At 33.1% G+C, this 72,089-nt stretch overlaps 6 protein-coding genes across 10 annotated transcripts; 3 read left to right on the top strand and 3 right to left on the bottom strand.

Annotated features, from left to right (window-relative positions):
- The first annotated feature begins 34,466 nt into the window (after nucleotides 1-34,466).
- Nucleotides 34,467-47,543, top strand: LOC116768211 (uncharacterized). Its single transcript, XM_061523627.1, has 10 exons — nucleotides 34,467-34,499; nucleotides 34,581-34,699; nucleotides 38,061-38,175; nucleotides 38,271-38,440; nucleotides 38,710-38,815; nucleotides 39,039-39,190; nucleotides 39,833-39,957; nucleotides 40,071-40,364; nucleotides 45,832-45,905; nucleotides 47,409-47,543. Exons 1-10 carry the CDS (start codon nucleotides 34,467-34,469, stop codon nucleotides 47,541-47,543), a joined length of 1,323 nt encoding a protein of 440 aa, XP_061379611.1.
- On the bottom strand, nucleotides 45,966-53,513 carry LOC116767931 (heterogeneous nuclear ribonucleoprotein M-like). Of its 5 annotated transcripts, XM_061523660.1 has the most exons (15): nucleotides 53,370-53,513; nucleotides 53,062-53,247; nucleotides 52,792-52,954; nucleotides 52,548-52,638; nucleotides 52,345-52,462; nucleotides 52,124-52,270; nucleotides 51,638-51,979; nucleotides 51,310-51,535; nucleotides 50,846-50,949; nucleotides 50,531-50,666; nucleotides 49,684-49,754; nucleotides 46,992-48,249; nucleotides 46,505-46,655; nucleotides 46,237-46,314; nucleotides 45,966-46,049 (listed from the first exon to the last, which is right to left on the bottom strand). In XM_061523660.1, exons 2-11 carry the CDS (start codon nucleotides 53,242-53,244, stop codon nucleotides 49,699-49,701), a joined length of 1,566 nt encoding a protein of 521 aa, XP_061379644.1. In that variant the 5' UTR covers nucleotides 53,245-53,247; nucleotides 53,370-53,513; the 3' UTR covers nucleotides 45,966-46,049; nucleotides 46,237-46,314; nucleotides 46,505-46,655; nucleotides 46,992-48,249; nucleotides 49,684-49,698. The 5 variants fall into 5 exon arrangements, with proteins under 5 accessions (XP_061379644.1, XP_061379642.1, XP_032514369.1 ...); XM_061523658.1 differs by having other exon boundaries at nucleotides 45,966-46,314; XM_032658478.2 differs by having other exon boundaries at nucleotides 45,966-46,314; nucleotides 51,325-51,535.
- Nucleotides 53,514-53,911: 398 nt separating this feature from the next.
- LOC116767972 (integrator complex subunit 3 homolog) lies at nucleotides 53,912-58,119 on the top strand. The gene is made up of 5 exons (XM_032658575.2): nucleotides 53,912-54,121; nucleotides 54,295-56,898; nucleotides 56,985-57,110; nucleotides 57,237-57,365; nucleotides 57,498-58,119. Exons 1-5 carry the CDS (start codon nucleotides 54,047-54,049, stop codon nucleotides 57,561-57,563), a joined length of 3,000 nt encoding a protein of 999 aa, XP_032514466.1. The 5' UTR covers nucleotides 53,912-54,046; the 3' UTR covers nucleotides 57,564-58,119.
- A 44-nt stretch (nucleotides 58,120-58,163) lies between these two features.
- Nucleotides 58,164-60,165, bottom strand: LOC116768146 (hsp70-Hsp90 organising protein-like). The gene is made up of 5 exons (XM_032658797.2): nucleotides 59,782-60,165; nucleotides 59,301-59,454; nucleotides 59,112-59,212; nucleotides 58,710-58,833; nucleotides 58,164-58,479 (listed from the first exon to the last, which is right to left on the bottom strand). Exons 1-5 carry the CDS (start codon nucleotides 60,025-60,027, stop codon nucleotides 58,379-58,381), a joined length of 726 nt encoding a protein of 241 aa, XP_032514688.1. The 5' UTR covers nucleotides 60,028-60,165; the 3' UTR covers nucleotides 58,164-58,378.
- A 692-nt stretch (nucleotides 60,166-60,857) lies between these two features.
- Nucleotides 60,858-65,073, top strand: LOC116768052 (arrestin domain-containing protein 17). Its single transcript, XM_061523682.1, has 8 exons — nucleotides 60,858-61,083; nucleotides 61,206-61,361; nucleotides 61,629-61,840; nucleotides 61,923-62,105; nucleotides 62,221-62,409; nucleotides 63,110-63,298; nucleotides 63,705-63,792; nucleotides 63,945-65,073. The coding sequence occupies exons 1-8, from the start codon at nucleotides 60,969-60,971 to the stop codon at nucleotides 64,088-64,090; spliced, it is 1,278 nt and encodes a 425-aa protein (XP_061379666.1). The 5' UTR covers nucleotides 60,858-60,968; the 3' UTR covers nucleotides 64,091-65,073.
- A 54-nt stretch (nucleotides 65,074-65,127) lies between these two features.
- Nucleotides 65,128-71,384, bottom strand: LOC116767864 (regulator of nonsense transcripts 1). Its single transcript, XM_032658367.2, has 10 exons — nucleotides 71,028-71,384; nucleotides 70,751-70,938; nucleotides 70,342-70,542; nucleotides 70,079-70,149; nucleotides 69,919-69,986; nucleotides 69,659-69,774; nucleotides 69,277-69,486; nucleotides 68,616-68,786; nucleotides 68,049-68,208; nucleotides 65,128-67,905 (listed from the first exon to the last, which is right to left on the bottom strand). Exons 1-10 carry the CDS (start codon nucleotides 71,205-71,207, stop codon nucleotides 66,157-66,159), a joined length of 3,114 nt encoding a protein of 1,037 aa, XP_032514258.1. The 5' UTR covers nucleotides 71,208-71,384; the 3' UTR covers nucleotides 65,128-66,156.
- Between the last annotated feature and the right edge of the window lie 705 nt (nucleotides 71,385-72,089).

Genomic DNA, 72,089 nt, shown 5'->3' with positions numbered 1-72,089 from the left:
GCAATCTCGTCTTGCCGAATAAATTCTTCAATATATCCGTATCTTGGACTTTCTTACATGATCCTTACCCTATTCTGTTACTTTTCGCTTCTATCATAAACTGCTTATGGAATTGAAGTCTTCACTCTAATTCTGTGGCATCTTATTCTTTTGGGAGCGATGTAACGACGTCATCGTGGGATTTTCCCAGGATATATCTTTGGAAACTCTTAGGTGTTTAAAGAGCTCCTATAGCCTTTTTAGACTCAAAACAAAACTAATGTGATCCCTGAATAAAGCTGATGAATCAGCCGTTGGCTTGAGCCAAAGCCGCAACTTTAACATGACCAAAAAGTTAATGCTATGTCTAGTAAATAGTAAAAAAAAAGTAATTAAATTATTTCTCTTTTTGATTTGAATTTTTCTTTAAACATTTTGTTTTTATTTTGTTCATAGTATTAAAATAAAATTCATAAATATGTATTCCACTGTAAACCTGAACGATTTCACATCCAGGCCACTTAACGGCTTAGCACGTGCGATATGCTGCGTTATTATAAACTACTTAAGCATCGTTGAGCTGACGGAGTACCATTCGCCTAACGTACACACATAAAATAACCTTTAAATGTTATATTGCTATTAATATACAAACTGTATAGAGTCTTAACCTATAAAATATCTTATTTCAGATTTTTAACAATAACTGTATTCACTTGGACTTAAGATTTAAAACATTTTGGGGATTGTTAAATAGAACTGAATATTATCAGATGTTTGTTGAATATTACCAGATATTACCAGATTCAACGATAAAACAAGTTATATCTGATATGTCTTATTTCCATAACCCATAGAGATCTTTAATCTTTACTTGACAAAGAGTTTTAGGTCCCAATACTTCCTGTAGCTAAGATTTGCAACTTTCTCTTTTACTAACTTTATTGAATTATACATGAACCAGATCCTTAAAATATTATTTATACTTTATAAACATTAAGAACTTTTACATCACTATAGAAAGATACCACGCGATAAAGGTAAAATTCTGGTGACCGTATGAAATAAAGCGTTACATTAGCATTTAATATGGGCGAATGAAATTGGGGTATGGAAAAGAATAAAAAAGCTTTTTTCATTCATTTTCTATGGTCCTTATCTCATATAGTTTTTATATAGAGTTTTTTATAGTCTTATGAAGAGTTAGTCTTTATATTGGCCATAATTCGATATTACTTAAAATAATTTATAGCTTATTTATAATGTTATGTATAGTTTATATTTAAATACATACCTTAAATTATAACAGAATTTGCATGTTACGAATATCGAATATTAAAGCAGGTATGATCCTTAAGGAATTCCTTGTGCTTCAAGGATCTCGTGTCTCTTAAAAGGACTGAAGGCATCACTAATTTCCTATATTGGCATTTGGTTTCTCAAAGAGTTGAATGCTTTGATCTCTTTTATTTAACTACAAAGCTATGAAAGAAATTTACTAAATCATAAGAATGTGCAGAAAAAAAATAAATTAAATAAAAAATCAAAACAAAAAGTATTAAGGGAATAATTATTTATACTCGTAAATTAATATTATGTGAAATAAGACAAAAAATATTTATATTAAATGTTTATCCGTTTGTCTTTATTAAACATAGTTTAACCTAAGGTAAATTTTTATAAATCTTTTTAACAATGTTGTCAAACTAAAAGTTAAGGACAATTATAAAAAAAAATATAGCTAATTTCCAGTCTAGCTAAGGAAAGTCCTTGAATTCTAACAATGTTTATTTTCTTTGTTTGATAAGGTTAAAACTAAGATTCATTACTCAAACTACCGAGATTTCTGCAACAGATAACAGATTTCAAATTATTGCAGTGCTTTATATATTGTCTACAATTTTATTGATGGGAATTTGCATTTTTGTATAAACAAAATAAAAGTTGCTATCAAGTCTAGATAGAATATTAAGAAACTTCTTTTTATTTGAGAACCCAGAAAATTTGCAGCAGGAATATTTACCACACAAAATAATGCTATTCTTCGGATATCTTGAGAAATATGGAGGATGAATCCATACAGTTGCCTTAAGATTTAAGTCTCTTACGGTGCGGCAATATTTCAGGGGTCTTGATAATGTCTTTGGTCATGGAAGGTTTTGGAATCGAAAAGCTTACCTCAAAAAAAAGTAATAAAAAAATCAACGAAAATGTTAAAGCCCATCACATCACATAAATGATTACCAACAAATGGCTCTCAAAATATAAAACATATATATACAATTTTGAAATTATACATCTAAATTAAGTTGTTTGGAAACATCGTCCTACAAAAAAATATATTTAAAAAAATATTTACTTAATGATTTAAGGATGATTGACACCATAAATAATTACAAGGACATGAAATCTAAGGGAAAAATACTTAAGTCCGATTTAAAATAACGTTCCGTTCATGTTTTATTTGCTTTTTTTTCTCTCGCTGCTTATTCCTGTCTCTCTTTCTCTCTCTAAAATGGCAGTAAGTATTATTTTCTCTAATAGTCAAGATAGTAGTCAATAGTCAAGTTTCAATACAACATAAAATTATAACTATTTGTGATATGGTTTGGTGACCTACCGGAAGTAAAAATTAAAAAATGTACTACTAGAGAATAATTAAATAAAGAAACAAAATTAACCTCAAAAAAGTAACTCAATATAAAATAAGGACTTGAAACAATCTTAATAACTTGAGATCTTTTTAAAAAGGCTATTGTTTGAAAATACAAGCTACAGATAGCTGAAATAACACCGCTTTTATGAATTAAATTAGATCGTGTTTTTTTTTCTATCGAGACCTTATATCACATATTAAATGAATAGTTATAAACACTATTAAAAATATTAAGTTAATTGTTTTCTACTTCATTATAATGTGAGTAAATTAAAACAACAATTGCGAAAATATTTTTCTTAATATATGATTATATTTATTAATAAATGAGTACTACTTTATAGACACTTACTACTCATATTTTAATAAAGATAGGGCTGTTATTTTAAATAATTACAATATACATACAAAGTCTCACTACCTTTATTAATAGAGGCTTATATCAACTGACTTAAAAGAATTATTCGAAATGAAGAACAGTGAAGAGATTTGTTATAATTGGACAATAAAAATCTTTCTAATGTTTTTAATTTATTCCGCGTCCTGTGTCAAAACTGAAACACTTGAAAGTGAAAAATTCGAAAGAATAAAAAAGATGTAACATTATTCCCGGTTGAATGTTGGAATGTATAAATAATAAATAAAGTAATACAGTACAGTAGTAAAGGAATACGTTTTTCATTCCTCTCATACGATAAAAGGAAATAAATAATATTTTAGAATATTAAATTTATTTAATATAGACAGAGTCAAAGATTGTACAGTTGTTATTTTTTCTTCATATTATTGAAAAAAATAATTAAAATATTACAAATATTTTAAAGCCGATATTGTTAAGATATATGAAATATAAGTTTAATTTAAGAGTTAAGAACTGTTACAAAGTATTTGAGTATTGTTTTTTTTTTTTTGTATTTATGAATAAATAAGTTGATTTGATGACAAGCTTTTATACCATTTAAATCAACTCAGACGTGATATTTAACGGGCATGAGATAAGTTAAGACAACTTTACTTAAACACAGTAATTATCACTCTGGGTTATATTCATTGTTGTGACCAAAGATTTGTACGGAGTCACCCCGAAAATATTACAATAATTTGCCTCAATAAAAATTTTTGAATATTTATTACTGCCATCATATTTTAAGGTCACTCAACGTCATATTGTACTTTTGGGTACATATTGATTTTATAGGACCTAAAAGTAACCAATATTAAAGCATATAATAATGTAGGTTTCATTTGTTTTGTATCATTCGTTTATAATCTAGATTCTTTAAAAATAAAAGTATAATTGAACTCAATTAGCCTAAACTCTTTGTACAATTTCAAAGATGATTTATCGATGTAAACATTCATATTTCTTTTTTCACCCGTTGTTTGCTTTCTAACTTGCAATGAAACCAACTAAAATATTTTCTTTTATGCTTCTGACTTATGACCTTATTTAAACAAACGTGAAACGTGGGTAGTTAGATAGTATATAAGAACTGTTGTACGGAACTTCTTTTTATATTATGTATTTGTTTTATCATATTATTTTATATTGCTTGTATTGTTGGAATTTCTGAAACGAATCAGAGATATTGGCGACATGTTGCAAGTAATTTGTACTTTAATTTAATAATTTAGTGATAGGTTTATTTTTAATTTTTTTTAATATAATTAACTTAAATTATGGGATGAAACTAACTGAACACTTCGATTTTTTTGTATATGATATTAGTTATTCTATTTGCCTTATAGTAAAACGGTAATTCTTATAAATAGATTTCCAACCATTTTAGTCAGTCTTTTAATCAGTTCAAGCTGAGCAATACACAGCCATCAAGTCCGACCATCACATTCCCACAAAAACAAACTTAAAATGGGTTTTAAACAATACTTCAAATCCAATTATAAAAGCTTTGATTGTACATCCAATACTGAAATTGTGTAGACCATCAAATCGGTCTGCAATATCACGAAAAATTGAGGTGTTGAAAATTTTATATACCGACAATTATCGACACAATTCTTAGTTCATTGGCACAATCTTTGAACCCTCGAACAAAATTATCAAATATATATTTTTTTATTGCCTAACAATTATAAGCAAAGTAATGCAAGAACCATGCAAACAATTGTAAAATGTTTATAATATTTTTTATATGTATTTTTTCAACAATTATTTTAACTATACAAAAAATGTTTTAACTTGTTTAAATAATCGTAAATCGAAATGAGTAAATTACCTTTTGATTAAAGAGGACAGAAACGAAATCGCCATTAGAAAACCTTCCTTGTCACATTAAAATTAAAATACAGATATTTGTCTCATCCTTTCTACTCTCTTTCTAAATAATATGGAGAACAAAATGACTTGGTATGTGTAAAGCTTTCAGGCATAAAAAGTACATATCGAAATTATAGCAAATACAATGACGGCGAGGCCTTTACCGAGGAGATTTTTTGATGCTATTGTTAAAATTCTGGTTCTTTTATACTAAGTACAAATAAACTTAATAATCTTAAAAAGGATGTTAGATGTACATAATTGTTTCTTAGTCGTAGTATCGTGGTCAATGTTAAATTATTGGCGACACATAAAATTATTCTTTAAATTATAATTTTGAGTACAGAACTAAAGTATTCTCAGTTTCAATTGATTTTTTCTGATACTTTTAATTAAAAATGGTTATATGAATATTGAAAACCTCAAAATTTGATTTATTTAAAATAAAAATCATCATCAGCCTAAAAGGCCTCTTCTTACATAGAGGTGGTTAGAACATGTAACGCCATGCCATAAGCCGAGTCCAGCCGAAGCCAAGTTGACGCCCGAGCCAGGCGGAAGGGGTGCCATGACATTATGTCACCCAAACTGTCTGCAATTAGCCAATAACAGATTAAGCCAATCATTGAGTTTAGCCCACCACTGAGCTTACCTAATCACTGAATTCCACCAGTCACAGAAGTTTGCACAACGCTACGTCACTATGATCTCCATGGTGTCTCGTATTCTCTACCGGCAACCTTGCTTAAGGGCGAAGAGGGCTACATGAAGGTGGTTAACAGTGGAACAGAAGATGTAAACTGGGAAACTGGCCAGGTTCTAGCGCGTGCCGAAAGCTGTAACGAAGTAGCCGATCAGCCAAGTCGGGTAGGCCAAGCCAAGCCATTAACAAATTTACTTAAAATTACGCCAAATACCCTACTTAGCCAAAAGCTTTCCTGAATCAAAAGCTACTGCCTCTATTTTGAATTTTCCTAACATAAGTATAGGAGAGGTACCTATGAGTTAAATTTGTATGGGAAAGTTAAATGAAGTCGAATTAAGTTTATTACGATTACTATTGCGATATAAGCCCACTTATGCGGTAAATACTAGAGATCTCGGTTGCTCGAAGTTGTTCCAAATGAAAATACAACTTACGACGCCACAGCCAATATATCGTCAACCTTATACATTATTATTGCATGCAGAGCAACAAATTGTTAATCTACAGCCCGTAGCCTACTAGGTGCCTCTATCATTAAATTATCAGACTCGATTTATGCTTCTCCGGTTATTTTAGTAAAGAAAAAGAACGCTGATAGTCGTTTCTATGTCAATTATCGTGCCCTCAATAATATCACAATAATAGATAGATATCCTCTCCCTAATACAGGAGACCAGATTTCTAAATTAGCTGATAAAAAGTATTTTACAATTTTAGATATGGCACAAAGTTACTATCGTTATTAGTAGCTCCCGAAGACACTCAGAAGACAAGTTTTATTACTCCTCAGGATCGTTACGATTATTTACGTGTTCCTTTTAACAAATGCACCCTCGGATTTTAAGCGTCTTTTAAGTAAAATAGTCGATTCCATCCGCTATACACAAGATGGCAGTTCATCCAATGAGATTTTAGATTTCTTAGATTATTTATTACTACCTTCAATTGATATAAACAGTGGCGTAAAAATGTTAGAATCGGAATTGCGAAAGTTTGAATCCGAAAACTCAAAATTAAATATGCAAAATGTTCATTTTTTCAAGATAAAGTTATATACGAAATTTCTATGATAATTACATGAAATTTCTTCTAAAGGTGTTCAACCCTCACATTTAAAATAGGTTGCTGTTTCAAAGTTCTCTGTGCCTAAAAGTGTTTATGAAGTACTCCAATTTGTTGGCCTCTGTAGTTACTTCCGAAAAGTTATAAAAAAATTTGCAATTATAGCTCGTCCTCTAACAGAACTAACTAGGAAAAATGCGCTGGTTATGGGGCGATGAACAGGACGGCAGTTTTAAGGAATTAAAAAAGTGTTAGTGCTCTAAACCAGTAGTAGCATTATATAATCTGATAATACATACGGAAAAACATACTGATAACGAGCTGCAACCAGATACCTTGTCCCAGGTCTAAAGAAGAAAGCATTTATCATAGCTTTGAGCTTGAAACATTGGCGGTAGTAGAATCGTTGCGGAAATTTCGCGTGTATGTAATAGGCAAGCATGTTAAAATAGTAACAGACTGTACAGTAGTTCGTGCCACTCGTACAAAACGGGATATCATTCCGCGAATTGCTAGGTGGTGGTTATCGATACAAGAGTACGATATTAGCATAGAATATAGACCCGGGGAAGGCATGAAATATGTTGATGCTTTAAGCAAGAATCCTATTGACACAGTCACTATTAATCGTCTCGAAATTCCTGATTCTTTTATACGATTTAATATCAGTATGACAAATTAAGAAATATCACGGATCAGTTAAAAAACTAAAAAACTTGAGATAGTCAATAATTATGAGTTGTTAGTATTAGGTTATACCGTAAGACACTAAAAGGATATCGGCTAGTAGTTCCCGAACTTGCCAAGTGGAAAATTGTCCAAATCCACCATGATGAAATAGGTCAAAACGTAAGGTTTGGTTTCCTAAAATGACCCGGTCCATCAAAGAGTATGTAACTTCTTGTTTACACTCTGCTTATGGGAAAGTTGTATATAGCAGGAAGGAATGATTATGACATCCTATACCTAAACCAACGAAACTATGTAAAATGATACATGTTGATTATTTAGGTCCATTTTGTAGGACTAAGAAAGGTCATGTGTATATGTTAGTAGTAGCCGACGCATTTTCTAAATTTATTATAGCAGAATCTACTATAACTATTAATTCAATGGAAACCATAAGGATGCTCAGAAGAATATTCTCATCATTTTGGTATCCAGATAGGGTAGTAACGGATCAAGGCAAAACATTTACAAGCAGGTATTTCAAAAAGTATGATTTCGAAAAGCAATTCAAACATACTCTTAATGCAATTTTGAGCCTCCGTGCTAACAGAGACACGTCGAATGCAAGAATAGGACTATACTTGGTGCATTACAAGCTACCGACCCTAGTGAGGCTGCTTATAACTGGTCTGCATGTTTGCCTGATATCATTTGGGGTATAAATAATACCATAAATGATGCCACTGGTATTAAGCCTTACGACTTCGCGCGCGTATACCTAAACCTATTCAGACAACGCGAGAAAACGCTAACAAAATTACTAAAAAGGCCAGTAATAAGATGACACGTATACGACGTAAGCCCTGTCATATTTACAAAAGAGGAGGCCTAGTTTTATGAAAGAAAGGCCCTACAGGTAGTGCTGCTAAGATTAATACTAAACCAGATGACGTATATTCTAGTACCTTACATTATCATTAAGTGTATTGGTAATGACAGGTACAGCATTAGAAGCATTAAGAATGTAAGGGGTTATAAAAACTTTACGGGTCTATTCTCCGGCGATACTTTGCGACCTTATCATAACATAGCTCCTGTATCTGACAGTGCCAGCAGTTCTGATGAGCATTTTGAGGCGGAAGACCTTATTGATCTTCTGGAAAGCTAATAACCATTGCGGGAGCAATTATTACAGGATGGCCGACTGTACTGCCCTGCCATAAGCCGAGTCTAGACGAAGCCAAGCTGACGCCCGAGCCAGGTGAGAGTGGTGCCTGCAATTAGCCAATCACTGATTTAAAAAATCACTGAGCCCCACCGTTTAAAGAGTTAGCACACAACTGAAGGTTGGTTCAATCACTGAATTTATCCAAGCACTAAGTTCCACTAAGCAGCAACCGTCAGTGACGGTTGACGGTTGACGGTGACGTCAGTGACAGTTTATTTCATTGTAATTGAAGTTATAAATATCCTACGAGGGTTCTGGAGGACAATATCGGTGTGGCAGCTCAAGAGAAATCTCCAATAGTGTTCGTAATAAAAAGTGTGAAAACTAAAAGTGTGAACAGTGAATAAATATTTTTTTGATATTTGGATTTCGTTGGTTAAATATGATTAGATTATTATTATTTTAGTTGAAAATTCTTTATGTATCTGACGTGGACAACGAGTAAATATAAAATTTGTTAAAATTGCAAAAGTTAGAGCTATCGGTCATAAATCTTGTATCAGTTATTTGTTTGCAAATATATATTTTTATCTTAATTCGAAATTTAATATAACATATCAACAACGATCTAAATAGTTTAAAAGATTCTGAGAATTTTTCAATTCTTTAAGTTCCGATAGTACTTTTTTGTTTATGTTTGGGTAAATGATGCACATTAAAAATATTTATAGTATGTTGAACGTGTTAAATAAAATAACGATCTTTTTTTATTAATCTAATAATATATAACATAGACTATTTATAATTAATAATATATCAAAAGACAAAAACTTTCCGTTCAAAAATTTAACAAGGCACGAGAACATGTCATTGATGCGTATTATTTGAGCGTGTTACGCTGACGTTGAGGGCATGTTAATTATATTGACACACGAAATGTTTCCAGCCAGGCCTTCATTACGACGCAATTCGTTTAATATTTTTTAAGGACGTAATGTGTTAACATTACATATTTTAATTCTTGATTCTTAATGTGTTTTGTGCTTCGTTTGAACCGATTATGATAAACCGTTGTCTGCTATTCTATTCGTCAGTTATTTATAAATCCAAATCACGTATTAAACATAAAAAGGCTGTAATCTTTTTTTTTTTTTCTTTGAACTATGATCAAATGTTCGTCAAATATCATAAATATCAAGTAATTCTCAACAAACCTATATAACATTTTTATAATGGAATAAATTTGTTTCTAATACACTCGCATCATAAAGTGTTTAATAGATATTAATTAATCAATGAAATGAATTATATTTTGAACAGATTAAATAGGTTAAAACTAGGTTACCTTACGATTATTTTATCTACATTAATGAATATATGTTAAGTGAAATATTGCGTATTTGAAAATAAGTCGAAGTTCAAAATAGCATTCAAATATTGGCATTTCTGTATTTCAAATAAACAAGGATTCTAGTGATTCACCTCAAAACACTATGTTGAAGTGGAGCGATGTAAAGGAACTTTGCTGGTTTACCTCAGAGACTATCAAGCTTCTGTTGAAATAAATAACTATTTGGTGACAAATTAGTTACCTTAGAAATATGTTACCCGTTTGACGACATTTAACTATATCTAGATAAAAATACAATTTCTAGACAATTAAAACCGATATAGAATGATTTCGAGTATTTTTGGTTAAATAGCAATTTATTACATATTATATAACATAATTTTTTAGGTGTAACTTCCCAAATTTCAATATTTCAAACGTACAGATCTTACTTTTTATCTTACAACATGTGTTTAAACGAAACTAATATATTTCGGATTTATTACGCGAATTTTATTATTTAAAACTACATAATCCCGACGTTTCGGGTACTTTTCAGCAACCCTGATCACAGACAGACAGACGGACATCTCGTCTCAAAATAATGGAATTTAAAAAAAAATCTAATTATAGGCATTCTCAAAGATACAATTTCCAAAACATATTATTTGTTAACTGGATTTTGGTATATTTATATAACACTAAAACTTGGTGTACATAATTTAATGCTAATTTAAAATGTAATATATTTTATATAAGTAATATATATTACTGGCAACGTCTTAAGAGATATATTCCTAAGTGAAACATTCTTTGTAATTCCACTTTAATATTAAAAATTCTTTTTATGAGTGGTGTAAGAAAAATGAAAAATTAATGAACAATTTATAGTGTATAGGATAAGTCGGATGAAATCTATTACGAGTTCCCCCTAGAGAAACTAAACTTACTTCAAGTAACTCGCTGGGTAAAATGATTTAGGCTATACATTGATTGGCTACATTTAGAATTCAATATAGTCTGGAGTGTAAGCTATAAAATGTAATATTTTTGGATTAAACGTACTCATTCAAACTATTATTATTTTAGTAAACATCTTTATGTAATACATCACTTTGTTTGAGTTGAAATATTTTATAGTCAATAAAAGTTAAAATTAACTCGGAATATGAATTGTTTAGAAACTTAATTATTATTAACCGATTATTTCAGCAGAAACATCTTTTATTTTACTTATAATATGTGAAGTTTACTGAAACTTTCTTATTAAACGAATAGTTCTGTTTTTCTTTTTAGTGACTTTAGCGGCTTTTTTCTTTTTTTTGATTTTTTTTTGAAATTGCAACTAAAGTTGCAAATAAAATGTATTAAAAAAAATATGTAATACACATTGTATGTTATAGGTATATTGTTTAATTTATATGTAGATATACTGTAGGGTGTAGATAAGCGAAAATATAATAATTATAATCATCATCGCCACCATCGTTTTTTCTTTTAATGACAAAAGTTTCAATAAACCTATTTAATTGTGTAGTTGGTTATGTAATTATAAAAATTCTTTTCAGTCATGAAAGTGCTTTTTTTTCATATCCCAGTTCTTTTTATGCAGCCGTTCTTATAAGGACTATTTATTTTTATCTTTTCAGGAATAAGGTTATATTAGTTAACACATTGAAACATAATAAGGCATAAAGATCACGCAGTATTCAATATTTAAAGACTCCCTCATTTCCCGTCGGATTAATTTAATGAGCTTCCGCTGCCAACTGCGCTATTGACTCTAGAGAGCAATATACGGAGCACAAGTTATTATTGATTCTAGTATAAGATGATCAGAGCACACAACTTTTTTAAAACCATATTGGCATGGAACAAAACTCGTTTTCATATACCTTGAAGACAATTTTAAAACCATGAGAATAATGCACAGTAGTGACTTTATTTCTATTGAATAACCAATGGGCTAGATTAATCGCTTACTTTATTACAAGGTGCATTTTTTTAATTACTATTTTCTACCTCTGACGTAGTATTTTTTATCACTTTATTATTCGTTTATTTTTGTGTTACAAGTTTCTTGTAAGTGATACATTTTTGTGTTATTTAAAATTTTCTTATCTGATATTGAACAGCTGCTAGATGACATTCATGTTATGAGACGTAATCTTTCCTGCTGTTATATAGAAAGTTTACAACCGGAATATGGAAGTTTTATTTTTTAATAAAAACTTTATTTCCTTTTGTAGAATATTATTCCGTTTATTGTATTCTTTTTGAAAGTTTTATCAATACGTTACTTCATAAGAAGTTAAAAAATATGGCAACTAACTATCCAATCTCCCATCACACGAACTACCCTAGGAACTAAAGAACTAGGTAGCTAGCTTCCTTCATAGGCGGAGCATACGGGTTGCTACTGACGATTCATGCTCGGAGCCCATGCTCATTAACGCTGGCATGCCCCAAGGCTCAGTGCTATTACCAACACTGTTCAGTCTGCACATCAATGACATGCTGCGAACCAGCAACATTCGGTGCTATCAAGATGACAGTACCAGTGAATCTTCATATATGGCGTAAGCAAATATTCCTCGCGAAGGAGTAGAAGAGAGCAGAAAGAGATTTGTGACTGAAATTGAGATCTCCCTGAAGCAGGTCTACGAATGGGGTAACCTAAATCTAGTTCACTTTAATCTTGAGAAGACACAAGTTTATACGTTTGTCATTAAAAATTCCAGACCAATCTTTCTAAGATCAATCAGAGTATCTTTGGGGTTGACATAGCGAACGACGTTCAATTTCGGGGACATTTAGATGATAAGGCTAAACTAGTCTCTGATAAACTAGGGTTATTAGTAGAGCGAGGCAGCACTTCACAACAGGACACTTGCTTTTACTATATATAGTACAGGTTCGGCCCTACAGTGGAGTTCTGTTCTCGCCTCTGCTCCGGTACTCTACCGTACTACTTCTTCCACTTGACTTCATACAACCTCGGGTTGTTGGCATTGTCAACGATCCTACGCTCACATACGATCTAGAACCCTTAAGCCTCCGAAGCAATGTGAGCTCCCCCTGTGTGTTCTATCGTCCGTAGAACCGGGAATATTTCGAGGATTTGTTTAACATAGTGCCAATGTCACCCTTCTACAGTCGCACTACTCACCGGAGGGTTGGGTTTCATCCACATCACCTAGATGCATTCAGTTGCAAGACTGTACGTGCTGTACACTGTAATCACTGTACTGCATTTTTTCCAGAAACGTGCAGGATGTGGAATAATCTTTCGCCCGAAGCGTTCCCAGAGAGCTAGATCATGTGGTCTTTTAAACCTTAAGTGTTCAAGTGGCTTCTCCACAAACAAGGTCGGAAATGCACGACGGTGACTACTTTATATCAGGTAGACCGTCTGTCCGTTTGCCCCTTTGGGCCATTCAAAACATAAATTTTATTTAATTGTGAATGCTATTTTAATAATAAAAAATTTGATATGATTATTGTGAAATACCTAAACAGCTAATATGTTATGTGGCCAACATGTGGTTGTTTCTCATATATCTATGTATATATGTATCTAAGGCCTCATTTTCATAGAAGAAAAACTAAATCCTTGCCGTACCGTCACGTACCGTATCGTTCATAATGTGTAATAAGTACTAACCTAAAATTTGAACACGAAATTCACTGACATATAGTATATACATATATATAGGCGCAATTATTATTATTTGAATAACTAATAATTGAGGGTAGTTGAAATTATCAGGTGTCACCTGCATAACCACACGTGCAAGTGTAGTCACTACAATATTGGTATAAATAGAGGCTAGAATGCAGATTACAGAGAGTCTTGCTCGTGCTGTTGCAGGGGTCGGACCTCTTCGAAATAAGGTGTTCGTCTAACCGTCTACGAGGTTACCATCATGTTGAGATCCTGACGACGGTCAATATAGGCATCGGTGACGTCAATTTTGCTAAAAAACAACAAAGTACTTCCTACTCCGACATATTCAATATTTTGGGATGGATAAATAGGTTTTCTTAAACACTTTTGTAGTCAAAATTAATTTAAAATATTTTCCAATTTTATTTTTAGTCTGACGTTTCGATTATTATATAGTTACCGTGTTCACGCGAAAACGGAGTTTAAGGATCTGACACATTTCTCATAAATCTTTAAACCAAATATAGGCAACTTGAGTAAAATTGATGTCAATGCTAGAAATTTTATACTTTTTTCCTTTGTGCTATTTTTCTTACTCAAACTTACAGAACTGATTGAAAAACTTTTAAAATCTACTGAGCCAATCATTAATTAGCCAGCAATTATTACCAAAAGATTAAGATTCTCCTCAGAAAACTATTTTCTGAATAAGCTGAATAAGCAAAACAATTTTGTTTTATATCCCTACTTGAGAAAACTATAACATTACTTGTATCTTTTGTCCTCATTCCTTAAAGATGTTGGCATATGTTTTACGCTTATACGTATGACCTTAAATATTATTAGAACAAGTTCCTAGTAATCTTAGTTTTTTATTAATTTCTCTAAACAAGGTCAACAGATAAAATCTTTCTATGAGAAAATGTTAAGTCTCAGGTATAAGTACTTTTACAAATAATCGTTACTAGATTTCTGTCCTGAAATATATAGTGTTAGGATTATAATTACGAAAGCATTAGATTCAAACTTTAAAAATTAAAATGTTTTGAACGCAATGAGAAAGCACTGTCAAAAAACTTAACAATGACCTTCACTGGAGGACACACGGGGCCAGTACGATGTCTTTTATGTGTTCCTTATAGTACAAACGTAGTAAATTGAACACTTAGTTATTTGTGAAGATAAATTATTTGGACGGTTATTTAATTCCCTATTCGATTAATACTTAATCAAACTAGTAGCATTACCACCCTTTGTAACTATTTCAGTTATATACGAAACATTGCTATGTTAGTGAAAAATTTAATTCATATCACTATAAGTTATGTGTTTTAATATTATTCATATAGCATATAATTTAGTTCCATGTATTAACGGGCATTTTAGTAAATTTAATGAAATGTGATACAAATATATCCACATAAAATCTGTTTTTATATTAAGAACTAAACTATAAGCGCCGATACATATAATTTATATTACGTATGTACGTATGTTATATATTTATACTTAGTAATTAGGATAAATTGTTTTCTGTTATAAATTATTCAGAAACAAATTACGTCTGAATTGAGTCTTTCATGGAGGTCACAGTCACCTTTATACAAATTGGTACTTCTATTATAATTTTAGTTAGCCAGTAATGAAGTCGATAGATTTAAGCTTCTCTTATCATAATTAAAATCTTATTACTTTCCTAGGTAGGTTTGAAACTAGTCTTGTTTCTGTAATGCATAGAAGAGATATATACTGTAAGTAATATCCTACAAATATTCCAGTACTTTTAGACATATTAATCCTTAATATGGAATATTATGTTTTGTTTCTTAGATAACGTTAATATTTCTTATAATTTATTAATGTATTAAACTATGTTTATTTAGTTTATATCGATTAAAAGGAACTGTTAACCTATTATTGTTTTGTTTTTCTTTTAGGTAGCGTATTATTAATCTTATCTTTGGGTATGGTGGGATTTAAAACGGAACTCGATCGGACATTAATTGCTAACCACAGATAGAGAAGTTTGTACTTGTAAATACAAGTCATTATTAAGTTTCAAGGTGTTTTCTTATAATCTGCTTATCGAGTTATAACCCACTAAGAATTACGCTAAGTGCTATTGAAATATAATACTATCCGAAATTCTGTTCCCGAGCGTAGTCGGAAGGATTGCTTATTACAATAAATTGACAAACCATGTTCAACTGTGAAATAAATGTCAGATAGTTGGCATGAAAAGCATTGCACATTAGAAGCTATGAAATTACTGAAATAAAAAAATCTCTAACGTACGATTTATTAACACGATCATAATTACGTATCTTTAAGTATGAATATAATATCAAAAATAATTGCATTTTGTTTAATTTGTGAGGATAAAGGAAATAGTGAAGGATCAATTTTCTCTTGAAGTGTTACCATGGACAAAATTACTAATAGCTTAGATGATAAACCGTTTACATTATAAGTATAAATTTTAAATTACACTTATAGCACATAATTTGAATATGTGTAAAGAAATTATATTTTAACTTCTCAGGGAAATACGTCACTATTTCTTTAATCGTAATGAAAATAACTAGCAGTCTTTTTTTAAGTATAAAGCATTCAACCCATTTAGCGCCGCCGTACTAGTTTTACTACAGTTAATTTTTGTGCCCTAGCTTTTATATTGGAACAATAAACTGAATTATGCCGGTACTTTAATTTTTCTTTCGTTATTTATTTGAAATATTAAAATTTTATGAGGGTAGATTTGAAATTCTGTCAAAGTGAACATTGTATATTGACAAGGCATCCCGTCACTGTAGGTAAGTCATCTATATTATTATTTACGATATCTAAAAATAATATCTATTTCATCCAACTCAAATATTTCTATTTAATTTAATTTAAAACTATACAAAGTAAATTGCAAGTGTTTGTGAAAATTTGTTAAAATATAATAATTGCTGTAATCGATCAAGTATAGCGACAACAATATATGAAAAATCTTTATTTTGATTTCAGTCAATAAACAAGGACTTTCAAAGTTTTACAATCATTAACAACTTTAAATTGTTAGAAGAAGCTATGCAAGCTGTTTTTGGTGATAGTGACGCTCATCCCGATTATAATGTAGCCATTATAACGCCACTTCTGAGCGTAGTAATGGACGGAGAGGAAGGACCTGATGAAGATTTTTTGTCTGTTTCACTGCCACGAGACTTTCCTGGGGACATTGAAGTGTTCGTACGGATACGTATAAATATAATTGATAAATTTCTCCTGTGATGAAAATAGCAGTGACGATTAATCATTGGCCAACAAGCGACTTTCATATAATAAACATGAAGGTATACCGTCTTGGCATAAGTGTTAACCAAATTATTCTACAACACCTAAAGACACTTCAGAGGTAGATAGAAAAAAATATGCCAAATGAGCCTTTCGGATCAAGAGTTGTCAAAAAACTTCTCGAAAAACTACAAACCAAACCTAATAATCACAAATAAAACTAATATTTTTCGGATATAATACGCGTATTTTATTATTTTAAAAACATACATAATACCGATGTTTCAGTCACCTTTCAGCAACCGTGATCACGGGCAGACGAGATCTAGTCGATTCGTTTCGGTTACTTTTCAGCGCTTGCAATATAAAACTCCTTGAAAACACTCTGCATAGAAAGAGAGTAATTCGAAATTTTATACCACTAAGTGATCGCTGAACTCATGTGAGTACACCCTTTTAAAAGTTTCCAATAGAGAAAAAATTCCCTTTTTTTTCATTTAAGTGTGTCACTAATAGTTAGAAAATTTAATTTAAAATAATGCTTGTTTCATTTTGGGTTAAGAAAAAGTTAAAAAAAAAACTTTAATCCTTCTGAAGATCAATACTAGAAAACAATACATTTGATACAATACATAGAAACAACACTTAAGGGAAATTTCGTGACATCGTAAGTAGTAACTAAATATAAATCATAGATTTCATCGTAAAAGAAATGAAATCTAAATTTCTTAATTATTAATGTCAGATACATCAGTTTTGGTTTTGGATTTTAGTTTTTTTTTTTTCTAAAATTAATCTTGGACATAAATTGTTGTCCGAAATGAACCTGGGAGCCTTCTAATGTAGGATTGCAATACGTAGTTTTTGTTGACCCAATTTACATACATTTTTAAATTTGCATAAAAGGTAAGGTGTGTTAAGTGAACCTTCATCATTTATTAGAAAGAACCCAAAAAAACATAAATTAGATTTTAAAATGTATGAATGTTGTGCTTCAAAAATAAAGGATTTATGTTGAAATCTTTAAATCATGATATTAATTTCTAATATACAAATCAAAATTGATTTTCCCTAACAGAATTTCAACACACATTTAGCTTATTTTTATATTTTAATGTTTTTTACGTACAAGTGACTGGTTTCTACAACTTTTAAGTCGATGAATATAAAACTTTCTTCACTATTATATACCTTGTGTGTAGTTAGTTTTTGAGTCATTTTCATTTATATTTTTAAATGTAAATATTTTCGGACTACTTACTTGAAATGTATTTTAAAAAATACCATTTATTCACATTTCATTTTTTTTATAAATACTAGAATACAATTCAATTCGTATTCGGCAAATGACCAACAAATAATTCAGCCGAAACGATGTGTTGGCAGGTAAATGTTCTACATTTTATAACTCTTTACTGTCTCTTTATTTTTTTCTCAGTTAAATGCTTTATTATATTGAATGCATAGATCAAAATAAATAAGACACGAGAAAAATTACCAAAACCAAAATTAGTACTCATAATTTTGAGCGAACGACGATTTTTTAAAATTATAATATTGCCAGTAAGTCTTTTATGCAAACCGGGTTTTTATTTATAGGTACAATAAAAGGGACTACTTTATTTAGTGTTTAAATGACTTTGATTTAAGAACCCAACTATATATTTTTTTCCTTTTCCTTATATTCAAATTAACATTGTAAATCCACGTTATTTTTAATAATAAAAGTTCTTTCCTATACACAGCATTTTTTACGATGAATTAAACATACAAAATTGTACTCATTTGCATGTAAATTACTCGTGTAAGAAAGCTCTCGAAGCCTATTATTCTTATAAACCGGCCGCCATGTTGCTTCCACACGTTCCCTTTAGCGTTTTTATTTTTAAATCTCTACTTAGCTCATTTATGACTATTTATGATTCTGAAACACACTACGACTTTGTGAGAGAAACGGTATTCATATTATATAATTTGAGCTCTCAAGGCTACTATTTTTAGAGTGTATAAAGTTCTATGTATGTTTATAAACAAAGCCTCAAAATATTTTGGTATATTAGGTAAATGTTATGAGCAGAACTTTATATTTTTGATATTTTAAGCTTAGTAACGACCAGGTTGATGCAATTGATATCTGATTATAATTAATATTACACAAGATAAAGTTCCTATCTATCCTTAAAAATTAATTTTAAATAATGTGAGAAACAATTGGATGTCAGAAGAATGTGTGGTTCCAATAAGGAAATTATTGATATGTGTATTTAAAATTTTAATGAGTTATTTTCCCTTACGAATATGCTAATTTAGGTAATTTTTCAGATATCTTAATCCATTCTCTAGTGGTTAGCCAACATCACAATATCTTCAAAGCATACATATTAAAAACATAGTCCTATAATTTTGATATCGCAGCTTTGAGCTGAATTAAAGAAGCCTAAAGTGAAGATAATCTGCAATAATTTATTCAATAATAAATAAAGGCAATAAATAAAGCGTTATAATTTCTAACAACTTATTAATATTATTAACATTCTATTCATAAATGAAATACTATTTGCTTGCCTTCATAATCATAGCGATTTAAACATCGAGATTTTATAACAGCAATAATCGTTTGCAAATAATATTTACGCCAGACCTGAGGTAGAAAATATTTGCGAAACACCAATTTACTCACCAACAAAACCAATAAAACGTTCACATTGCGTCGAACCAACCATTACTATAAAGAATTTGCAATTCCATTCACATACAAAACTCAATTTAGCTTTATTAATAACAACTGATTTCTTGTGTTAAGAGAATTATTAATATATAACAGAGTAATCATATTTTTGTTTTTATGTTTTTATTTATAAAATGTAGGGTCTCTTTATAATGTTACATTTATTTAAAATAAAAGGAAATTCTTGTGTAAAATATTTGTAAAGCAGAAATATACATCGTTGGATTTTAACGGACAGATTTCAAAATTCTCAAACTATCAGTATGCTGTATTTCATGAAAAGAAACAATTCTGTATTTCATTTAAAAAGTCCGGGAATTTTATGTTAATTTTTAAGAAATCTAGAGGAAATAAAATGAAAGGACCGTGTTCTCAACATATTTCTATATATATATAATTCAGTCTAACGAATGCGTCTTATATGGAAATACACCAAAATATTATTATTTTTTTTACATAGAAACTTAGATAAATTGCTATTCTGCGATTAAAGAATTGGGATCTCATAAGTTGATAATTTTCAACAAACATGTTTCTTCGTTTGGCAAATATATAAAATATATTGTGCACTTTTTACTAATGAATGAGTTCAAAAAGCATGTAACAGACCAGTCGCTATAAATTAAATAAAGCGGTTCATAAAATATGCCCGATGAAGTAAATCACATAACATATTGTCGGTTTATAAATCAATGCGGATATCAAATTTAACAATAATAATTCAGCTACCGAAAGCCACAACCAGTCATTTTATCTACAAACCTCGTAACGAACTTGTTATCTTTCTCATGTCTCATTGAGAAGGACAAATGGTGACAAAATCAGTAGCTTCAGTATAAGTTTAGTTTGATATGTGTAACATCGACGGAGTGTGAATTTTATGTTAGTAAACAATGTGTTATATAGTATTTATGGACCATAAATATCAAAATTAAGTATGCTATTACGACGAAAGATAGTGAATAACCCAATTCTAGCTAATTAGAAAATTGATTATTAAATCTTTCCATGTCTGAAATTAGTATCCACATTTATGGACAACCAATCTCAGACGAATGAAAGTTATTATTTTAGTTCTAAATTTGACTAAATTCACATTTTCCATGTTAATTTGTAACATATTCTTTAGATTTCACATGATTTAAAACACATACGCGTATTATTAATTTTATGCAATAAAATAGACTTGGTTCACAAAAATCATGTTTATTTAAAAAGTGTGTCTACCTTACCCTGTTTGCGTTACTCTCTTTAGTGTTTCTTTAAATCAGTTTTAATTGTTACTTGTTTTCATTTATTTTATTAATCGTTTTACCTGGATATATATATATATATATCTCAATAATTATAATATGGGAGATCACGTATGTGGTGTCCTTAAAATACTTCTAAAGTATAGCTACTCTAAAAAGCCTGAGCTCTAGGAGGTCTGGGGACTTTAAGGCAGTACTCGTTCACTTCTTTGACTTCTTGTCGCGTGACTCATTCCGAAATGTTCACTTTAATTGGGACAACTTTGTGTCTTCGCTTTCTTTACTGTCGTACTTGTACTGTTTGTTTTATAGTAACATTAATACAATTAAATGAAACTAATATGTTTCGAATATACTACGCGGATTTTATTATTTTAAAACTATTCACACCATCATCCTACCCAGTTAGCTACCGTTGGCAAATATTTGTTACAGAGAGCCCAACACCTTTGTGATGCTGACCACCTAGACACCGAGCTGCAGCATGTAAAACATGCTCTCACCACCAACAAACTGCCCGTGCCTCGCCAGCATCGCAAGAACCACTTGAAGCCACCAACAGTTGAGCGACAACCTGCAATATTACCATATGTGAAGGGAGTGTCTGACTGAATAGGCAACATTTTGAAGAAGGTTTCGATCAAGACTATTTACAAACCACAAAAGAAAGTGAGTCAATTCTTGAGACCAATCACGAGTACCATTCCTTTGCTACAAGCGGGTGAATACAAACTCGATTGTGATTATGACTTATCATACATTGGACAAACGAAGAGGAGCATCGGTACAAGGGTGAAGGAACACATCTCAGACATCAAAAACAGGCGCGCGTCGAAGTCAGCTGTGTGTGAACACATAATGGACAAACCAGGCCACTACATTCGGTTTGATATACCACAAATCCTCGCTCGTGAAGACAGGTACATACCGAGGTTAATCCGCGAGGCTATTGAAATTAAAAAACATCCCAATTTCTATAGAGAAGATGGCTGGAATTTGTCAAACACCTGGGATCCCCTCCTTAAAAATATAAAATCCCATGTCCGTGACCACACCGCAGGACCTCAAGACACCGTAAGCGCATTCTGCTGGCATCCAGAGCGGTACGCCAGAAAATTAAGAAATCGATGGCGGTGGATGATAAATAACAAAGAAAGACTGACAGCCACTCACATCTCCTCTGCCCATGATCACGGTTGCTGAAAAGTAACCGAAACGTCGGGATTATGTAGTTTTAAAATAATAAAATCCGCGTAGTATATCCGAAATATATTAGTTTCATTTTAATGAATAAAACTTGCGATAATCTTAGATCTCATTATTAATACAATTAATTAAAATTTTCAAGTGTTTCTCAAGTTAAGAAAGAATTTCTCAATCATATTATTTATTAAAAATTCACCTGATGCTCATTTCGAAACATGTTTTAATCCGAAAGCTTTCACGAAACGTTTCTAGTAGATCGTGATTGATGAGCGACGTATCTTTCGCCGGCTGTAAAATTTAAAGCAAGACTTTAAATATCTTTTATTTATCTGCTCATTCAGTATAACGTTATAAAATTATGCCATTAATTATTATAATTACTTAACATTATTTCCAAATTTATATTTGTAACCGATTTTTTTAATATTACCTAGTATGCAATATTTTTTTCAATTTAAATTAGAAATAAAAGTGGGATTTTCTTTTGTGTTCCAGGCCAAGAAAATTTAGTTTGCATCTCACGATCTCCGGAGAGGCTGCGAACCTGCGCCGGATCACGGCCATTGGATCTAGAGGCGAAGCAGCTTGCGCGCGTCTTCAGATTCAAGCTGAAGCTTGCCACCAGGGCCAAACTCTGCTGCCGCGCTAGATCAGAACGTAGTGATATGAGCTCCAGCGTGATCTAATAGCACAGTGTAAAGAACGATTGTCTCAGCCGAAGGCCAGGCTCGCTACTATCACAGCAGTAGGACCACTCTTTGAGGAGTGGCTGAAGAGGCGCAACGGCGTCCTCACCTTCCGCCTGATTCAGGTGCTTACCGGACATGGAAGTTTCGGAAGGTAACTGTTTCGGATTCAGAGGAAGGAAACGCCCGGGTCTCGACATTGCAACGACCAACCAGAAGACACGGTGGATCATACGGTGGCAGAGTGCCCAGCTTAGGCTGAGCACCGTCGTGTTCTCAGAGTAGCCATCGGCGGCGGCAACCTCTCGCGCCCGTCTTAGTTTAGGCCATGGTGCGGAGCAAAAGGCACTAGGAAGCCGTCTCCTCCTTCTGCGAAGCACTCATGCTAACTAAGGAGGATGCGGAACGATCCTCCTCACGCCCCAGCCGCTACAGGCGTTGGGGATCGCGAGACGATCTCCAGCCACCGTAAGCGCAGGTCTGCGGACAGCTAGCAAGGGTAGCTTGTCGCCCGATCAGAACCAGACTTAAGCGTACGGCGCGTAATGTGCCGCGCGCGTCTCAATGAGCCATTAGACAACGACAGATGAGGCCCGAGAGCCGTTGCCAAGCCGGGTTAAGGGTGCATCACAATGATGTACCGCGGCCTGGCTCGGAGCAGGAGAAGGTACGGGGGGTTTTACTCAGTAAGAGTCTGACGCACCCTCTTGCCCCACCCAGGACAAGAGGGGTCATTTGATGATTTTTCCCTTTAAAAAAAAATGGCCAGTATATTTTTATGCTATTTCTAAAAATAAAAAAGCATATTTTGTACTCTTAACAATTACGATATGAGTCGTGAGACCCTAATTTCAATTTACACGAAAGTACATGTTTCTTAAAGTATTCACATTCACATTGTAATATTTAGTTTATTTTAAATTTATATTTTTATCAAATGAATAACAAGTTCTTATATTTCATATTCACTTTGTCAATATTGCTAATAAAAATAAAAAGAATTTAATAATTTGTCTAGTCTCATACCGAATATTGTGATAGAAATTTTTAATAATATTTCAAATATATTCGATATCCTTAATTATTTGTATGAAATTCTTCAGCCTATAACTGAAGATTGCAACTATCTGATTTTTTTACGTTAACTCGCTTACTATGGAAAACCTTTTAGAAAATAACACAGAAAAGGCATATTTTAAGTTATTAATTTAGACACATTCATATATTACTATCAACGTACTATTACTGCTATGACACAAAATGTAATAAGGCTATTGTGTAAAAGAATTTGACAAAAAATACATAAATAACAAAATATGACAATAAGCAATATTTTGAATTACGGATTTTTGAAACGATAAAATAGGGGTGATATGTAACAATTATTATCGAACTTTATCTGCGCTTATGTTTAGGTACTTGTTACCTCAAGTAAAAAAAATATTATAAGTTGAATATTCCTTACACTTAAAATTCTAAAGCTGGTAATTGATGGAATCTTTTCGTTGATAGTTTCTGTGTTATAATTATTTTTGAAACCAAATTTATTATTACTTAAGTCGCTTCATGCTAATTGTATAACGAGTAAATCAGACGCTTGTCGCACTAGACGAATCTATACTTTATACTATATTTATAATATTATAAAGCTGAAGAGTTTGTTTATTTGAACGCGCTTATTTCGGGAGCCGGTGGCCCGATTTGTAAAAATTCTTTCAGTGTTGTATGGTACATTTATCGAAAAAGGCTGTGGGCTATACTTAATTTTCAAAGAAATTAGGGATCCTTACTAAAAGTCCAATCATGTTAGGCAAGGTAGAAAAACATAACCCGATAAAATATTGCGAATTATAGAACAAAACAATGTTATACCACTTTGCAGAACGTATAATTTTCTACAAAAAGTATCAGGAACCGTTTGTCGATGGCTCCTATGTGTGAGGGCCAATATGCAATATGACAAATTTTAGTAAACGCGTTTTAAGTTTTATTTTAAAATATCTTTTACATGCGACAACTGATGCTTGTAAAACTTTTGCATACAAACTATGACATACATTGTACGTCATTTAGGCTTTATAAACTTTTTTCATAAACGTACTAGTTTTTTAAATAATGTGTATAAGCCCTTATGCGCGAATTTTTTACACATTAATTATTTACAAAAAAAAAACCAACAAAAATGCTAGTGTCCGTTTGGCCAATTTACTTAGTTCAAGTTATTAGAAATAAATATTCACTTTGAAATTTGTAATCAATTCATAAGAATAAAAATATATATATATACGTTACTCACTTAAACATTAACTATGTAGTTATTTTAGTAAATTATTTACACTGAAACTTATACTTCGTCTTAATAGTTGATATAATGTTTGACCTTTTCAATTAGGTCATCCAAATAATAAGTCAAGTACAGCAATTTGAACTTATTTAATGTTTTGTAGTAGAGAATCATAATTTTTTTTATTATTAAAGAACAAACAAATAATCAGTATTGATATTTTACCCCCTAAAATAACTTTTTCAGTTAACGCAGTCAAGATTAATTAAATAAAGTATAAAAACAAAAAGGAATCCTATCTTCAGTTAAACTAAATAGAAATCTATCAATCTACAGCATAGGCCTTTTTATGAGGTACCTATTTGTGTTTTTTTATTTTAATAAACGCTAAAAGTGCTATTTAATTACAAATAATAGTCAATCGAACATATAAAAACAGTTTGGTATATAATTCAATACTTACTAAGCTCTGTGTGTTAATTTTCGTCGTTTTTATAACCTTGTCCGCCACTCTCATTGTTATTGAAAATGACCAAATTTCGTACATTGACCCTTATACATAGAAGCCACCCATGTCTAACTATTGTAGATATCTCGCAGTAAGTGTCTTCGTTATTTTTAAATAATTAAAGTACCATCACTTCAAAAACTTTTTCTCACATACTCTTCTTTTCTACAAAATTGAGTCTATTAAAACATACTAAACATAAGATAGGTTTCAACCTAATTCTTAATTGATTTGGATTAAATTTAATACAATATATTGATGACTTAACCATTTTGAATTAAGATTTCCTACCAAAAAAATATCCAGTTTTTGTTTCAGACTTCGTAATGAAATTATAAAAAAAATCAGCCATTCAAATAGAAAATAAATAGTAAAAATCTTTTGAAGTTCTTAATGTAATAGTTTTGTAGCATAACGTTCGAGTTGTTTTATATTGCGATATTCCGAAGGTTATTCGAATCCTGATCGTGACGAGGAATCTCTCATTTTCCATTCTCTTTTTCAAAATTATCTACATATACTATACGTTTGTTTTAATGTTCAAATACTGGTGAGATACAAACAAAATATACGAGGAAATTAACTTTTCAGCCTTTATATAATTTATTAAAAAAAAATTGTTAAAGTTTTAGAATATTCTTTCACAATTTAGTTAATGATAATTGAAAAAGCAACTGACATTGTACTCGAATAAGTCGACCTTTAAATCTAAAATCGTAACTCACGAATATTTAATATGTCGTACGTAATGGAATGCAATATCTATGTAATAAATTAAAAATTACGGAAAGAATTACAGGAAAGAATTACGTTTATTTAAATATTTATGATTTACTGATTCCGATTCTGTACTTAGAATATTAAAAAGAAATAAATTTATACAATACGTCTGTAGTCCAGGTGGACTCAGTCAAATAGTCTCGATCCATCGCCGAATTATTTAATTTTACTCACAATTATCTAAACCTACCGGAGTTCAGCGTTAGTCAATATATATTCCAACCAATTAGTGGTCGTATCTGTACATCGGAAACTAAACTTAACTATGATAAATTTGTCAGCTAAATCTTCGAATACAGATAAATAATCGATGAAGTGTGTCATCTACAGGAACAGTTTGATATTAATATATCATTAGATACCAAAATAATTTATTATATATTTAATATAGTTTGTATAGGTCTGTTACCGAAATATAAATGATACAAATAACTGGTACAGTTCATAATTCCTTAGCGAATGTTCAGTTTTTATGAAAATTATATATAAGCTTAATTAGAGATTCTTAGACTGCTACACTGACAGAAAAAAATATATATATTGTCATTTAAATAAATAAAATACATATATCAAAAGGCTTACTTTAATATTTTATTGGCATTTGTATGGAGAAAATTCTATGTTTGATCTGACTACACAGTATCTATTTCAATACTATAATGCAATTTCACTGTTACGTTTGCCTTTACAAATGGCAATTGCTAAAATGGTATTCTAACGACTATTTTATGTAGATACCCAAAATAAACCAAATACATACATACTTTAAATACAACAATTTAATATTTAGAAGGTTCTCTACAATATTGTCTTTGACGAGCTACATTTTAGTATTATTTTTGTCATGTCTCCAGATGATGAGAAATTGTCGGAGAAGAAACGTAATGTAGGAAGCACGATGCTCTGATGATTTGAGAAAGATGTTAGCGTCCAGAAGCGGCTTCCCAGGTCTAAAACTTTGAGAGAAGCGTAAGCTTAAATAAGCGTAAGTAAGGAGCATCGTAAGTTCGTCAGTGGATATAATAAGAAATTAAAAATGCTTTTTTTCTAATTAACATTTCTATTTAAACGTCAGTTAATGCCCACATCATATATCGTTTCATTTATAACAACTATATTGAATAATATGATTTTCCATACGGCTTTACATATGAATGTTACAAATTACCAAAAGGACATTTTACAGTAATTACGTCAATGCAGCTTCATTTAAGAGGTTTTATTGCTGTTTTATATAATTAGATGATAAATTGAAATAAAATATATATTTATAATTTTTGGTTACATGCATAACATAGGTTAAGTCAGCTATTATTAAAAATTAAAAAAAATATATATATTGTTCGTACCTATATAGGTACATATTTAAAAAAAGTACTTATTTTTTCCATTTTTACTGAAAAATTCCATATATATGGCGACGAAATGTTATGTGGAATTAAAGGTGATACAAATATGTTTCCGAGTTTTGACAACGTGACAGGACTTAAATTCAAATACGTTTTACCGATTTCTGATGTTAAATTTTTTCTTATATTCTATATATTTTTCAATATAAATACGTCAGCTATTAAGCTGCTTTGAGAAATGTTTCAAACACCTTTTCCTGATGTTTTTTCAATCTAGTAATGGATATTATATTTTCCCACACTGTGATTTTTATTTATTTTTCCTTATTTTTTTTTTATTAAGTGACAGTATGTATTACATTGTAAAATAATAGAAAGCATACGAATAAAAGCAACAGAAATATAAAGGTATAAATAAACTAAACCTGGTTAATTGGACGCCATAGTAATGGTGCTTTCAAAACTTATCTTAATTGACCCCTTAACCTACTTTTTAGCAACTGTTAGAAGTAAGCAAATATTTTAGAATGATTTATTTTTGGCAGGGCAGACTTTATTTTAATTAATATTCAATACTACAATAATAAAATATACTACGAGAGATTAGAATTGTTCCTATATAATAAGTAACATTCGTTCTTGATAAATAAGTTAATTGGAAATAAAAGCAGGAGGAAGAACTAACAACAAATCTATTGTAAAATAGGTTTTAACGTGAAATGTAGCTTTTCAAAAAGTTTGTGTACATTTATTATAATATTTAAATCCCCGTAATGATTTTGTGCCATTTAAAATTTCAAAATAAGGTCTAACTAAGTAAAATAAAATTAAACTTGCCATCTCGCTAATTAAGGCTTAAAATGTACTGGATTCAAAACGGCCTGTTTGAATATTTATAAGTTAGTATTAATTGATATAATACTCTCATTTGATTTTGTAAAGGTTATTACTGTCACTGAGAAGCCTTAACATTACATTTATAAATAGAACAATGTGAATGCTGCTTAATTTAATTAACTAAATTGACGAAACAAGATTCTAATATTAACACCTTAATACAAATTTATGTCTATGTATATAGCTATTACTCGGTTTCATATGTTAACCAATAAAACTAATTAAAAAATTCTCAAAACATAGGTATATAAATTATTTATCTACCCACCCTTTCGAGAAACTTCACCTTTAAGTTAAATAGTTAATAATACAATATTTTTATGTCATTTAATATAACATATGTTAAAAATAGGAGAGATATTTATTTGAAACAAGGACTATCACCACTGTTGGTTTTATGTAATAAATGTTCATGATATTTGTATTGACCATGTAATATTTTTCGAATAATAATAATAAATGTATACGAATCCGTAAAGAATGTAATAATTCATAATATTAAAAATGTTTGTCTATTTATGTCAAAGGTGTTTACTAACATGTTTAAACATTAGCAATAACATAAAAATGACTGAATATTAATTAAGCTCACTAAATACTGCAAAATTATTATCTTTAAACGACTAATATGAAGTTGAATATAAAGAAAATAAAATTAAAATGGCTTATTCCCATCGTTGTATTTGTTTCTTATAAACAAAATGTTTGTGTTACTGTTTTAAAATTTCCTGGGTATCATTACAGTGAACGTTGTCAATATTTGAGTGGAATTAGTTATGTGAGTTATTTGTTGATATGCAAATTTCCCATGACTAGGTTCGACCAGTACCTCCCCGGAGGAAATCCGCCAGGCGCTGGCGGAAAAAACTGGAGTCTCCCCGGACGACTTTAAGATAGGGCTAATTAAGGCTCTACTATAACTGCCTGCCCCATTGAAACCGTTCCTAAGTTGGCGGAAGCGGGTCGGGTCTGTGTGGGCTGGAGCGCTGCCTCCATCAGGGTTCTGGAGCAACGCCCAATGCGGTGTCACAGGTGCTACGGTATTGGACACCCGCAGCAACTATGCCCCTCTAACAAGGACCGCAGCGGATTATGTTTCCGCTGCGGAGAAGAGGGGCATATATCTAAATACTGTACAGCCCCACTTTGCTGCGCGGTGTGCAAAGACCGGGGCCTGGCATCGGGTCACCGAATGGGGGGAGCCCACTGTAACCCCCATCCGGTGAAAGGCCGCTCCCTACAATGGGCATCAGCCCTCCACTCTCCGGCCACGTCGGCCGCCCTTGTAGAGATGCCTATGGAAATCAACAATGCCAGTTAGGCCCATAGGTAAAGTTCTTCAGGGGAACTTAAACCACGCGGTCGCAGCACAGGAGCTCTTGTGCCAGACTGTGGCCGAGTGGAACACAAATGTAGCTGTCATTGCGGAGCCACACTCTATTCCCCGGACCCATAAATGGGCCGGGTCAGTGGATGGCTCCGCGGCTATTTTCTTTCCCGGCGTGGCCTGCACTCACTCCGTTGTGGAGAGAGGAGCGGGCTTTGTTGCAGCTCGATGGGGAGAAGTAGTGGTGGTCTCTACATACTTCTCCCCAAACCGCAGCCGGGCCAACTTTGAGTCGTTCCTGGCTGCGGTTAAAGGAGTCATCCTTCGGGTGGCCCCCAGTCCGGTGCTGGTGGCTGGGGACCTCAATGAGTGGTTTCGCGCTTGGGGCTCTACCAGACCTAACGCCCGCGGTCGTGTCCTGGAGTTCTGGGTTCTGTCATTGGGACTCCAGATTCTTAATAGAGGCAACACTCCAACCTGCTTCCGGTGGCAAGGCACATCCATAGTGGACGTGACCTTTGCCACCCCATCACTTGCGGCTCGCATCAGCGACTGGCGGGTAATGGAGGAAGCGGTGACCCTATCGGTATCGGTACATTCGATATGATATCTCCCCAGCATTCCCCGGGACCCCTATCCAGCTGGGTCGTAGACCACCTTTCCTAAGGTCGTCACTCGTTCGCCTCCAGCCCGATGTGGCTGAGGAGGCAGCGATGATGAGAGCATGGGCCGCAGTGCCCGACATCATGGCTGGGGATGCCGACTGCATGGCGGACCTTCTCGCAGACGACATTAAGGTTGTCTGCGATGCCGCTAAGCCGAGGACGCAGGCCTGCCCCCGAAAAAGGGGGCAGGTATACTGGTGGACGCAGGAACTGTCCAGCCTGCGTACCGCCAGTATGGGGGCCAGGCGTGCCCACCATCGTTACCGTAGGCGCGCCCGAGGAACGGCCGGTGTAGAAGAAACCCTATACCGGGCCTACCAGGATGCCAACAAGGCATTCGACAGGAGGGAGGTGGTGATCGCGGTGTCCCTGGACATCGCGAACGCGTTCAACACCATCCCTCACGAGTGTATCACGGAGGCACTCAAGTATCATCGAGTGCCTTCGTACCTTCGCGCCATTATCGGGAACTACCTGCAGGACAGGATGATTCTCTATGAGAGCGCGGAGGGCCGCGTCGAGTCGTGGAGAGTGGCGGCAGGAGTACCCCAAGGTTCCGTAATAGGCCCTCTATTATGGAACCTGGGATACAATTGGATTCTGCGGGGAGTGATGCCGCCGCGCATGGATGTCATCTGCTTTGCGGATGACACGATGGTCGTGGCGGCAGCGAAAGATTGGGACGAAGCGGTCCACTTACGTCGTTCGGCACCTCCCTGGTAGTTCGGCGCATCCGCCTCCTGGGTCTGGAAGTGGCACTCAATAAGACGAGAGCCATCTCCTTCAATGCCCCTCGACGCAGAGCCCATCTGGAGCTCAAAGTCATGGTAGAGGGCGTACAAATTCCAGTCGAGGTGCATGCGAAGTACCTCGGCCTTACTTTGGACTCCTGGTGGAGCTTCAAGGAGCATTTTAAGCTCCTCGCTCCACTTCTGTGCGCTGCCGCAGCCGGCATCGGACGGCTCCTCCCCAACGTGGGATGGCCTGGTGCAAAGTGCCGTCGGCTGTTTCACGGGGTGATACTATATGGCACTATACAGAGCACCGGTGTGGGCTGAATGCCTCAAACCCTGCACGCAAGCCCTTTTGCGCAGGCCGCAAAGGATAATCGCAACCAGAGCCGTGCGGGCATATCGCACGGTTAGCCACGGGGCGGCCTGCGTACTAGCGGCCACGCCTCCTTTTAACATCGATGCACTTGTGCTTGCGGAGGTGTATCGGCACAGAGTCGAGGCGAGACAGCGGGGTGAACAGCCTGCTCTAGAAGACATAGAGCAGGCCCGAACCGAGGCGCGGATTGAGGCTCTACAGCGTTGCAAGGAGGCACTTGCCAACCCTATCGCAGGTCACCGGACGATTGCCGCGTTTCGTTCGGTGTTAGAGGAGTGGGTGGGGCACCATCGGGGCAGCCTCACCTTCCGCCTGGTGCAGATTCTAATCGGACATGGTTGTTTCGGCCACTACCTGCACCGGGTCGCCAGAAAGGAAGAAACGCCACAGTGTCACCACTGCGGCGATCCCGACGACACTGCCTACCACACTGCTCGGCGGGAGGATCCTCTCGCTTCCAAGTTTGGTCGAGGCCACGATTGGTAGCGATGAGGCTTGGGAGGCTGCCTCTTGCATTGCTGAAGCAGTAATGTCGGCGAAGGAAGCCGCGGAGAGGGAGTGGGAGGAGAATGCTCTAGCCGCTTCCATCCGGCGTAAATGTACGGGTCGGAGGAGACGGGTGAACCCGTAAAAGCCTTTCTTTGACGACCTGGAGGTTCGACCAGCCTGCTTCAAATGGCACTGACGCAGGCATTGCACCTGGTCACCACGTTTGGGGATTATCTCGGCTTTCCCGGGTAGTCCCCCATCGGCGCGGTAGTCCGGCACAGTAGCCGGGCGGCCCGGGGGTGAATTGGTGAATTGCTACAGCAGGTCCCAAATCACCCTAAATACGGGCAGGAAAGGAAGCCGGGGAGTTTTAGTGGGTATTCCCAGTACCAATACCATCAGGCGCTGGGCGACCCCCACACGAAACTCACTGTTGAGCTAGGGCAGTGAGCAGTCTGTAAGAGGATTTCTCCCGGAAAAAAAAAAAAACCGTTCGACCAGTACCTAATGACGTTATTTCAATTACTCCCAGTGTCAAAAGTATTTGATTCCGTTTAGTTCCTATTATTCAAAATATAAGCAAATAGAGCACAGCCCTTTCATTTTTTCACACAATAACAATCTTTAGGGATGTTATTGTTATAATTTTAATAACTGCTTTTATAACTATAAGGTATTTCACTTAGCATGTTATTCGATATGAAAACTAAGATTTTACCTAACAGTATTACAAAATCGTGTGATTCGTTGATTTTTATTATGTGAACAAAGTTAACTTTCTGTGCTCTGGTGAGCAAACAGCAGTTCAGCAGTTCAGCATCAAAAATTAAGACATTTTTCGAGTGGTAAAATCTCTACTTTTTGAAGTTGAATTTTATATTTATATTCTACATGGTTGTTTTAGAATTATAAATTCTACTCATATTTGATAATTAAGACTTTTTAATTGATAAATAAGAATTTTTAAAAATACAAATTTTTTCAAGTTTATTTGATATTTTAGTTTGCCCTGACAGGTTAGTTTTAATTTTTTTATTTATTTCGTCCTTCGATGTATCCAATTTCACACAGAGACAACGAAATTGACACATGATATTTGAAAGTATACTTAAATTCTTTGCTTGTCAACAAACTTTATAAGGCAGCAAAAAGCCATTTGAAAGTTAAATTAGTTCAAAGTTAGCCGCCAGCCAACATAGTTCTAATGTTGGCTGCCTTTCAAACTGGAACGTAGTACATTCTAAGCACATATTTTCTTAAAACAGATCAATGAAGACGTTATTAAAAATTCATATGTATACTAAAGTTGAAATTTTCAAACGATTTCGTTTAATAATATAATCAGACGTACTTTCAATACAACGAGATTATATCAATAGATAGTTGGAATAAAAAAAATATCGCATATCTTACATAGCTATGATTAATCAGAAGTGTCCTTAGAATTTTCCTACTTTTATCAAATTTTACCGCACCATCAAACAAACAAAACGCAAACGCTAGAAATAAATTTTATTCTTCTTGTTAACTGACGTATAAACAGAAATACTGTATTATTTTTTATCTGATTGGTACATTGTGGACAAAATTGTTCTTCTGTCAACCATGCCTGAATAAATCAATTCTTGATCACATACTTTGGCATAATCAATGATAAAGCTCTCTTTTATAGAAAAGTTAAGCATAATCTTATGCTCCAATTTTTTCTTGTTTCTGTTCCATTATAATTTAATATGAACGGCAAAATAACAATTTCGTTAGAAGACTACCGATAGAATCGTCTATAATGGGTTTGGAAAGAACTACTAGAGAATAAATGTAAAGCCCAAAAACTACATAATTAACTATGAAATTAAAAAAAAAATCACATTCAAAAGAATTCTATGCATTTTTTTCTTCATTTATTATTAGTAGGGAAATTACTGAAATTATCAATTCATATCGTATTCGTAATTTATATAAACTATATTCAATAGAAAAAAAGTAATTTAATATCTCGCTATTGTTGAATAGAAATTTCAGTTCTAATTAGAAATCCATCAGAGCAACAACCAACGATGAATAAATCCTTTATGAGGGTAAAAAAAATTAAAAAACGTGTCATACAAAAATGTATTGCCTATCGGAAGAACAACAAAAAAACTGATATAATGTTTTATTTACGAGATGAATTAAAAAATGCAACGACCCATGGACTATTTTATACAGTAGATAGTCGTATAACATCGTTTGAAAGGTAAGTATTTTATTAACAGATATATTAAGTGGCTTATGAACGGCAGGTATACAACTATAAATTATATAGAATAGTTTTTCAGTCACTCGTTTATTAATTTAATTACAGATTTTTCTGGTTTCTGAGTATCGTAGTATCTATTATACTATTGGTTATGTTGCTTGATGTCCAATATACAAGATTTATGGTAAATATAAAGTTGTTAATCTTAATAAAAATAAGAACGTAAAACAATATTGAAACTTGATTTCTTGTTGTTTCACGACAGGCTGCGCCTACTGTTATGAGTGTGGAAATGAACTATTTTGATTGGAATATTTCCTCCCCCGCGATAACTCTGTGCCCGCATTACAAAACAGATATCATGAAGCTGGTAAATTTTGTAAAGTAAGAACTATTTATAAATTAATCGAATAAGACCTGAAAACCGTAGAATCGTTTTTTGTTCAAATTAAAATAATCAAATATATTACAACTATGCAAAATATTGCTAATAACTTTGAAATGTCTTAACAATCAATACATAGATTAAAAGGTCATATCAAAGCCTCAATCCAAAACAGGTTGGTTGTTACAAACATTAACTGACCTCAAATACTTATTGCAGTGAAATAATCGATTCATGGACCATTAGAACAAAGTTCTGGGTCGACGATAGTCCCAAAGATTTACCTAATTTTAAACATATGGATGAAACTAATATTTTTCAGATAAACTACGCGTGATTTATTTTTGTAAAAAACTACATACTCCCGACGTTTCGGTTACTTTTCAGCAACCGTGATCACGGGCAGACAAGATGTGAGTGTCTGTCAGTTGGCCCTTGTTATTTATCATTTACCGCCAACGATTTCTTAATTTTCTGGCGTACCGCTCTGGATGCCGGCAGAATGCGCTTACGGTGTCTCGAGGTCCTGCGGTGTGGTTATGGACATGGGATTTTATATTTTTAAGAAAGGGGTCCCAGGTTTTTGATAGATTCCAGCCATCTTCTCTATTGAAATTGGGATGTTTTTTAATTTCAATAGCCTCGCGGATTAACCTCGGTATACACTTGTCTTCACAAGCGAGGATTTGTGGTTTATCAAACCGAATGCACTGACCTGGTTTGTTCATTGTGTGTTCACACACTGCTGACGTCGACGCGCGTCTATTTTTGATATCTGAGATGTGTTCTGTAACCCTTGTACCGATGCTCCTCTTTATCTGTCCAATGAATGAAAATAAATCACGCGTAGTTTATCCGAAAAATATTAGTTTCACTTAAATGAATAAAACTCGAAAATCTTAGATCTCTTTAAACATATGGGACAGAGACGTTTACTTAAAAATGCACATAATTTATTCTCTGATTGTGATTCCTACTTCATTGCAGCCAGTAATAAACTGAAAGTTTACAATGTGAAAAAAATAATAGTAGGATGAAACACGTTGGTAAAAGAAGAGAATATGAGATAAATAACAAAATAATATTTTGCGGGCAATCCAAGGTCGAGGGGAGGGGTTGTTGAGTGAGTTTTGAAGGCAAAAACATTTTATTTAATTTTCATCCAAACTACAACTCCTGTACAACAAAGTTGACCGTCGAAGTTGTGGATAACCGAGATTAAGAATTTTTGTTTTACACTTTTTTCATATACATTCAAACTTATCTAAAAAATTCAAATAATTGAGTTCTTGTTTTTTTTTATATTAATATATTTTACAAAAATTTATTCCTTTTACAGAATTTTGGGAAAAGATAGCTTTTTATGTCTAAAATTACAGTTTATCTGATACTGTAATTTTTTTGCTTGAAAAGTTAAAATTTTCTCTTCAAATATTTGCGTCATATTATCACTTTTAAGTTATTTTATACATCCCTTTATTTAATGGTGCAAAAACATTACTTCGGGAAATTTTCTCAGAATATAAAAGAATAGTATGCTAAGAAATTTTATTCTACAAAAAAAGCAACCTCTTTAAAAAAACGCATACTTTGCTGCTAGAATTTCCTATTGAAAATTAAGATGATTTCCCGATACAAAATGAGATGAAAAATTAATATTTTAAACCCAAAGGTTACACTGTAGTGTATTTGGAATAAAGGTTTCTGATAAGATATAATTATTAACACATACTCGTAAAAGTGTTATTTAAGTTTATTTATTATATTATTATTTAAGTTAAGTTATTAGAATTTTATAGATAAATTTTGATAGTTAAAAAAGTATAAATACAAAAGTTTGATACCTTTGTTTTACCTGCAACTTTACCATTTAACTTTTTTCGTTAGGACTTGTAGTTTTGCCCTAAATTGATATAACACGTTTTTGCCCTTATAACTTTCCTCCTCCCACTTTAAAACCACAAATAGACAGTGAAATACATGTACATTTATTTTTGTCACATCCTCTTAATTTTTCAATGGTGTTAATCAAACTATATATATAGTTTTGTTTCAAAAATTATAAACCAACCCTGAAAAATAAAGATACGAATGGCGCAAGAAGTGAAAGATCATCACGTTGTAGTAACAAACGCTATTCATCCACAGTTAATGGTATTTACATATATTTATAACATAAAATACTTTAAAATACACCTAAAAGAACATACTGCTCTAGTGAACTCTGACAAGTGTTCTTAACACCTATAACATGAATATTGTCTAAATTAAAAGCGGACCAGCTTATATATAAAGCTGATATATAATCATAGTAATATTTCTCGGAAAATACACAAATACTATGTGACACTATAAGAAGCATAATTTATGGATAGGTATTTTTTAATATTGGTACTATTTAAAAAAACCGTTGGAAGTATTGATTTGAAAGATTTCCAATCATTTATGTAGGTATTTAGCATACATAAAAACTACAAATAGACCAATATTCATAAAGATTTCGATTATATTGAATCCATTCAAACAGGGCTGTAGACAAGATATAAAAAATATGTTCAATGTTTAAATCACCAGCAAATATAACACCCACGCATAAAACATTCGTATTTGTTGGTAATTTTATTTGAGTATGATTTGATTTTAAGGATGGATGAATTATAATTATGTATTATTATTATTTTTATTTGTGAGTTAATAGTTCCACCATAACCTACTTAATACCTTACTTTTTATAACTATAACTATACTTACAGGTACTGCCTATATCCGATAGGACCGTCTTTGTTAAACTTTTCATTTATTTCAATTATAATTATCGTATTTTTTGAATCATAAAGGATATTATATATAAATATACAGCTTAGGAAATAATAATCAGTTTGCATGTCTTTTGAATCTTGTCTTGTTTTCAGTACTGTAATATACATATATGCATACAGCCCCTTTCCTCGATTGAAATTAACTTCTTGTTTCGTCAAGGGGTGGACTCAAATTTTAAAAATAAATCTTAATCTGGTTTATTACACTGATATTTGCTTTAGTAGTGTGTATTGAATCAAGCACTTTCAATATGCCTCGACACGCAAGAAAATTGCTACTTCGTAAATATTAGAGAACTACCAACGTTAATGAATCTGAGAAGCGGAGAATTTGAAGATACTGAACTTATGTGTATGCTTGTATTAGGAAACCCCCACATTTCTCGGTCCAAAGATAGGGATTGACAGATAACTATTTATATTAAATGTTAAATAAAATAACGAAGTGAAAAATTTTCTTTATATTAAGGTTTATAAATTATTCCCTAAGGAATGTTTTCGTTTTTGAAGTTATAAGTTTTTTATATTATCATTTTCAAAGTGAGACTTACAAAGCAACGGAGTTCCAATCATTTGCCTACTTTTGGGCCATAACAACTTCTGCTTTAGATAATTTAGAGCATATGGATTTGTCTGTGCCTGAAGATATTAAACTCGTAAGTATTTAACCACACGATAAAATTTTGGTAATCTTCTATAATATCTGCTTAACCGAATTTAAATTCTTCGACATTTATCTTGATTCAAATAGTCAGTTGATCCAAAAGATTATGCCACAATAGCGGCTTCAATGTTTAAGAAATTCGAAAACAATGTTTTCACCACCAATAACAAGTGGTTGCTTTCCATCGAACCAGCAATGACTGAAATGGGAATGTGTTATGTGATTAATTCCAACGTTGCAGTATACGATGTGCCTCGGTGAGCATTATTTTCTCTCAATTAAGATTGCTGAAAGTATTAATTTATTTATTTTTAGAATTTCTCTATCGGACTAGATTTTGCAGAAAGAAAAATGCTTTTAACTTCCACTAAAGATTTGACTTTATTTTATTTGATGAAAAACAAAAAAAAATTAAAATAGATATGTTATAATAATATAGTAATAAGTCTTTACATACTTGATTAATATCATGGATATAAGAAATTTTCTTTATATTTTAAGTAGATTTATTTTTTCATGTTTTCAGAAAAACGAATGCACCGGTTCCAGAATATGTTAAAAAAAACATTGATCTATCGTTATACGATATCGACTTTTTTACCGTATTTACCAACTATAAAGATATTTATAAGGTGAAATAATTTTTATGAGTATATCTACAGACTTACTTCCAAGCTTCCCTATAGATATTTATGTCGTTTTCTTTTGTATAACTAAATATGACAAAATATTATATTAATATTTAAAATAAAAATAAATGTATGTTTCATGGCGGTATTTGTATATATGATAAAAGGAAAACAACAATTTTTATAATAAGTATTTATTCTCTTAATGGTACTGTGTATTGTGTAGGTTTTCATTCATAGTCCTGACGATATTTCTATGACTACAACCTCATCATTCCTTTTTGATGTGGAGGGAGCTATGTCGTTTGGTTTATCAGTACAGACCACTAGAATTTCGGATGAACTGCGATATACATCTCTACAATTGCGAAAGTGCAGGTTAGAATCTGGTTCAGCAACGCCACGTCACACTACATACGGAGGATTTCCAGTTTTACATTCAAGAATCTATATTAAAACTACCATGTGCAAAGATTTATCGATAAAAGGAATCCATACGTAGTCTGACGATGCAGCTATGTGGCAAGGGCCTTGCTCTGAATGTATCAACTGGTGCAATAACACTATTACTATTTTTTTAAATTTTAAATTTTAATTCTATTTATTGACCATTATAGTGGTCACTAATTTTCACAAATTTAAGTTCTCTTTCTTTCTTCAAATTAACCTAAAAATTTCTTCAAACTCAAATTAACCTTGTTAATAGCCAATTATTACTTTAACCTTTTCCATTTCTCTTTAGTATTTTGTTTTTTTCTATTTATTTATATTAAAAATATATTAGGAAACTAAACAAAATGTTTCTATTATAATATTTGATATTACAACTTATTATTATATTACTGTTTCTAGAGACGTATTAAATTATGAATATCAAGGACAATGTTTAATGGCACAAAAATTATTTTACTAGTCTTTATTGATAATTTTGATAGATTTTTTTCTAACATTCTAAACTAAAATAAACATTTCATTCACTGAATAATTTGAATAATACTCTCGATTATTAATTTATTTCAGATTCACTAATGAGCCTATTAGTAAGCGATATCCAATTTATTCACACAGCCATTGCATAATGGAATGCAGGATTAAAATGATCCAAAGATTATGCGGTTGTGTCCCTCATTTCTACAGAACATTAGGTGAAATTTTCCATTCAAACATTTGGGAGTTTTCATTCCGTTCTAAGCTTTATTCTATTCAGAAAATAATCAATTACCGGTCTATAGTAGGTAAACATACTAGTAATTTACAGATAATGAGCGCATTTGTTACATCAACGAGCTACAGTGCGTTTTGTATCACAGAAAAGAAATAGTAAAATTGTCAACATTAAAAGAAACATTGAAGAAATTTAATCATCACAAGGATCTACCAATTACATCAAGGGATTGCGGTTGCCTTAACACTTGCGAACTGGACTTATATTATAGAGATCATGAGAACTTTAAACAGCAGTCTGGAATAAGAATCATGAAAATTAAAATAACATCTTTTCCAAAAGTACGATTTGTGCGAGACATTATTTTTAACTTCTATGATATCATCTGTGAGTATCATTTCCATTTTTAAATTCGTGGCGTAAGCATAGTTGTTGTTTCCTGCAATTTGTACTAGAAACAATGTTGTTTTCTACAACTTTTTTTTTACTCCATTTTATTCTAACATTTTCGAAGTTCCATAGTTCCATTTCCAAAAATCTTGAGAAGTATTTTGTTATATAAAATTATTATTTTGTTGGACACGATCACTTTTACACTACTCTACGACCACTCATGAAGTGCCCGCGATGTTATTTCAGAACCAAAACTCTGTCTTAACTTTTATCCCGTGAGTCTGTATGGCGCAAAATTGTTTATAGAGCTAACATTCACCGGTTAGTCCAAAATTCGTTTTTATCTCATCTTTTCAATAAAGATCTCTGTTGTCAAACTGTCCAACATGTATTAAGATGTACCTACACTTAACTCTCTTTTTTTTTTTATTTAACGTCAGTGTGTTTAATTTCTTCATTCGTTACAATCTTTTACTCTATCAATACTCTACACTTTCAAACTTATACTATAATTATAATATATATTTCCGTTAATATAAAACATTGACTACTTTGAAAATATCATTGCTTAAGATGCAGTTTTGTATACTATTAGAAGTGCTAAGACTCGAAAATTTGACATTGACTCGGTACAAATACCATACTTTTAACGGCGTACAATGCCAGTATCATTGGCGTATTGCGTTTGATATGTGGTAGAGCCTATCTGTGGTCAAGTTGCTACAGCACGAACATGGGCTGGCTCGACCAAAGGAATGTACCAACCACCCTTTCACAGAAGATCGGCGTTAAATAGTATAAAATGACTACGTTTCATCCAATAAATACTAGAGCTGGTTGTCTTTTCCCTTTTCGCACCCTCCTCTCCCTCTTTTTAAAACAAGATTGGCATCGCATTCGCAACAACCCTTATGTTGCAGACCTCCATGAACGTTGGTTACTACCTAACAGCATGTAAATATTGGGTTTCACGTCTCAGTATGCCTAGTTGATTCCCAAAAAGTATTAAATGTTAGTTTGTGGGCCTTATTATCATAATAACTATGTTAAGATTGATGAGGAATTAAATACCCCTGGCTCTAAATGAAAATGCATATCATGCGATGATCATCATCATCATGATCAGCCTATATTAGTCCACTGCTGAACATAGCCCTCTCCAATTGCACGCAACTGAGATCGATTTTCGGCTACTGGCATCCAGCTCCTGCCAGCCATCTTGAGCAAATCGTCACTCCACCTTGCCTGAGGATATCCTACACTACGTTTGCCGAGACGCGGTTTCCACTCAAGAACTCGTTTACTCCAACGGTTATTGGTTCTGCGGCTAATATGGCCAGCCCACTGCCACTTTCGGCAATGTCGATTACTTTGGTTCTCTGCCGAATTACCTCATTTCTGATGCGATCCCTTAGAGAAACGCCGAGCATAGACCTTTCCATAGCTCGTTGAGCGACTTTGAGTTGGTGAACTAGCCGTGCCGTTAGTATCCAAACTCTTCTACTCACCTAGTTCTCGAAATTGTTTCTTCCCAACTACAATATTTGCCCCAGATAGACATATTTTTGAATAACCTTGAGAACGACACCGTCAACTGCAATCGGTTCCGGTAGAACATGTTCATTGAACATGACCTTGGTTTTGTCCAAGTTCATCCGTAGGCCCATGCGTATAGAAGAGTCAGCCAGGTCATCAAGCATCTGTTGTAGGTCCTGCAGCATTTCTGCCATGACGACGTTGTCGTCTGCAAATCGCAAGTGACAGATGTGTTCGCCATTGATGTAGATGCCCCGTCTTAAACATATCCTCCATTGCATTTGTGAACAATTTCGGGGAGATAACGTCCCCTTGTCTCACTCCTCGATGCAACGGTATGGGACTAGTTTGCTGATTCTGTATTTGTACGGACATGGTAGCGGCTTCGTAGAGACATCTTATCACTTGGATATACCGCCAATCAACTTGGCAACGCTGCAGAGACTCCAGAACAGACCAGGTTGCAATCGAGTAAAAGTCTTTCTCATAGTCCACGAATGCTAGACACAGGGGCTGATTATACACTTCGGTCTTCTGTATAATTTGCCGCACCATGTGAATATGGTCTATGGTGCCGTATTCGCTCCGAAACCCAGTCTGTTCCGGTGGTTGGAATTCGTCGTGTCTTCGCGCAAGACCGTTCGTGATCACTCTTGAAAAAAACTAGAAACTTGACATCACTCAATGGTAAGAAGTATGCTAGGTCTAAGACAACTATATAAAATAAAAATTTCGGACATAAAGAAACGAACCAAAACCAAAGATTTCAGAACAAGAAAAAAGTCCAAAATGGAAATAAACAGGAAATACAATTAGAGATAAAGATAAGTGGTCAAAATTGGTTATGAACTGGTTTACTAATAACATGAAAAGGAAACCAGACCATTTTGACGTTGGCTTGACAACATAAAGAACTCAGCACGCAACACATGGACAAAAGTGGCAAATGACAGAGAGCAGAGGCAAAAATTTAAGGAAGACTTTGTCAATTTAGTGGCACACAGACGGATAAACAATGCAGAAAAATAAAAGAAGTAGTAACAAATAATTCTTCAACACAGCATCGGCGTTGGTATAGGGCGCAACAAACCAGGGAGCTGCGCCCTTTCCTTACTGCGAGATCTACTTACTCGTAAATTCAGTAAATTAAGCAAAAAAAATCTTTATTTCCTAACATTAAGATTATTTTGCTGCAACAGAAAGTAATATCGAATCTGTTCGATCGGGGCAATGCATGCAATTCGTTTAATTTGCCGGGAGTTCCCAATCATGTAGAATCCCATAATCTATCTCTATAAAATACTACATTTATTTCAGCGACTTTTTCTTCACTTCGAACAGTTAAATGATTACTCAGTCGTAGTCTTTTTTACCCAATACTAGTTTTTGCCCGCGACTTCGTCTGCATTAGTTTCAGAATTAGAAATGTGTAGCTTACCGGGCGAAACTTTATTCCTCCTTAAAGACAGTAGATACGAAGATTTTGGATATGAACCACTTATTTTGTATTTCTTTTTCAATCGGATGAAATACTTATATGTCCTTTCCCTTGTTCCAAGCTATATCTCCATTAATTTTCAGCCAAACCCGTACAGCCGTTCTTGAGTTATAAATAGTGGAACTAGCACGACTTTCTTTAATATATAAAGATTAAATAGTTTCCCGAAAAACTTAGTCTTTTCAAACTCTGTGGTGTTCGCCAGTTAAAATTAACTGTGAGTTCTAAATCTGATAAAGGCGGTTGTAGGTATGTTGTGTGATTAACTATTGATTCTGATATCATTTTTGCCGGATCAGAATTTGGTTACTCTTATTATTGTTATTAATTTCATTAAAGATCGCAACTTACAAGAAATGTATTCAAATGTATGGATAGCACTGTTAATATTATTTACGGTATAACGATTGTTAGTAGGAAGAGGAGTTTTTCAATGCTGAAGCTGATCAAACCTATCTCAATCTAGCTTGACAAACTTGGCCACTTTGTCAGTAGAAAACGAAATTAGTGAAAACATCCACTTTGATAACCTTATAATAGAGTTCCCTATTAAAAAGACCAGAAAAGTAAAATTTTAGAAGATTTTTTGTGATAAACGTTTGTTTTATATATAATAAAAGTTTATTTCATTTGATTAATAGTTTTTTCATAACAAATCAAAGCCTAAGGGTAGCACTAGAAAAAAATAAAGGCTTTAGGTATTCTTTCACAGTCCCCGAAGAAAACGGCCTGAAGGAATAATACTCCGAATCGGAGAGGTAGCGATTCGTGTTCAGGATGCCAACTGTACTAAAAGAGCAGATGCACGGTGGCGACTACAGGATCAAATAAACTGCTGATAGCCCCCACAGCTCCCACAGCTGAATTGGTTTGTTCCTGAAATGGAAGCTTGACGTTTCGAATCGTTCAGGTATTAACCGGATAAAGATGTTTTTTTCACTATCTGTTCGCAATTCGAAGGGAATCGTTCTAAAGATGCCATCATTGCTCCTGCGATGACGATATAGCTCATCACACATTGGTGGAATATCCAGCAAGGGAAGAGCCGTGGACAGAAGTTCGATAGCGCATGAGCGCCGTCTACCGCTTTGAGGAGACAGGACGTCTGCCACCTTACGGTCAGAGGCCCCGCGAATGCACAGCGTAGTACTGGTGTCGTTACTGATTAGACATGAGAAGGCCAAGAGGAAATGGTCTCTTGTGTGGGACAACCGTTGCTAGACCAGTGCAGAATCGCCTTGCGGGCCTGTTGCCTAGCAGACGAGCGACGCGTGGGACACACGTGAGGTTTTAGTCGGTAGTGCGCCCTTTTAAGGGAGAGAGTACGACATAACTTTCAAAATATGAAAGCGTTTACTCAACCACGCCTAAATCTGAAGAATTTATGGAAAAGGTTGTAGTCAGAAAAGTTTATATTTTATCAGTAATAAAGAAAATGGCTCCCTCAAATGGATTACCATCCATTATGATGTGATAAAATTCCTCTCAGTCTTTATACACTGCACTAAAAATTTAATCGAACCCTTAATCAAATCTTTTAACGACTCTTGCCTCCTCCCTTCCAGGTAAAGGGAGGCATTTATCGTACCACTTCATAACAAGAGATTAAGAAACATTACTCAAAACTATGAACCCCTATCTATTTTTCACACCATAAATAAAACCTTCGAGAAAGCAGTAACTAATTAAATTGCACCTGTTATTCATAAATCTATACCGCTTGACCAACATGGTTTCATGTGCAAACTTTCAACCCCAAGAAATCTATTGTTATTTTCAAATTGTTTTGTACTTTGTAGTCAATGGATTAAAAGCATCATATTGACGAAATTGATATTGAATTCTAGAAAGCTATCGGTTGTGTTGACTATATTTTTCTACTGCTTTACTGGTCTGTACGTAATAATTTGCATAGATGGTTCGATGTATTTAAACGAGGGCCAAAGGTAGTTTTGGGAAGTGCCGCCAGTGTTTTCGTTTCGATAAATTCTCGGTTTAATACTAGATCCACTCCTATTTAACATAAATATATGATATGGATATATCTATTATACAATTCTAATGTTATTATTGTAAACATTGTTGCTTTACTTAAATAAATAGTTTTTTTTACGTATAAACCAAAAAGGAATTCTTTTCAAGACTCCCATTATCCAAAATAAGAAGCGAAAAGTATTTATAAACATATTTTTTGCTAAATTTAAAGGGACTCTATAATCCGGGGTCACTATAATTTTTGTTTTCTCACAAAACCAACTTTATAAACATATATTGTATGTAATACGCATGTCTGCCTACTTATGATAAAATTTAATTGTTCTTAAAATTCAGACACCGAAAAAGACAAATTCCAATACCAACGTTCCGTCACAGAAAACTTTGTAAGTCACGTACCTATTAATTGAAGGTTTTTTTTTTAAATTTCAGTGAGAATTGGCGGCGTCGTAAATTTATGCATTGGCAGCTCAATAATATCCCTGGTGGAAATATTATTACTAATAGCAAAAATCATAATATTTTTCATATTGAAATTATTACGTGTGGTTTAAATAAAATAATAATAATAAATCAATATTTATTTCGTATACATACATGTATTAGACAAATGCTATTAAATATATTGAAATGAATATTCTGGTCTCCTCCTGCGAAAAAATAAACATTTTTTAGCACATCCTACAACTAACTGTATATGCACTAAATTAAAGATTCCAAATATTTTACGATGGTTTTTTTAGTGGTTTGTAAAAACCAACTTACATTTTTGTGACAAAATCTCATTAATTGTCCGTTTTTGCCTATCATTTAAGATTTAAATAAACTTTTACTTACTATCAATGTGAATGTGAATCGCATGTTCAATATCATTTATTTTTATGTAAATCTCATCATACCCTCATATCCTTTGACCTAAAAATATATAAAATTACACATATTTTGATGATAGTTGGATTGTTATTTAACGAAAGCAGTGATTACTGTAACATCTCTACAAATTTTTGGAAGGTCTAGAAATAATTTAAAAGACCAAAATCTGAGAATATTAAACTACTTATTCTATAAAGAAAGGCTGGGTGTATTTACTATTTTATATATTTACCTCTGTTTGGTGCAATGAATTTTTGGAAAGGTTTGCTTGTTTAACCGTTTGTCAATCCAAATTTCTACAAAGCAACGCTTCTTCCATATTGTCCAAAATAACATTGTCAAATCATTTTTGTGCCCATGATTTTCGTAAAACCATTTCTATTCTGAAAACGGTAAAAAATTTGCTTAATATTTATATATAAAATCATGAAGGTTACTATACAAAATAAAACCCGTAGTCGAATGATATTGAGTTTGATGTTTCGAATAAAATCACCACCCAGCACGATTTTCATTATAATGAGAGGAATACGATGTGTCGCAGACCAATCAACACGATATCTTTTCGGAATGGAGATAAAACGACATTCCAATGTTTGGTTGGAGTTACCTCCAAAATTACAAGACTTCCGAGATAACGAAATACTGAATTTTAGAACATCCATGCATACCCTATGGAACAAGTAAAAAAATCTCCAAATTCGATCACAAAAACTTACCATTAAAACAAAACGCGTTCAATGCGGGCGAAGAACATTGGCCTTAAGATATCCCTTCTTCAAAGTTCAAAGTTGGACGACGAATGACGATGCACCAACACTTATACTTTACCAAAATTTCAACTTGCAATGATTTTTATTAGTTCTAGATTTATTCAAACGGAATTTATATGTTACGCAAATAATGCCTACAATATGCAACTTGATGAGCATTTGTTCAATTCTTCCTATTTCCCCTGTCATTTGTAGGTGACAACATGTGTCCGTAGGATGTTAGAAATGCAATAAAATATGAAATACGAGATGTGAGCGATATTTTTCACATTCGAGAATAAGTTTACGCAGTTTGGAACAGTAATTCAATATTTTGCCACCTAAGCCAAATCAATTTTAGTCAACTCAGAAAATTCAATGTAGTTCAATCGCCCCAAAAATGATATTTCTCACTTCTCATCCCGAGACAGTCATCATTCTGATTTAGAAATGCAATTCCCACATGCAATAATGGCAAATGTGAAAGGTGACGAAAAACAAACTATGCTTTTCGACTAACTAGACACTAAATTGTATTTTGAATCAGAATACCAAGTGTTCTGTGCAGTCCCATCCTTAATCATAATATATTCGGATGTAAACCTATTAAAGTGAACATATATAAAAGCTAAAAAAAAATGTTATGATTCGGCAACTTCAATCAACCATAATATAGTCATAACCATAGCTTTGTAGCACTTTTTTTCAAGGAAATTTGTTGATATAAATAGCATATCGTAACAAAATTCCAAAAACTTGATGGTCAATTAAAATTAGAACAAAAATATTAAAAATCTCAATGTATTTTATTAGTCCAACTTTATTAATGTATTAAACGACCCCATTTTCGAAAGCCATATCCAGCTCGTAGAATACACGACATAAAAACATTTAGCGACCTTGATTGCTCATCATCAGGACAATCACTAATTAAATTAAAAGCATTAAACCTAATATCTGTTACACCATAAAATGCCTAGACAATATTGTTAATGGAATAAAATTGAGTTATCGTGGCTATTATAAAAAATGACTCATTTATTAGACCAGCTGGCGTACACAGAAATCATGAGACTTAAACTAAACTAACCTAAATACATTTGTCAAGTTAAACGCCTATGAAGAGAGAATTACTAGGGAAAAAAATGGAACATTTTACGCAGCAGATGTAAGACGATGATGACAAGCTGTTTTCGACCAAGAGACCAACTTCAATACCACATTCCTGAAAACACAAAAACAATTTAATTTTATCGACCTTACTACAAAAACGACGTTACGTCAACAGACAGACTGTTTTATGAAATAGTTAATGTCAGAAGTTTGAGACGCATATCACCCACATTGCATGAGACTAATGCAATCCCTTTTGTAAACTTAAAAAAAAATCTTTTCGAAATAGCATGGATACGGTGACCTCGGTATTAAAACAGATACATAGTCCAACAGAAATAACAGAAACAAGGGTCGAAGATGAAATACTTATACTCCCTCATAGCCACATACCATTTCTTCCCCATAGCCACAACCCATTACTTCCTTGTAGAAACGTTTCATTACTTTCTTATAGGAATTCATACTATCCACAAAGAAATACCGCTATATATGAAAAATGATGTAATATAATTAAATATTGAGAATTCTCACAGATGTAATGTTTGAACAGAGCATCTTAACAACGAAGTTAACAAGAGCCCCAAGAAAGATTGCACAACTCGAGAGGGACTTTTCATTCGGTCACTTACTTTTTGGTTTTGTGACTACAAGATGCAAGGTCCAAGTTTGCATCCTCACACTAAATACGAACCGTTTACCGTTTTTTTATTATATAAGCCATGTCAATATCAAAATGGCCAAAGATTCATGAATGAAAACCCGGAATATTCCGTGTATGTAATGTGAGGGTGCCAACTCGGAATAAGCACATTAGATTTGATATTACACGGTTCCGTCACGTTGTCGTCAAATTAGAAATATATGGGAAAGGAAAATAACCGTTACTTTATATTATAATTCTGCATGAAAATACGTGTCACCGTACCAATTCCATTTGAAAAAGATTATGAAATAAAATTAATTTCAAAAATATACGCAACATTACAGTTTTACGGAACCGAAGTCATTTATTCAGCCGAAGGGAACCAGAAATTGAAATACAAATAATATTAAAAAAAAAAGAGTATGAATGGAAGAGAAAAAAAATTAAATTATAATAAAATTTATGATTTTTAATTTATAAAACGCATAAACGATCATGGTTAAAGAGCCTCACAATAAAAACATGGCAATATTAATATATAATAATACCTAATAGATATAAAACCGAACTTCCAAGGCAAACTCCACATGTATAAGGTAAGTCTTCAAAAGAAGCCAAGTAATTGATGAAAAATAGTTTGGAATACGTAGTATTATGTCAAATAAACAATGCGAATACTTAAACTGGTTATTTAACATAAAATATAGAAAACCAAAATACTTAGAACCTATCTTTCTAACAAGAAGTAAATCATCTCAAGCAAAATATTGAAACAATAGACAAGGCTAGATTCCTATAATTTCCTAATAAAATGACAACCTAAAGAAACGAAGCCCAAGTAGTTAGAGAATTTTATGTGCCCACGACATTATATTAAAATTTTATATCAATATTACATACCTTTATTTTTTTCTTTCAGAAAAATCTAACGTCTATGGTCCTGCCATCAATACGGGTCCTGTCAAACATTTCTGAACAATATGTTGAGGAAATTATTAAATGAAATTCAGAAGTTTCCCGTCAATCCCAATTTTATAAATGTTGAAAGTAGTTTTTAAACATCATCAAGATCTAATTGTTAAAATCAGTGCTGTCCAAAACAAAGGCCCGCAACTAGAATCAATGCGGCTCGCCAAATCATTTTATTTCCTTTGTAACCTAATCTAACAGTTTTATTGAGAACATATATAAATTTAATTCTTCTGTAATCCCATCTTAATTGTTGGGCAAATTGTTTTATTTTCTGGCAACAAGTTTTATTAATATTATTACTATTTGATGATCTATCCGAATCTATGTCATTCCTATCGTCACTGTTCACGCTTTATTACTTGGGCAATTCCCCGAAACGCACAATAGGTACACAGTGCATTAACAGCCACATCACTTAAACATGCCATACGTCTAGCTACCACCAATATCGACGTGGATGTTGACAGAATTGTAAAAGATAAATTAATAAAAAAAGAAAAGTTCTGAAAAATATTATGTGGCCACCTAATGTATTTTATTTAGTCATTTTTATTGGCCCTAGAACATATCCAGTCTGGACAGCCCTGGTATAAGTAATGTATCAAGTGTACTTAAGTCAATAGACCAATACACACTAATGTATAATTACTTAATTTATTGCTTTAGGTTTTTACCTAATTCTTACATGAATTATAATTATAATTCTAATGTAAAATTCATGTCCAATGTTATTGAGAACATTTCTCTTTAATATTCATTGTTTTTAAAAGGATACTGACAGCTCTCTCGGCGTCCCACTCTTTATGGAATCTTACTATAGCTGTATCGGGTGCTGTCATCTCAGCATACTTTACATCACCACACTCACTGAACTTCTCTCTTATTAGTTGCCATGTCACTGTTGGCGGAAGCTGAAAATTGAACAAATATATAACCCACATACTGTAAAACAATGATACAATTATATTAATCGCAGTAATTTAACTACTTAATTCAACCTTGAACTGACTTTACTTACAATAAATATGCTTCAATACACAAGCTTTATTACTTATAACAGTCATCTCAAAATAAAAATAATTATATTTACATTAGTAATAATGACAATATCTGATTGTTTATCTCTCCCCTGTTGTCCATCACGGCCATACCCTTGTCCTGGGACTGTCACACTGCCCATCTGACGATTAGTCCCTGATAATATAATAAAATATATAACAATTTATATATAGAACCATCTCTCTACAATAACTATTTATATAAATTCCCATTCCCTAACACATAGATGCTGAAATATAAATATATATATATTTTAAAATATAGGCTCTAATATGTATTTCTATGCCAGATAGCACTTCTTTAGTCGCAAGCATGAATCACATTTATCATCCAGATTATTCAAAATATTATTTTAAATTACATAATTATGAAAAAAATGGCATAAATTTTTTTTCTAATGAAACCATTTTTTCTTAAATGAAATAAAGAAAATTAACAAGTTTTCAATTATTGTTACTATAGTTATAAAATGCATGCATTTATAACTATGAATACCTGAAAGTGACCCACTACTTAAAGAGGAATTTGCGCCCAGAACGTTATTGCCCAAGCCTGAATTTCCGAGTACACCACTACCCATATCCGGGGTACCCAGAGATAGGTTGTTGGAGTTAACATTAGCAGCCTGGGCCTGTGTGAGTACTGTGGCTAGATCATTTGCAGTCAGACCTTGTTGAAGAAGTTGATTTTGTAAGGCACCAAGACCAGTCAGTCCTAAGGCCTGAAAAGGACAATTAATAATAAAAACACATGGAAAAAAAAGCAGTTTTCTTATTGGACCCAAAATGAAGTCATGAATCATTATATGTTTACTAATTCTAACCTGTAAGCCTAGACTGTTACTAAGAGCAGCATTGGTTCCCAAAGTATTTGCTGACAGGCTTGCTCCAAGACCATTCAATCCCACCCCAGCAGTGGGAACTGCACCTAAAACTCCAGCACCTATTGCAGAGCCTGTACTTCCAAGACTCAAGTTATTTGTGGATGTATTCTGAGGTAGGTTTCTTGCTACATCTCTGAGGGGTTCGCCATTTGGTCCCAATCCTATACCAATGCTTTTCAAACCTTCTGGCAATCTCAGCTCTGATTTGTCTGTCACTCCCCTATCCATTCTTACTGTCATTCTACGCTCATATAACATTTGTTTGTCAAACATTGATATTGCCTGGAAAAAATTATTTGATCTACATATATAAAATATTGACATTGGTTTAAATAAAATTTAAAATTAAAAATTAATTAATTAATAAAAAATTAATTAATAAATTTCAATATGATATAAAGAATGTTTTAAGTTAACTTCCACTACCTGTACAGCTTCTACAGGATGATCATATTCAATAACAGCAAAGCCTCTACTGTTTCCATCCTTATCAATAGCTAAATCAATGTTTCTAACTTTACCAGCCATTTTAAATACTTCCTTAATTTTAGCTCTATCTGCTTTATAGTCCAGCTGAAAAAATAATCTTATTGTAACATCACAAGAAAATTTTAATCTATTCATACATTAATATATAATATGCTTACATTTGCAACAAAAACTTTTTTTACTAAAGGCGGCTGCACATTTATGGATTCTAAGAACTGTAGACTTAAACCATAAGTATTAAAATTTTCTGGTTCCCTTGGCTTGTTAACTCCCCATCTATTATAAAAAACACATCAAACTTTATTTAATTGTCCTCTGATATATTTCTATGAGAAAAAATTCTGAAACTCAATATGCTCACCCATCTTTATCTTCTCTCATATTTCTCCCACCACCCCCACCGCCAGACCTGACAGAGTTTAATCTGTTTCTCTCATTACCTGAAAGATAATCTAAAATAAATGAATTTACTTATGAAGTAATAACAGTAACTGTAAAATGACTTGCTATTAGTAAATTATACTTCCAATATTGTACTGACATTCTTTAAATATAACATAAATAATTAAGTGAATTTCGATTTATCTAATAAAATTAATTCAAACCTGTTTCTTCTTTTAAAACAAGTTTCCTTCCATTCAATTCATATCTATGCATTACAAAAAGGGCTTTCTTCATAGCTTCAGAATTTGAGAATTCCACAACACCACATCCTCTTGGTTTTCCATTTTCATCATTAAAAAGTTCAACATAGGCTACATCACCAACCTATAAACATAATTTTTAAAATGTTGATGATTCCTATATAACATAGAATTAGATATATATAAAAGTCCTTTGACATGCTTTGACATATAATACAATACCACACATACCTTCTCTTTGAATAAGTCTTTTAGTTCTGTCCAGCGAAATTCATAAGGTATGTTTGAGACAAATAATCGTTTCCCCTCCGATCTATCACGGTCGTTGGAACGATCTCTCGGTGCATCTGAGAACCTTGAGGGTCTGTCCCCTCGTCTTGACCGGTCCCTCTCCTTCTCTCTTTGGCTGTCCATAATCTACATGTAAAACATTATGAGAACTATTTCAACATTCACTTATTACGTATCTCACCGGTAAACAACCGTAATGTGTAAGCCGAAGGATCTTACAAATTAAGAAGATAAATGAATGTATTTACCTTATAACGAATATATAAATTGCACAGACCTTAATTTAATTCAAGTTAAAATTTAGCAAATAACTACAGTTTCGCGCGAAAAGGTTTATCCTACTAAAGTATTTTAAAAACAAGATGGCGAACTATCGATATCATGAGGTTACAATCTCATGACAGATTATATTCTAATTGGTAAAAGTGAAATGATACATTATGGACAACTATTTATAAACACAAAATATTATTTTTTTGTATTAAGTGAAGCAATTTTTTCAAAATAAACTCATTTAAACCATACATTTTCAAAATTTTGATTCACAGTCAGTATCTTACTGCATAAGGTTAATTTTTCCTTTTCATCTCGTTGTCCTAAAAATTGTTATTATGTAATTTCTTTAAATTTTTTTTTTGCTTGCTTATATGAATAATGTTATAGAAAAAGAGAGTTTTATTTTATATTTTATTTGTCTACGGTATTTTATCGATACAGTTTGTTCCCTATTGCAATCCCTATGACAAACACGACCTCACAGTTCACAAGCAATGCAGCAACGCACACATCCGTGATATTTACTTGTATCCATATACATTATTTTATCTGTGATTGTATTGCTTATGTATATTTTCGCCTACGATAGCCATGCAGGCGAACTCCGCTATATTTTTATTAAATTAAATAGTTTTAAAATATACTTAATATGGAACAGACTAAAGTTAATACGCCTAGGCTTTTTATGTGCACCGCTATAGAAAACAAGGATGAAATAGAAGAGGTATTGAGAACATTTTCGCAATTTTAACAAAGAATCATTTAGTCGGCCATGTAAAATTAAGTTTTTCTTATTGTGACGATGGTGGCGCTAGTGCTTCTAGGCGCGAATATTTAAGTTTTGGTAAATTTGTGAAAGTGTAAAACATTTCTTCATAAATTCTTTTTATATTTCAGAGATACGAAAGAGCTTACAATTTTTTTCAATCTCTTGTTGCGGACTGCAGTGAAAAAGAAGCGCACGATGCACTTAATAACGCCGTTTGTAAAAATCACGAAGACGTATCATTGGGGATGCTCATGTCCATTCTTACTGAACCTCACAATGCCACCAAGTGTTACAGAGACCTTACACTGATCACGAGGGATGGGTTAAACTCCGTACTTAACAACCTGTCCACTTTAATCCTAGAAAGGTATTTAAAATTCCAGGACATGACCCGTAATCAATTGTTGTGGCTTGTGAAAGAAATGATAAGAAATGCAGTAACTGGTGTTGATAGTGTTTGTTGGAACTTAATGCGTTATGCATCAGGTGGTGACATCACACCTAAAAATATTATATTAGTTGAATCTCTTTTAGATATTTATATTGACAATCGAATGTGGCTAGATAAATTTCCAGTTCTTGTTTGTATGGTAGTCTACACTTATTTGAGATTAATTGAAGATCATAACATACCACAGTTAATGGCACTAAGGCAGAAAGAAGTAAATTTTGTTATAGCTCTTATAAGGGAGCATTTTAATGAGGTTCTGACTCTCGGTAGAGATTTAGTGAGACTGTTACAGAATGTTGCTCGTATACCTGAATTTAACCAATTGTGGCAAGATATTTTAATGAATCCCAAGTCTTTATCACCAACATTTACGAATGTTATGCAACTTCTGCAAATCAGAACATCGAGAAGGTACTTACAATCAAGATTAACACCAGACATGGAGCGGAAATTAGTCTTTCTAACATCGCAAGTCAGATTTGGTCACCATAAAAAATATCAGGAGTGGTTTCAACGGCAATATCTTGCTACTCCGGAATCTCAGTCACTAAGGAGTGATATGATTCGGTTTATTGTAGGAGTAATACACCCTACAAATGAACTACTTTGCTCTGATATTATTCCAAGATGGGCGGTTATTGGATGGCTTTTAACAACTTGTACCTCAAATGTAGCCGCATCAAATGCGAAGTTGGCTCTTTTCTATGATTGGCTATTTTATGACCCCGAAAAAGATAATATAATGAACATAGAGCCTGCCATACTAGTGATGCACCATTCAATGAGATCACATCCAGCGGTAACAGCCACATTACTAGATTTTCTTTGCCGTGTAATCCCAAATTTCTATCCCCCATTTGCTGATAAAGTCAAACAAGGCATCTTCAACTCTTTGCAGCAAATAATTGAAAAAAGAGTATTACCAAATTTACAGCCATTATTTGATTCTCCAAAATTAGACAGAGAACTGCGCACAACAGTAAGAGAAACATTTAAAGAGTTCTGTAGCAATGGAAACGGGGAGGGCGTATCAGGGATTCGTGACGAAGGGAATGATGATATACCAAGAGGAGGTCCAGATGAGCCAGCTTTTTCTGACGATGAAGATGACATGCTTCCAACTATAGCTGAAGACACTGATGACGATGATTTGCCATTATCAGAAGTTCGCGCCAGGGAACGGCCCGAGTTGGCCGCCGCTATGCCACTATTACTTCGACCTTTTGCTGAAACATTACTAGACGAACGGTCGTCCACAGCCGCTACTGCGTTATTAAACGCCTGCAGCAGCCCTATGCCCACAGCGACTGCATTAGCTGATTTATTCGCTGCTACCTTGCAAGAAGCACCACCTTTACACATCAATCGCAATCCTACACCAGCTGAATTAGACACCGTAATGAACTCTCCAATATTTTCCATGTTCAACTATCTTGTTGGCAGCAATGATAGCAATGAAGCGAAACGTAAACTAGTATTAGAAACATTCAAAGAAATATATGCACAGAGTTCGGTACATAGTGTAGGTTACTGTTTACTATTTTATCTTAAAGTATGTTATGAAAGAGAGCGGCGTGCAGAGAAAGATCCCGTTAAAAAGAGGAATGTTAAGTTTAAAGTGGAAGTATATAAAGAGTATTGTAGTTTCTTAGAATTAAAACTTGCTGAGAGCTTAGCGGATGATTTTGAGAGGTGCCAAGAATGTGATGCGAATGTACTTGTATGGTTAATACCAGATGTATATAGAGAGTTTAAAGATCAAGTCCAAAATCACATCAGACTACTGCACATAATTGTTTCTACATTAGATGCAGGACAATTGCAGCGCCTCGTGTGTCTGACGTTACAAGGCAACTTGATGATGTTCAAATCTGATGATATAACAACCATGCTCTCAACAAGTCTCGGTTGGGAGACCTTTGAACAGTATTGTCTGTGGCAGCTGCTGACTGCACATGAAATTTCAGTAGAAGACGTGTTGCCAATTATACCTAAACTTTCTTATAAAGATCACGCCGAGGCACTGACATCAGTCCTGTTAATGCTAAAACAAGAACGGCCCACTGCAGATGTGGTCCGGCAAATGTTTTGTAGGACAGTTGATGATGAGGATACATTTGTAGTTTCTACAGTAATGTACTGGTGTCAGGACTATGAGGATAAAGTTGCAGATTTGCTTGCTGTGCTTCTAAGCACTAGGTATCCAGGGACTAGCCCAAATAAAAGAAAACGACCTGGCAAACATAACATTCCACCAAACGCGCCGCCTTCAGCAGAACTAGTGAGTTTAAACAAATAACTAATGTACATTAATATAGAAATGTTAACTGGCAATTACATATTATAAAAAAAATATTTTCCTTCCAGGTTTTAGGTCACTTAGAGCAAATAAGAGTATGTTGTGTTGAACAAGATGATATGTCAATTTTTAATATGGAGTGTTTGCAGAAAGCCTTACAACAATCACAGTCAAATAGTAGTGATAGTTTAAAGGTAAATACTTATATAAATGATTAAATTCAAAAAAGTAATTATTGACACAAAATACTATCTGATTCTTATCAGATAAAGACTTGATTCTAATAGGACAATCTAATTAAAACATAATTTTGCTTTCAGAGACAATATGGTGATTTATTTTCATTAGCTTGGGAAGATGAACTTCCAATATCAAGAAGAGCAAGGAAAATGGTTTCAAATTCATTGCCTATGAATCCTAACTTACATTCATCTAATGAAGATAGTGAGGTAGGGTCTAAGAAATGTTAAAATACTTTCTATTTCTGTTAAATATACCATTTAAAATCTAGAGACTTTAATATACTACAAGCAGTTTTTTATTAAGAAAAAAAATATATCTTTTTTTATTTCTGTTTACAGGAAGAAGAAATTGTTAAACCCAAGCAAGCAAAACGAAGAAAGAAGGCAATTTCTGACAGCGATTGACATATCTCATCTAAAAAGTATGATAATTTTAAACACCAAAGTGCAACTCAACAATACAATAAATAATATGTGCAAACATATGACATACCTAATAAAACATTATTTGTTACCATATGTGTTTTCAAAGGAAATATATAATATTACCATGTAATATTATTGTTGAAATTATATTTTTTTGCTGCAAAAATGTTATATTAGCTTTTAAATGTATTGTACTTTTATCAGTTGCACCTTTTCAAAAAAGATTGAAGTTTTGTTTTTTTTTTTATCTTAAACTGTTAAATAATTATAACATAGTTACATCACTATATGAATTGCACAACTTTCTAGGATTCCGGTGATGGCCAATATTATTTTAAGTATATCTTCATTGTAAATTTTGTCTGTAGAAATTGTATAAATACCATATTGTTATACTTTTTTATCCATACATACTATGTTGGACTTATTTTAAATGTAAGGTATGAGACCAAGAATTATATTCAAAAGATATATTGTATTAATGCAATTTTCGAAATACATTTTACACTAGGATCAATAAAGTATTTCCCCTATATTACTTTATTTCATTTAAAACTCAGATTAATAAAACAATGAGAATATTGTTATTTAATTATTATTTAATAGTCCTATAAAATCTTTCAAACATGTCTTTTAAATTCAACAAAAAGTTATACTTATACCAAATTTGGTTATATAAATTCAAATGGAATAAAAAGTATACATAAGTTAAACATTAAAAAATGCTTTTATATCTAACAAATACATCTAAATAATTTATTTACATCATACAATTAGAGAAATGTTGAAAATGACTAAAGTTTTCCCTGCTTGTATCTTTGTCTGGCTTGAGCTTTGCTATATTTATTTTTCTTTTCTGGCAATGTGTGTTCATGTTCCTCACAACAATGAGAAGCTGAAAGTAAAATAAGGTTTCAGTAACAATGATCCTCAGAAAAAATATTTAATATAATTAATATACTTGATGATTTTAATGGACTATTTTATATGTTCTTTATTAACCACAACACTCGTTTCACCGAATAAACTCTTATAATCATTATAAAAATTGAAATAACTATGTATAATATTTAAATAAAGAAAAATATGTGTTTGCATATTTTTATAATATAAAAATTTATCTACCTAGATCTGGTGGTGGCTGTATTGATTTCCCTGCTCCTAGAGCAGACATCATGGTTGCAGTCTTCCCTAGAACCCAACCCACACCTGCTAAAGCCATTGAAAATGCCACCATGCTAAATGGATGCTGTAATACAAAAGATGTAGTTACAATCTGTACAAAACCAACTTTGTTGGCCTTTAGTAGTAATATTTTTATTTTTTATTAGCTAATAAAATAATAAATTCAAAAATAAAAGTAGCCTAAGTTTATCCTTTTTACATTTTCAATCTGCCAGACAATACCACTTACAAAAAAAATTATAACATCTCAAAGATTAGCCAGAACAAACAGATAGATAGATTAACAATAAGGATTAAAAAAAAAATTGCTATATAATATGTACTTTGCAGTCTTAAACTCACTGATAATGTTGGTTTTTCAGTCAGGGTATAATCCAATATAACGACAATTATACCAATAATGAAACCCACACAAGTGCTCAACCATATAACATTGTGTGAATCTGAAAAATGTTTTATTTAATTATTTCTGAAATAATTTATAATATATATCTCAGCTATAAAATGTTAACATGTAATGAATACACTTACTTTTAATTTTATTTTGTTGAATTTTAGTAATATTTTTTATCGATTCCATCAACTTTGTATTATGTGGTTCAAGTCGTAGAGCCCTGGTGTATGATATTATTGCCTCATCATATAGTTCACTAGCAGCTTCAACCTCTCCACGGCGAAAGTATCCCTTCCAATAAACATTTAAAAACTCAATACAAATATACATACTACACCAATAATAGTTACTATTGTCTCAAAATATACAGATAATGACTATTTTGATTTATGAAAGAAATATTACTTAAGCATGCCAACATTCTCACTGATCAGTTTTACACAAAAATTCTAGGCTAGGGTTCAGGCTAGGGTTCAATCACAATTACTCAGAGATCTATAAGCATTTCATTAGTTACTACATTATGTTTAATCGAAACAAGGGTGGAGGGTAAGTAAAAAATATCATTAAATTTAGCCCTAAACGTAGCGTAGCAAAAAAATAAAAATTCATCATTACCTTTGCCCATTGAGGCTGAAGCCTGACTGTTTCATTTGCATCCTGTAAAGATAAATAATGTTGACCTAATTTCAGAAATGCAAAAGACCTGTTGCTGTATAAAACATAATTTTGAGGGTCCATTTTAATTGCATGGGTGTAATGTAATACAGCTTCAATATATTTTCCATCCTTAACACATTCATTGCCCTTATTTTTATAATCCTCAACACTGAAGTTTTGTGTATTTTTCTTTGACTCGTCCATATTAAGCAAACGTGATTATTTATTGATTGAAATTTCCTTTTCTTTTTGTCTGTATTTATAAAATATGACAAATTATTGAATTCAATTATTCAGTATTCAAGGATTCAGCTCCATATTTTAAATCAAATCAAATTTGACAATTATTGATATGACAACTGTCAAGTGATAAGACAATAAGATAAAAATTTATAATTTTTTGTAGGTTTCTTTTCTTTTCTTTCAATAATATATCTTTTAGATACTGTATGTATTAAAGTGAAATTGAAGTATTTAAATTTTTCTACATCTCTTATTTAAAATATTAATTTATTTATTCTATACTGTTGAACAGAAATATTAAAAATAATGTTTAGGAAACAATAAAATAAATCAATAAAAAATTATATTATTCTTAATATAACTTATTGATTTTAAAACATATTTCGTCATTTAGAAATGTAAATGATTATCTAAACAAAATTATGAGGAGCCATTATAAGAAAGAAAATTTCTTTAAAGCATATAAAATGTTAAAATAATTTTAAATAGAGTTTTTCAAAAAATTCTCTTTTAAAAATTAAGTTAACATTAGTTTAAGAAGTCCAATTTGATTAACCCAACATTTTTGAATTTCACAAAACACATTGACTGTTCCTATCTTTACATATTATATTAAAACAGAAATATCAATATAAATGATTCTTAAGAGCTAATATGTATATTTATGAAGAATTTAATCTATAATTCATTAATAAATAAGAAAAATCTTTTAAAATTTTTGCTTAATGTAGTTATCGTCTTATTATTATTCATACTCGATACGTACACTATATGACAGTCAGAGAAAAATTTGACAGCTGACGACCTGTTTTTTTTTTTATCTTTAATTATAGCTGAATATAATCCGGGACATTTTATAAGAACTAAGAATTAAATTATAATACAAAAATCATATGTAAGAAATGGGTATCAAAGAAGCTGTTATTTACTTGGACAACCAATGGAATACTTATTATGCTGGTCAAACAGTTAATGGAAGAATAGAATACGTTTTTGATAGTCCAAAAAAAGTTAGAGGTATGTAACCGCCTATTTAATAAAAACGATTACTGCATACTATGAGTCATCCTTTGTGAACATAATCAAGTAATAGAACTATAATGTTTTTTTTATATGGTATTCTTTATTCAATACTTTAGGTATACATGTTAAAATTAAGGGCGAAGCTCACACTGAGTGGAGTGAAAGTAAGGAAGAACAAGATGCAGAAGGTAAAACACAATCTACAGATACTCTTCACACCGGAAATGAAGAGTACTTCCAAATATCATACTATTTACTTGGGAGTAATACAGGTATTTCGTAAATTTGATGATTTTAAATAAACTTTGAACTATAAATAATCCTTTGAAATAAAGATAAATCTCTAAAAATATATCTGAGAAGCATGTTTATATTATTTTTAAAATCTAATAGCTATTTTACATAGACATTCCCAAGGTAACAAAATATCTGTTGACAATTAATTTTAATGTCAATGTTCAAAACAAATTTTTTTAATATTATCTTTGTGAAAACTCAGAATCTCTATCTATGTGGTTAATCAATGTGATTGTTTTTAGGTAACGAAATAGAAATACCAGCTGGCAAGCAAGTATACAATTTCACTTGTACTTTACCACCCGTACTGCCATCGTCCTTTGAAGGCCAACATGGTTTTGTCAGATACACAATAAAAGTTACTTTAGATAGACCATGGAAGTTTGATCAAGAAACAAAAATGGCATTTACAGTTATTAATGCATTGGATTTGAATCTCAATCCTTCTTACCGGGTACTTTTAGAAATATATAATATTATTTCCTGTAATTTGTATGAGACTGATCTCATATCTGACTATACATTCACTTTTAAAGGAACCTATACACTTCCAAATGGAGAAGACCTTCTGTTGTTTCTGTTGTGCGTCCCCACCTTTATGTGTTGATGTGAGAGCTCCTGTTTCAGGGTATTGCCCTGGTCAAGTTATACCTTTGACTATAGATATTGAAAACAAGAGTAATGTGCAACTACATTTGGTGAAAATATTCTTGAGAAAGGTATTTTCCTATTATTATTTGTATTGAAACATCAATTGATTGATTGTGGTATAATAATACCTATAGTAGATTATAATTAATGACTTAAAGATATCACATATTTATTTAAATTCAGGTGGTGAATTATAGGGCAACCTCGCCAAGTACTTCGACACGAAAAACTAAAGATGTCATTCTAACAGTTCAAGAGGGTCCTGCTCCAGCAGGAACAACAAAGAATTGGAATTTGACAATGGAAATACCTCCGATACCACCCTCCAACTTAGTAAACTGTAACATCATAGATTTAGATTATGATTTAAAGGTAAGAGTAGTCATAGCCTTGGATTCTTCTTGGATGTCAACAATTAGCGCTAACAATGTGTCAATGACTGTTGATAATTTTATCACCAAATAGGGGGACATTATACAGTTATGTAACACATTTTTGACACCTCCCCCATAATGAAACTATACAATTTAGTGCTCCTATGGAAATGTTGACAGATAAAATGAAATTACAGTGACTTTTATTGCAGATGAAAATTCCCTATAAAGTATGAACGAAATAGATTTATTGAGAATGGCTTTATCCTATTCACGATCACATTACTTGAATTGGAAGCTGGAACGGCAGCATCTATGAATAACTTTGCCAAAAACGGGGTTATTTTAAAATTTTATTTATATTTTAAAAATTAGAATTACTTAAATAATAACATTGTAGAAACCAGTTTTTTTTTTTACTTAAATTTCACACTTACTAAAGAAGGCTGAAGACCACAAAACTGGTACCTTATGTGTTTAGGTTTGCCAATAGTTTCAATGTCTCCACAAACAAAGTTGTGGACAAAAACTATTAATAAAATACAAGGTTATGAGAAATAAAGTCAAGTCTTTTATATTACCTCGAAAGGTTTTCTTCCATAAATGTAATAACTTTTGGGTTCTTAATACTCTAATACTATATAATAAGTACAATTATCAAATTATTTACATGTAGCTAAAACTGAAAACATTTCTAGGTGGAATGTGTGGTATCTGGAATGCATTTTAATATGAAAGATCGCAAATATGTCACCATTGGAACAGTGCCATTGGTTAACGCTGGTCAACCCGTGCCATCTCCATCTGCGCCAATGCAACCAAGCAATGATTCCAGCCAGCCGGCTGTTCTGCCGGTAGGGCCAGGCGAACCAGCCGTGCCTTCTAATGTGAGTATCCATTACATCCTGATATTTAGTGTCAAGGTCTGTGGTCGCTTTATTGATACCAATGTTAATGATCTGGAGACTATAGTTGATGTTGTTCTTGACATTCTTTGTGGCATGTTAATTTTTATATTGCTCCAGAATTTTTTTGTAAATTATTAGTTTTCCATTGCCCCCTACATAGAGTTTTATACATGTATCGAGAATTAATAATATAGAATTGAACCTAAAAGTAACCGATGAGGATCTTCCACATCCCATACTTATTGATAGAAGTTTTCTTATTGTTTAACCTTATATAAAATATAATTGATAAATAAATGAACCAGTTTTTTTAAAATAGATTTATATTTGCTGAGCTTTCAAATTTTATTGTCGAACTCATGTTTTTTTTTTAATTAATATACAGGTGCCAAGCGGTGACGTCGCTCCAGGAGGCTGGGTGGTTCCAGGTGAACCAGCTCAACCACCATACCAATCTTTGTATCCTTCGCTTTGTAAGTATTTAAAAATGTATATCAGCCATTATAAAACGATTCCTGATAAATAATTTTTATAAATCTATACTTAAGCATTAATTGATCGAAAAAATTGTAATTTCGAATTTAATATTTTTATTTTAAACTGTATGTTAAATATTTCTTCACAGCACAACCGGTGTATAAAGAATCTCAGTATGCTGCTCGGACGATCCAAGATAGAGGTGAAAGCAAAAACATGGCTATAACCGGAGCTGCCAATTTCGCGCCATATTATCCGACGTACGCTTGGCAACCGCCGCCATTACCGCAGTGAACAGATTATAAAATAGAAATGACTCACGAATGACTTAAATCCAGTAGATGCTATGTGCAAACATGAATCCTTTTGCTTTCAAATTTGATGAAAAATTGAAATGTTTTTTTCTATTTACTTCAGATATGTTTGCATTATTGATTGTTAAAAACAACTATTGAAGAATCTTAGAAGATAAAAAGATTTTTTTATTAATTAGCATTTATCGGAAGCCTACACCATTCTCTGTTATACTTATTTTTGTGTAAGAATTTTGTTACCTAACCACAATATTGAAGACTAGAAATTGTGTCAATTTATTTAAGTATAACAAATTTGAAGCATTTATCGCGTGAAACCTTTGTGGTATTAAGTAGTTAAATAGTGCCAGCTAAAAATGTGTGTCAAATGATATTAATAATTATAATCTGTTAAAAGTATTAAATTCGGCCCTACAATTGAATCTCGATGCTTCTATAATGGCTTTAAATGTTGAAAATATATCGGAATGTATTGTGCTTATGGTGTAGAGAATCTCCAGGACTTGTCGATTTCCTTTAGCTTTAAGATGTTACTAACAAAGACGAGCTTTTCCAAAATTTTTAATGATCTTATTATTGTATTAAATTTTATATTTGTACTTGTTTAGAAAGTAATGACGCACATTTATAAGTTTATAGATATTCAACAAGACTTTTTTATATTGTTTTTAACTTTACATATATAAGTCATACTGTTTTATTTAAATTAGCTGATCCAGTTGTGTTTACCATTACTTTATAATTATGAAAACTTCAAACAAGAAATGTTTAACGCATTTTAACCCGCTATGCCGTGGCAGCTCAGCATATAATGTAAGATTTATTGTTATATATTCACTACGATTATGTAAGGGCATAAAACTATAGTTATTTTTTATTGTTTATCTTATTTATCGATTAACACAAAATGTATTAATCATAATTACCTTTTTATTTTGTCCATTAATAAACAGTTACGTTATATTGAATAAGTTTTATTGTATCGTTATCAAACGGGTTTCATTAAAACAAAACATCTAAATGAAAGTCTTTATTGATTTTCCTTCACGTTAACAATTGTCACGTTTTGAGCGTTTTAGTGCATAAAGGTTGTCCAACAATTTATATATTATACTCATTTATAAAAAGAATAAAATTTTCATACAAACGTTTCTTTCGATATTATCAATTTATCAAACAGATATAATTTGAGTCAAAAACTATGTGTCGTGTTACGATTTCTAGTGCCATTGTTAATGTTTTTAAAAACAAAATCAAAATATTGAATCAATATTTTAACAGTACAGTTAGTAATACACATTCTTTAGTTACATCAATATTTGTAACAATCAAGTGTTATAACGATATTTATAATATGAAAAGTAAATAAGTACTTTTAAAATTTACATAAGTTCATGCTATTGTATCTTTTTTTTTATAAATTATGTTTAAATGAAGGAAAAACAATAAGGTATTTATTGCTGACACAATATTGTCTAATATAGAGCATTGATTTTTATAATTTCTTACATAGATGATAATAAAGAAATGAAACGAAACCACAATGAAGTTTGCCCTAAAAATCTATCATACTATTATTCTTGTTTTTTTTTTTTTAAATTTTAAAATAAAGAAGTAAACTACTGAAGGGCGAATGATAATGAAGTCGTACCTTAGCTCTTCGTCCGGTACCATCTCAATCGGATTTAGTTACACAATTAGGGTATTAAACATTTAAACATGAACTTTGTGCTCGCCGGTCGCGCGGTTTAACTAGAAATTTTATAGTTACTAACACGTACTATGAAACCGATTATTATTTTTTTTCCCGAATAGTTTCGTTTAAATCGAAACGTCCCTATTGCTATTCCTGTAATTTATGAACAAATTTTCCCTTCACACAATAGAAGCTTACGCGAAGGCTCGCCGTGTGGCTCGCCGCGACACAGTGTTCGGTCGTGTGCCGTGTGCGTCGCGGACGGTCGTCGGTCGTCTGCCGCGGGCGGGCGGTGCTGCGGCTCCGTCGGTCCCGTGTCTGTGCCCCGGGGGCGCGCTACGCGGACGCTCTCAGTACTGGGCACAGCGCGCGCGGAACCCTCCCTGGTACGTGGAGTCCTGGGACAGCAACCCGTCCGGCTGCGACGGGCAGTCCGGGGCGGACGATTCCTGGCTGAAGTCCGGCTGCGACGCTCCCTGTGACAGTGACAGCGGCGGCTGTTGAGACAACGGCTCCTGTGAGAGACGCGGCGGCCGACGGCGGGAACGCGTCGCGTCCGGCGGGGCGCGTTGCTGCGGACGGTGAGCGGCGAAAGCTGCCGGCGGGACGGGAGCGTGAAGCGACGCCGCGTGCTCGTGGCCGACGTAGGCGAGTGGGTCGCGAGGAGGACGGGCGCGATCGTACACGGATCCTGGGACCATCGCCTCGCGAGCGTCGAACATCGACGTCGACATGAAGTGCGAGCCAGGGTTCTGAGCGTTCACCAACTTCTTCGGCTTTGCGAACTGTATCGCCGACTCTTTCAGATTAGACAAAGGTCCCTCTGTTAGCACACGTCGCTCCTTGTAGAAGGCCAGCAGGTGGTTCCACAGCGGCTGTTTGCTGAGAACTTTCGGATTCCCGACCACAATTAAGCCGTACTTGGCGCGTGTTAAAGCCACGTTCAAGCGACGCGGATCGCTCAAAAACCCGATTCCTTGATGTTCGTTGGACCGGACGCAGGACATTATTATGATATCTTTTTCCCGGCCCTGGAAAGCGTCCACACTGGCGACTTCGATTTCTTGATATAGCTTAGCGTGCAGACTGCCTTGATACTGCATATGCTGAACGAGGTATGATCTTTGACCCTCGTATGGAGTGATGATCCCGATTTGTTCCGGACGAACACCAGCTTTCAAGAAGCGAGTCGTCAACTTTTCAACATTAGCGGCTTCCGTTCGATTTAGGTACGATGTTCCCGATCCAGCTATTTCCTCTTGACCCTGAGTAACGTAAAAGAACATAGGCCTATCGGGTCTTGGCCATGGGAAATCGATTTTGTGCAATCGTCTCTCCTCCGCACTAACTCCATTCTGAAGTGATCCTTCGTAAAAGAAGTCTGACGGAAAGCGGGAGAGCTCTGGGTGCATACGATATTGCACTTCTAAGCGGAAGGGGCGAATGCCTAGAACTACGAGCCGTTCAAAAAGACTCTGACTGAGACCAGCTTTGGCGGCTTTTTTGCACATAACCACTGGACCTAACTGACAATGGTCACCGACGAGGATTAATTGCCTCGCTCCAAGCACTACGGGCACCATACACTCAGGTTCCGTAGACTGCATGCCTTCATCGATGAGGATGGACTGGAACCTCATCCGTGCAACCCTGGGATCGCCAGCACCGACGCAGGTAGTACATACGACATCGGCCGCGTCAAGCAATCTTCTCTCGGCCGCTCTACGGAGCGCACGGTACCTCCTCTCATCAGCCGCAGACAATTCACCAGCCTCCTCCTTCAGCCTAGTTAACTTGCGAAGTTCACTATCAGCGGAGCCCAAGGCCCGTGCCTGTTCGTGTAAGGCCAAGAAGGAAACTGAAGATTCCATAGCCTCCCTGGATTTAGCACAGAGACGAACGACTTTCAGACCGGTTCGATGTATTTTCTCAGTCAGTTGGTCTACGGCAGTGTTGGACGGAGCGCATACGAGTACAGGACCACCGTTTTGGCGTACGAGCTGGTATACAATGGTCGCAGATGTAACGGTTTTCCCAGTACCCGGAGGACCTTGGATCAGAGACAATGGACGTTGGAGTGCGTGCTTGACTGCATACACCTAAACAAAAATAATACTTTATGTATAAATTAATGTAACAAAATATTACGGATTGTGATATTCCTTTTAAATTCTCAGTTATTCATCGTAGATTATATTAGATGATTAATTTTAATTTATATATAAATATCAAACAAACTTACCTGAGATCTGTTAAGATCGGGTAAGTTCGGTGCGCTGAAGTGTTTCGGCAGGTGTACGCGGAACAATACCTCTTCTACCTCATGACCTAGCAGACGACGATAGATGTACCCAGAGACTGAGGAATCGTCTACTGCAAATTTACGTAGAGCTAGTTGCATTCTGTAAAATTTAAAAATGATCATCGATTAACAAAATTAGAGATGTTGTAGTACTTCCATAGCACTGAATAGATCATTAGAGGAAAACGGAATCTGCTCCTCATTATGACTTATAACAAAAATATCATTTATATTTATAAAAGAGTTTCCCTCAACTCCTTTCTAATATAAAACCTGCATATAAAATCATAAAATAATACCTAATTTTAGTTCTTATCATATTTTCATAATAAAAGTGATTTAAAGAAATTTTATAGAAATGAATATATCTTCATCTTCAATATTTACATTTTTAATACTTATATATATGTGGCGTAAAATTTCTAAATATGTATAATATCATTATTTTGATGTTTCAAGCATTAGCAAGTACAGTCTCATGAATAAAAGATACTATATATAAGGTACCTGTCGAATGATGTACTTTTCCATATAAAATCAACAACAAAGTTGGAAGTACATTCAAGGGGTGCTCCGGCCCCACTCTTCAGTTCTAAACCGACGTCGTCACCATAATTATCAGGAACTTTAATGACATGGCCAACACCAGACCATGCTTTATGTAGCTCACCAACATATCTATATATAAGAAAATATATTTAAAGAGACTTTCAACAATATTCAGTTTCATTATACATATTTCAATATATATATATTTAATTGAAAATAAAACTTTATTAATTAATCTCTACAGATAAAATTATATAACTACTTGGATTCCATATTTCCATTTCCTAAATGCTCTATATAACCATAGCATTAGTATTACTAATGTGAAAGTGCATTTTTTAATTGATGATGTCATCACACATATTCATACATATAGAACTACAAACATATTGGGTTTATATCCAGCAACAGAGATTATGGAACAGCAGAAACTGCTAGACATATAAGAAAAAAAATATTAAGGAATAAAATTATGACCATAGCATGTCCATAAATTGTAGCTTCTGATAAGATTTTAATCACATCATTGTAATAAACCGGATGAGGTCATGTGTAATAACACTAGTGGTAACAGTGTACTTATATAACTCGTTGATTAATATTAAAATTAACTATTTACCTCAATCTCAGTTCGTCTCCATGCATAAGTTTCATGTCACTATCTGTTTTGGCCAGGGTGAAATATGCAATAGTTTTCTTATTGAGACCCACATCCCAACGCACCTCTATGCCTTCCTGGGTTTGTGACTCTTTGAGCCTCTTGTCGTAATCAGCTTCTAGTTTAACGAGAGGACCAAATATATTCTGATATTGATATCCATCCTCATATCTATAAAAAAACATGAAACTTGAAGTAAATTTCACTTACAAGAAATAATTTGATGCTTATTATGTTACTGTAATTCAATAGTTAATAGTTGTACTTATTGTGAACAAATTGAAAAGTTTAAAGAATAATTGGAAGTATAAGAATTTTTTTGTAATTTAATTAAATAAATAACCTCAGGAGTACTTGATGGGGCTCCTCGTCTACACCCGGTTTTTCTAAATCTTGGAAAGTAGCATCGACATTATCGCGCCATAGTTCTTCAAGACGTCCAATTTGTTGAGGAGTCACCTGAAAGAATTATTATTAATTTTATTTACTATTATATTAAAGAAATATTATGTATTGATTAGTCTCATGAAAGTAAATAATTTTAAGAGGCTTTTTTAACAGAAAGGTACATTAAATATTACACTTTTTTCATGAACAACTTACTTGTCTTGCCCTCATTTGTTCAGCTTCAGAAGGCACTTTTACAAGCCAAGACAGAAATGCACGGTCAGCTGTAAATTTAATATGATAATGAAGAATTAAATAAAATAAATTAAATTTTCAGAAAGTAATTTAGTAAATTTTATAATAATGTACAACTTACAAATTAGTGGCTTCCATTGCTCTTGATCCCAGTTCATATCCTTAAGAGAGCTTTGGGCGGCACATGGCTGTCTGCAATTCAAATATTTGTCTCAACAATTACAATTACCTATATAAAAAGAAATTTACATATGAACAGTAAAACTATAAAGGTAAGAAAAATGGTAAGAGTATTAAAATGGTATCTTGACAAATAAAATATAATTTTAATATTACTTTAATAAAAATGTTAAAACAATGTTTATATACATTAAATATACTGACCGGCACAGAAGGACAACAACTGAGTCGGCTTTTGCTGGTATAAAACCGAGAACAAAAACATTACGAGCCCCACATGAGTAGCATTCCAATAATGTTTCTCCCAATGGGCCATCTCTATGAAGTGCTGCTTCTTTATGTTTAGCTCTCACTAGATGATTAATGATATGAGATCCAGAAGTGTTTCCGCGCCCATTGCAAAACCTTGATAAATGCAGAAAATTATACTGTCTTTCATATTGTATGCAATATTTCAGGTAAAATATATTACAAAAATAGTCGATAGTACGTTTTTTACTTTACTCGAAGCACATATTCTTAAAATATTTGATTGTAGTGTTTAATATGATTGATATCAAAGTTTTATGATAGTTAGGCAAAAAATTATATTTAGATAACAATAATCACTTACCACTTGTTGCAGATGTTACACATAACAACTGTGGCGGGATCGTGAATGCCACAATACTTGCAAGCATGTTCTGGCAGTTCCTTGCTACTATACAAGGCTTCATCCTCCTCTTCGAATTGCAGTTCCGCAATTGCATTAGCTACACTTGATACTTTCGAATGAAGGTCTCCACGACCGAGTCCATTAATCTAAAAACAAGGGGAAAATTAAGTAAATACATATAGGTGTACTATATTTCTAATTAGGTTATGCAAATATATTATCAACGTCAACTGACTTGGTTGGATGAAGTTATTCCATGATCGTGTTGTGATGCTTGTGTTTGGCTCTGAGATGGTAATGTAAAGTCTGTAAATTCAAACTCAGATCCTTGTGTGTCAGCACCGATTAGATCTGCTTCTTCGGTTTCTAAGAATGTGAGTGTTTGAGAACTTGGGCCATACGCGTCGACACTCATCTTAACGAAATATAGTTATGTTGCACAAAACAATGAAAATAGGTCATATAGGTAAAAATACTGCACATTTAAAGTTAATCCCATAACAATTGCACACTAGTTGCACAACTTGTTAAAAGTGATGTTGATGATCAAGAAAATTCGCCATGATAGCACATAGCACATGTTTTGTTTCCGTTTACATTGCTTATATTCATTGGCAGCTTTAAAACATGAAATCTATGAACACCAATTAAAATTTTGTTGTCAATAATTCTACCAATAAAATTCAAGGAGAGTAGAATCCATAGACATTTTACTTTTTAAAGCGATGACTTCTGTCAAATTTGGTAAATGACAAACAGAAGTTACTAGTTAATGCTGACATCTTACCAATGGAAGTTTTTAATAAAACAATCCTAGAAAAAATGTATTCAATAAATCTGTATCGTTGAAGGGTGAATTCTATGTTAATATATTTTCAAGAAATGAAAATGTTTTTTTTTTATTGTTTTGTTAACTATTATTTTCAATAAAAATATCATATTCTTTTTAATTTTACTTTTCTAAAAGCGTATTTAATAAACACAGATATTCTGAAATTGTAAAGAAAATCAACTTAAATAATGAGATCTAAGATTTTCGCGAGTATTCATTTAAATAAAACTAGTATTATTCGGATTTACTACGCGGATTTTTATTATTTAAAAACTACATAATCCCGTGAGGACACCTCGTCTGCCCGTGATCACGGTTGCTGCAAAGTAACCGAAACGTCGGGATTATGTAGTTTTTAAATAATAAAAATCCGCGTAGTAAATCCGAATAATACTAGTTTTATTCAACTTAAATAAATAAGTTTAATTCACTGTGTTGTTTAATAATTAAACTGAGGATTGTAAA

This window comes from Danaus plexippus, chromosome 19, assembly GCF_018135715.1.
Source record: "Danaus plexippus chromosome 19, MEX_DaPlex, whole genome shotgun sequence".
In the NCBI taxonomy this organism is placed as follows: Eukaryota; Metazoa; Arthropoda; class Insecta; order Lepidoptera; family Nymphalidae; genus Danaus; species Danaus plexippus.
Note: the sequence above shows the minus strand (reverse complement) of the source record. Positions and strands in the feature narration are given on the sequence as shown.

Coding starts and splice junctions, on each gene's coding strand:
- LOC116768146 (XM_032658797.2), bottom strand. CDS start 60,027: ATGGACGAGTCAAAGAAAAATACACAAAACTTCAGTGTTGAGGATTAT. Junction 59,455..59,781: donor TTCAGCCTCAATGGGCAAAG/GTAATGATGAAT, acceptor GTTTATTGGAAG/GGATACTTTCGCCGTGGAGA. Junction 58,480..58,709: donor ACAGCCACCACCAGATCTAG/GTAGATAAATTT, acceptor TTTTACTTTCAG/CTTCTCATTGTTGTGAGGAA.
- LOC116767931 (XM_061523658.1), bottom strand. CDS start 53,244: ATGGACAGCCAAAGAGAGAAGGAGAGGGACCGGTCAAGACGAGGGGAC. Junction 52,463..52,547: donor ATGAGAGAAGATAAAGATGG/GTGAGCATATTG, acceptor TTTTTATAATAG/ATGGGGAGTTAACAAGCCAA. Junction 50,667..50,845: donor ATATTGTCATTATTACTAAT/GTAAATATAATT, acceptor TTCAATTTTCAG/CTTCCGCCAACAGTGACATG.
- LOC116767972 (XM_032658575.2), top strand. CDS start 54,047: ATGGAACAGACTAAAGTTAATACGCCTAGGCTTTTTATGTGCACCGCT. Junction 54,122..54,294: donor ACAAGGATGAAATAGAAGAG/GTATTGAGAACA, acceptor TTTATATTTCAG/AGATACGAAAGAGCTTACAA. Junction 57,111..57,236: donor ATAGTAGTGATAGTTTAAAG/GTAAATACTTAT, acceptor TTTTGCTTTCAG/AGACAATATGGTGATTTATT.
- LOC116768211 (XM_061523627.1), top strand. CDS start 34,467: ATGTTGCTTGATGTCCAATATACAAGATTTATG. Junction 38,176..38,270: donor TGCCTGAAGATATTAAACTC/GTAAGTATTTAA, acceptor TGATTCAAATAG/TCAGTTGATCCAAAAGATTA. Junction 45,906..47,408: donor TGGAAATATTATTACTAATA/GCAAAAATCATA, acceptor AATTCAATGTAG/TTCAATCGCCCCAAAAATGA.
- LOC116767864 (XM_032658367.2), bottom strand. CDS start 71,207: ATGAGTGTCGACGCGTATGGCCCAAGTTCTCAAACACTCACATTCTTA. Junction 70,150..70,341: donor GTTGTTGTCCTTCTGTGCCG/GTCAGTATATTT, acceptor TTTGAATTGCAG/ACAGCCATGTGCCGCCCAAA. Junction 67,906..68,048: donor CCGATCTTAACAGATCTCAG/GTAAGTTTGTTT, acceptor ATTTTTGTTTAG/GTGTATGCAGTCAAGCACGC.
- LOC116768052 (XM_061523682.1), top strand. CDS start 60,969: ATGGGTATCAAAGAAGCTGTTATTTACTTGGACAACCAATGGAATACT. Junction 62,106..62,220: donor TGAAAATATTCTTGAGAAAG/GTATTTTCCTAT, acceptor ATTTAAATTCAG/GTGGTGAATTATAGGGCAAC. Junction 63,299..63,704: donor AACCAGCCGTGCCTTCTAAT/GTGAGTATCCAT, acceptor ATTAATATACAG/GTGCCAAGCGGTGACGTCGC.